The 72,089-nt window shown below is 41.0% G+C and overlaps 2 protein-coding genes across 2 annotated transcripts; one reads left to right on the top strand and one right to left on the bottom strand.

The window, feature by feature from the left end:
* Positions 1 to 26,910: 26,910 nt before the first annotated feature.
* On the top strand, positions 26,911 to 40,526 carry LOC149288192 (sodium/potassium-transporting ATPase subunit beta-3-like). Its single transcript, XM_089492069.1, has 7 exons — positions 26,911 to 27,019; positions 35,455 to 35,583; positions 37,073 to 37,177; positions 38,238 to 38,425; positions 38,586 to 38,636; positions 39,236 to 39,319; positions 40,356 to 40,526. The coding sequence occupies exons 1-7, from the start codon at positions 26,911 to 26,913 to the stop codon at positions 40,524 to 40,526; spliced, it is 837 nt and encodes a 278-aa protein (XP_089348195.1).
* Positions 40,527 to 54,259: 13,733 nt separating this feature from the next.
* LOC149288191 (transcription factor Dp-2-like) lies at positions 54,260 to 64,472 on the bottom strand. The gene is made up of 9 exons (XM_089492041.1): positions 64,354 to 64,472; positions 63,872 to 63,919; positions 62,527 to 62,689; positions 61,024 to 61,167; positions 60,246 to 60,314; positions 58,967 to 59,118; positions 58,198 to 58,364; positions 54,534 to 54,642; positions 54,260 to 54,419 (listed from the first exon to the last, which is right to left on the bottom strand). Exons 1-9 carry the CDS (start codon positions 64,398 to 64,400, stop codon positions 54,260 to 54,262), a joined length of 1,059 nt encoding a protein of 352 aa, XP_089348167.1. The 5' UTR covers positions 64,401 to 64,472.
* Between the last annotated feature and the right edge of the window lie 7,617 nt (positions 64,473 to 72,089).

Genomic DNA, 72,089 nt, shown 5'->3' with positions numbered 1-72,089 from the left:
AAGAAAAGAAAAGGAATTTTTTCTTACATGACAATAAACACAAATCTGATAGGAAGTTTGATTTTGCTTTTTTAACCAAATATAATGACAAGGCATATGACATCAAAAAGGCTATAGCTAAATGCTGGCCCACTTTAAAACAAGATAGTATTTTAAAGGACTATCTCCCAGTAAAACCTAATGTCATTTACAAAAAATCAGAAAATTTGAAATCAATATTGGCTCCTAGTGTTTTACGTGAAATAAAAGAGGTTAAAGAAAATGATAATACTCTATTTAAGAAAAGTCCTGTTTTTGTCCGATGTGGAAAATGTAAACTGTTTACAACGTGTCATCGACAAAATAAAAGAATCAGTAAATTCACATGCACAAACACTAAAAAAGAATATATAATCAAGCACTTTATTCACTGTAAGTCCAAAAACGTTATATATTTTCAGCGAATCAGCTAAAGGGCTGGCTGAGGAGGATGGGAGATGCAGTCCTGCAGCAGGTGGAGGGCCGCAGGTTAGACGCCCCTGTTATAGGTATTGATGTTATCTCCCCCCACTGGAGAGGTGGAGACCTAAAACAGGAGCTAGCGAGAAAAGAGACAGAGCGGATTTTTAAGTTTCAAACTCATAAGAGAGGTGGATTAAATACAGATCTGGACATCCTTGCGTTCCTGACATAAATATGAGAAAAAAATAAATAAAATAAAAAATTCTTACCTGCACGTGGCACCTTCTCCTCTATTGAGATGTACTTTTTCTCTTCTATTCACACTTTATTATATTTGCACTTTAATACATTGATGCAATGAAGTTTGTTCTATTATATTTGCACTTTAAATGTATTGATGTAATTATGTCTATTTCTCTTTAAGGAATATGTTTAAAAAATTAATTGCACTATTCTCTTTATTAATATGGCACTTTATTATATCTGCACTTTAATATATTGGTATAACTAAGTCTATTCTCTTTTATGCAGTTTGATAAAAGATTAAATTAAGCACTTCTTAATGTCTATAAAAGATTAAATTTAGTACATTTTAATATCTATTGAATCTTCTTCTTTATAAAAAATCAAGTATATATTTAAAAAAATAATAATCAAGTATATATATATATATATATATTTATATTTTTAAGATATGATATTTAATATTTATTATTAATAATTAAATATATGAATCTTGATCTGATCCTAATTTAAATATAAGGACAGTATGTCTATTTATATATTTTTCTCATTCTTCACAAAAAAGGAAGTAGGCATGTTAAATAACCACATAGAGACCTATATGTTTTTTACTCGTTGATTTTTTATTGAGGAATATTCATATTAACTGTATTTATGTGTATTCATGTAGTGAGATCGATAAGACAACCGATCTCCTTTTTATCATTGTATCCAACTACACGATCTAAGGATCTAAGGACGTCCCGATGAAATCACGAAGTACCGAGGGGACGGCTGCCTTGTTGACTTTTGCGACTACATAATCGCGTACACGACGCCAACAGAGATTGGACGGACCGGCAGTCGGACGATACACATGACGATGTACGCGACTATGTAATCGCGCACACGACGCCAACAGGGATTGGATGGACCGGCAGTAGGATGATATACGTGATGACGCGAGGCAGACGAAACCCGGGAGTCGACGTGTATTTAATCGAGGCACGGACACGAACAAAAATCAATTATTTCTATTGAATACACATATTATTTGATTCTTTTCTCCTGAAGAAGCCAACGGACTATTGGCGAAACGCGTAGAGAGAGCTTCATCATCATCACAACAGCTGACTTGGGACTGTCTTTGTTTACATTGCGTTTTTGCACACTATTTATATATAGCTGTGCCTCTTCCAACTGTAAGTGTATCCAGACCTCCTGACTCCGGTTTTGTGATGATACTGCACCATTTTTGGTCTCCTTGTTTTTATAGATTTTAGAAGCCATTAAATTCTGCTGATATTCTCCTGAACCCTGGATGAGCCTTCTTTATCAAACTTGTTTGTGAGTGGATCTGATACCCTATTTATTTCTTTAATTGTGTGTACATATTCCACTACTATTGTTGTTTTCTTTTCTCCCCATCTATATGCGCTCCATGGTTGTTGTATTGAGATAATACACAGAGACGGAAAACTTGGAACATTCATAAATTGTCATTACAAAATACTGTTATTCCAATAAAAAAAAGGTATTACAAGATTCTGCAACATTTTGTTACTTTGTATATACACACTGGTGTATATATGAAATGTTATTATTATACTGCAGAGGTACTGCAGACCATCCTGAGTGATAAACGACAAGACAGAGGAGAGTCAGCAAATGCTGCATAGCGCAGGCACAGAGATTTTTGCATTCAGCGCTTAGCACAGAAAATGCAGGACTGCGTAATGTGTTTTAACATTAAAGGGAAGTCCTCACTGGATGCTGACAGAAGATTTCCCTTTCTTACTGTGCTATCACCTCTCAGACTGATTCTTTAACCCCCTGAGTGCTAGAAACCAATATAATGATCCATATGCCACACTTTATGTACCTAGGGCCATGTTGGCTGCATAAATACCTGATTTTATTCGAGGTTCAATTAAGCCAGAATGTGTAATGAAAAAAAAATGTTCCAAAGAGATCAGTTTACTGGTCACAGATATCAAGAAGTTGGCCACATTTTACCAGTATGGGTACCGGGCACCTTAAGAAACAGTAACATATTCTTGTTAGTTTTAATAAGAAGTGGAACTGTAGTTGAGGGGAGGATGAAATGAAACGAGCCGGAACGCCCACCTCCATTAACGTGTTTGTGCAAAGCATACTCAGGTATACAATATCTATGGCTGGAAATCATTGTGGATTTATAGGATGCTCTATGTGTGTCCTACTTCTGATCCTTTCAATGTTACCAAGCAAAGAACGGGTAAGCTTTTAAACTGTGTTCTGAGAGTAAAACAAAGAGCTGCTTCGGCTGCTTCATGCTGAGCGAATATAAAACAGAGGTTACGCTTACAGAAATCTGCCTAGTGTGCTGGGAATAATATACTTAACTGTTCAACTTCTGCATGAGCATTAATATATATACGCCTAGATAATGTAAGCAATGTATATGTATAGATAGTTGCGGCAACTTAAGTATGTTAACAAGTTAGGTAATCATTGCTTTGGACGAAAGCATGGTCACTAATACCATGATCAAGCATAGAGATCCCTGGGCGGATCCAGAACTTAATCTCAGGAGGGGCACTTTTAGAAAAGGCTAAACATTTGTAGCCCCCTCTGGATTATAGAAGTGTTCTTCTGATTTAAGACAAAAAATGCATAAATAGCATATAGATTTGGTCATCCATTTTACTTCTTTTTGTAGACTTTAATATCATTTTAAGTATATTTTTTACATACATTGCCGTAGCCAATGCATGTACCAAGCACAGTTATGCCTATCCACTCTAATTTTTTTTTTTAATTTCCGAAAGGGTTGAGAATACCTAGAACCTAGAACCTTACTCTGATTATTCTAAAAATGCAGTACTGATGCAAGTACTCCTTGCAGTAATGATGTTGATGGGACCTCGCTTCTCACACCAGCCGCCTTTCTTAAGGGGGGAACGGAACGTGAATGCCTGGCACGTAAGTAACGCTCGGGGCAGATCCTAACAGGCACTGGGATGATTGTCTTAACACCCCCCAGGCCAATCTGGCTAGCCTGCCCTAATGCTGATCCCTTTCTCAGGGAGAAGTTGCCCCGTTGACACCCCCACCTGATCCGCCCGTGCAGAGATCTCTGTCTAGTGCATATTAAACACCATTGCCGGGAACTCTTAGAATGGCGGATCGTGAGGTTAGATGGCTAGAAGTATAAGAAGCAAATACCCCATACTACTCATTGTGGATGCAATGTCATGATCCATGTCCTCTTACCTGCTAAATCCCCCAAATTACTATCAGTGTTCAGATACATGTGACTGGCCATGATTCTCGCACTGCTTTGACTGCTGATCATGTGCATGGAACGTACAAGATAATGTTTCCCAGTGTCAGGACAGACATGGAAGCCTTATTTTCTAACTCCAATAACTAAAGAATGCATGCTTCAATGTGCATGTAGTATAATACATTGTAGTTCATGCTAAATTGACTCCAATATTAAAAATTAAAAATACATTTGTAAGGACTAGACTGTTCCTTTAAGACCTTGCAGTAAATATTCCTGTGTTTATGACACGGATGTACATAATATGTCCTAGAACTCTTATCAGCACCATGGACAGAGAACAGCATGGGCTGTTAAAGCTGATCGCCAATAGTGATTTATATATATATATATATATTTCAAATCACATTAATAAAGAGGGGTTTATTCACTAAAGTGGGTGTGTGTAAGAGACTTGCAATTTGAAGTCAACGGCTTTAATAAGCATTATGAAGGACCAACTGCACTCCAATCAGCTTCTCCTGCCAGAAGAGTTGGCCCTGCATAATGTATGATTCAGTCAGTAAGATTTATTGCAAGTCTTTGAAGGACCAGCTCCAGTTTTGGAAAAAGTGGGGTCATTTTAAATTCAACGCTCACATTTACTCTCACACCCTCTCTTAGACTCTCACACTCCTATTTTCCTTCACTCTCTCTCTATCTCATGCTCCCTAAATGTCTCCCTACTTTGCCAACAACTTCCGCTTTCGTATCTTGCAGCTCCGCTTCCATGTCTACACATTTCTATATTCTTCCCTTGTATCTCCACGGACATAACCTACCGGCGAACTTAACTTCAGACCCATATTTGGCCATAACAACTTCCAGATAGTGGACACGGTTCCACTGCTTCGGAGTCCCTTGGCGATGTGCTTTACACTCCTCCAGCTGATGTTGGAATTGTGCATAGTGACCTTTGACTTATGTGCTTGGCCTTGGGAAACCTATTCCATGAAGCTCCCCAGCCTGTGCTGACGTTGCTTCCAGAGGCAGTTTGGAACTCAGTAGTAAGCGGAGGACTGGTTATTTATACACGCTACGTGCTTCAGCCATTGGCAGCCCCATTCTGTGTTTGTGCATGGCTTACTGCTTCGTGGCTGAGCAGTGATTACTCCTAGATGCTTACGCTTCACAATAATAGCACTTACAGTGGTCCAGGGTAAATCTAGTAGGGCACACATTTTACAAACTGAATTGTGGCAAAGGTGGCATCTTATGACAGTGCCATAATTAAAATCGCTGAGCTCTTCATTACTGCCAATGGTTGTCTATTGGCATGCCTATGTGCTTGGTTTCATGCAAAGGATTTGGTTGGAAGGCCTAAACTGGATAAACAAGGAGGGTGTCCACATACCTTGGGTCATAAAGTGTATTTCTGCACATGTCTAATTTTAATTAACACTGGAAATCAACTAGATAGTTCTGGCTATCAATCATCCCTTCCTATAGGTGGAAGTCTCATATTATACAATGCAACTATGTTTGTTCACACAGTGGATAAGAAGCCAATTGCCCTTCTAGTAATTATGCCCTAGAATGATAATTTCAAGTTTATGGATACACCCACATTGTAGACATTTTAACTTTTCTCTGTGGCTCCCCGAATTCCCACGGAATGTTCACTTATCCATGCAATCGTATCAAGCAACTCATTACCCCTTGAATTAACAAACATTCTACTGTCTTCTGCCCCATTAACTCACAGCTGCTCCTAGTTGCTATGCAACCTTGTTCCCCTGCTGCTATGTGATGGTATTTTACACTTATATATTGTACTTCTTGTTGATGCAGACTTTGATAATGGGGGGTGGGGTGTTAATTCTATATATATATATATATATATATATATATATATATATATATTTATATACCTTTTAAGAGTGTTCTAGTTTTGGCAGACAGTCCTATCTTGGAATCCAACATTCTGCTGTCTTGGGTTGCTGGCTACATGTTACTTTGTACATGCAACGTTAAATCAGTTTATCTCAACGTGTCCAGGATTGTGTTATCATTATTATTAAAAACAAATTACAGATTTAACATATGGGCTAATGCAGGAGGGAGAAACAATGGAAAATATCAAGTATTGTCCATATTATTTCTTCCACTCTCTTCACATGCCTGCCTAAAGCATTCATCCCCTTTAAACCACCAAAAAATCACCAATGCTTTATTCAACAAGAAACTCAGTGAACAACTAGATGTAACTCAACAGAACGTTGTGGTATTAGCTCATGTCACAACTCAACACTTTATTGAAATGAACCAAGGTGTTATTGAGTTACCATTAAGTTGGCAAATGAGTTGAACAGAGAAAGGTTAAAAAAAAGTACCCAAATTGTTACATATGCTGGTCTCCATCCTAATTCGACCAATCACTGTTCCTAGTGGATTGTTACCTTTTCAGTATTTTTGTCTAAGTAAGCCAGGATGAAAGACAACAGCTTAGAGAAGTTGAGCAAAAGTGTAGAAAGTAAGACTATGTTCCACATTTTTTGATGACCTTTTGAAAGAAAATTCATATCGCTTGTTACCCCTAAGTACAATAATAGATTCATATATCCATAGAGAAAAAAAAAGAAGTTTTATCACTCAGATCCTCAGGTCAGGGTAGGCAGCAGCCTCTCTCCCTTGTAACTGGCCCATTCATGCTTTATAGATCTGTGCCTAGCTAGCACAGCCTCCACCCCATGCTCTATCCTCGTTGCACGTTCCTTAAGAGTTCTATTCACTTTTAATTTAATATTATGGGCTACCACATATGATACTGGTCGATTATAATGATATATAACTGTGGGAATCGACAACACAAGTTCTGGATATACCTTACCACCCATGAGACCAGAGCCAAGGAGATTATGTTTCTGTACAGCAGTGTTCTACGTAGCAGTTGCAATCAGTCAGGTTTTGTATATGTCATGTTGATATATAAGAGATGTAATCATACTAATGATGCGGTTTTGTTTCTCTACACAAAGTAAGATAAAGCTACTACCAACCTTCCATTACAGGACAATCCCAGATTGTAGCTGTTTTTGGTACCTGTAAACAAAAAGAGTTTAATAGACTTCCAAGCTGATATCGCCTTAAAGGGAACCAGATTTGCTTAACTGTACCCTACATCCCTTATATATATATAGTGGTATATACAGTATTGCTAATGAAGGACCAAACTTATTTTTAACAAATTGTACTACTAGTAGGACCTAACTTTCCAGTGTTAATTATGCCTTTCAAGCATTATAGCAACACAGTGACTATCCCATTACTACTAACAGGCCAAATGTTTCAAGACAGTATCAAAGAGAGGTAATAATGATGAAGTGTCACAACCAAAAAGGCTTCATAGTCCAGATGACTCAGTACCATCATCTAATTTCTGTGTGTATATTTAAGTTTGGTCTTGTGGTTAAATGTCATGTAAGCATCAAACGTCTTAAACACCGGCACTCCTTGCATGTTTTCTCCTTGATGTGTTGCATGGCGTGACTGGTGGTGACATTGTCCAGACAAGGAACACTAACTTATGATGCAATGGTTAGCGTTGGAGGTGACCTAAGCATTAAGGCAACAGAAGAGGTGTTGATTCTAATATGACTTCATTCTTTTGTTCCTTGTACCCTCTACCTGAGCACAACTCTTTAAATAAGTTAACTCATTCTCAGCCATGTTAAAGAGCATATGGTCTTTGTGCCTAGCCACTGCAGCACTTTGTAATTTAGCAATTTAAAAGCCGCTAAGAAAAGAAGGCTTCACTAAACCTAGACACATTTGCAGTTTCTATGATAATGCACAATTGGCAGTAACTTTGCCAGCCAAGCAATCTGATGGCCCCATTGAGAAAAAGGTTTCCAATCATATCTTATTAACTCTGCCCCAGAGTTGATCTGTGAAGATCCATGCATTATTTACTGTGATACTTAGATCTATGTTCCATGGACTGTCATTCTCTTTGCCTTGTGGTTCAATTGCCTTAAGCAATAGGACTGCTGGAAGGGGGGTCTCTATACCGTGGTTCTTTTTAATGAGGCAATTTCAGAATATATCAGAATAAATGCTGACTTGGCTAAAAAGAATGTCCTTGAGATTTAAGGAGCTGAGCTGCTCAGCTGCATCTCAAGTGATGTTTATGGCTGAATTCAGGTCTTACAGAAAATCAGTGGTGTTATTTAAAATGCATGTTTAATTCTTTGTTATAATAAAGACAAAAAATAAAATCATTTAAACGTTTATTTTAGCTTTCTACAGTTAAAGTTATTTTGAAAACATAAATTGTCCCCCCCTAGGGTTTAAGTGGTTGTTTACGGCATTTCACAGTTAAATGAACTATGTTATTTCAATTAATATGGCTTGCAATTTTTATTGACTCAGCATGGAAAGAGGCCAATGGTGGAAAATAACTGTGACGTATCCTGACTTGTGGGATTAAAAATATAAAAGACATGTCGTGTTTAAATCCACATGGAAAATTGGTGGATTTTGTGAATATCTGGCTTCCCGAAGCAGATCCTGTTCTATCTCCGCCTGTCAAAATATCAGCATTCAATATAAACCAACGTACGACAAATGACACTGAAATATACTGTGTTACAAGCAGGCAGTATTTCCTGCGCATGATGTATGAGTCTAAATTATGGGAGAATGAACAAGCAGGGAATTTGTTAAATCCATAATCTGCTTTTTTCAGAAATATTCACCAAATAAACAGTTAGTAGTTGTTCTGTTAGAGACCTTTGTATAAATAGCTGTCATATTGGCTTTTGAGATTTGATAAAACAAAGTTCAAATGGAAATGTCTATCGCTGCTGGTAGAGAATACCATCAACCCCTTTTCTTGTTGTCTGTGTAATGTAAAGGGGAACTCACAAAGTTTGTAAAATAAAGCTTAAAGTATGTAAGTAGTAACTTTGGTTTCATTAACCTGGTATTATTAAGAATAATCATCTACCATCTTCATTCACCAGCATTGCCCAGGTACTGAGGTCATGTATCACGCAAGGGCAGTCTGACATCATAGGCATTAAATGACATCTGTGTACTGCCTCATACAGAAGGGGTGTCTGACATCGTCAGAAGATGTCACTGCCCTGTTTGGTCCGTGATCTGGCTGGGAATGAAGACTGTAGCAAAGTTGGAGAAATGGCAGCCTGTAAACACATAGCGGACAAGGAACCAAGAACCATGGAAAACCACTAGATAGCACTAGGTATAGATTATCAAAATCAGAGAATGAGTAAAATCCAAAAAAGTGAACAGGTTTGACTGGGGCAAGTCAGGAAAATTAAGATCCTGTTATGGGTTTCCTGGGAATGTTCATGGTATTTCTGTCTATGCTGGACATTTATCTGCAAACAAGCACCATTAGCAATGCAGTTTTTAAGGACATTTTGTGATTTTTGTATATTCTTGTTCAGTGCAGGGGCAGTAATGGGCAGTAATGGACAGATATTAATGATGATGGGGTATTACAATCCAGAAGCCTTTACATTTCTGCACGTTAGTATGAAAAGCTGCCAATAAATGACCTACTTAATATTGGCAAATTGGTAAGTAAAGTTGAGCTGAGTTGGCTCTTGGTAATAATTACTTAAATTATCTGGAGTTCAGTGTGCTGTTCTGCTTCGTCTTCTGTATGAATGCAGCAGTAATAGCTTCTTAGGTTAATAATAATAATATTGTCTTTCTTTGTTTTTTTGTTTGTTTTTTTAACTTATATCTTATTCTATTTGGCTTCTGCCGGCTACAGCCATCCTAACATTTACATAATGTATAATGACACACCAGGCACTAGGACAAAAAGCACCAAACGCATCCTTTCCCACTGCCAGCAGTCCGGCAGTCCGCCTGAGTCTTATCTGTTCTTTTTACTCCGGGTTATAAAGCATAATTTGAGATCACTGCCTCAACTGTGGCTTGTCTCTATTAAGCATCTAACCTTAAGGCATTATTCTTCTCTTGTAAACAAAATGTTATTACGGATGTTGTGAAGAAAAGCTGGGGTTTTTTTGTAATATTTGATGGTTATTAGGATTAACCCGTGTTCTTTTGGACCAATGAGAAAATTGGGTTTGGTCAAGATTAGCTGAGCTGGCCCTGTATAATGCATAGATCAGTGAGATGGGTGTCCAGAAATCTCACAATTTAAATCTACATTATACTGGGGCATTAAAGCTATTCTAGTAGTAGAAGGTCACCAATGTTGGTCAAAGGGATTCTCCTGCCAACTCCTGCTGGTACTTGAGTCAACCTGAGGTACTGGAGAACTGGACTTTGCCAACCCTGCTGTGAGCGCTGGATGAAATATTGAAAATGATTGTTCTGCTCCTCAGATATCCCTCTCCACATGGAATCTAGGATGTTACAGAACCAAATCACAAAAGGTGTGGTCAGCCATTCTGGATAATTGAGGAGACATGCAGCTCTCCCAACCCATAGCTTTAAAGGTAGTAGTGTGAAGGATTGCACCAGTGTAGGACCGTGGGGCCCCAATGTCCCTCCAGAGGATTGATACATCTACACTGGCTGCACCCCCCCCCAAAAAAAGGCCTGGGAACAGTTCTTTCTTACCTCCTACCTCTACAGTAAATGATGGCAAAGTGAACTAATTAAAGTGATTTCAAACAGAAAAAAAAGACAATGTAGTGCCCTGGGGCTAATGGTTTGAAGTTTTTTTTAATTGACTCGGTCCACAGGAAGATACGTCTTTGTTTTTCCAAGTGTTTGGCTAAGAATGTCATTTTGTGCTATTGTAGTGAAAGTGTCCATTATTTATACAGACAAATATCCACCCAAGTATGTCTCAGATGAAGTATGTCTGTAAATTTCTTAACTATTGCTCACTTTTTTCACTAGGTATACTCGTTTGATTAAACAAGAACACTGATAAATCTGGTCATATATTAAATTATTATGACTGTGCTGCTATAAGAACAATAATGATTATGATGTCATGAATGTTTAGAAACAGAAATGTTAAAGGCAGCAGCATTATTTAACATACTGAAATGGACATACTAAGACATTTTGGACAATGCTTTTTATTCCAGCATGACTAAAGCAAGGTCCATAAAGACATGGTTGGATGAGTTTGGAGTGGAAGAACTTGACCGGCTGCACAAAGCCCTGACCTCAACCCCATCAAACACCTTTGGGATGAACTGGAACGGAGATTGTGAGCCAGACCTTCTCATCCAACATCAGTGCCTGACCTCACAAATGCTCTACTGCATGAATGGGCAAAGATTCCTACAAAATCTTGTGGAAAGCCTTCCCAGAAGAGTGGAAGCTGTTATAGCTGCAAAGGGGGGACCAACTTCATATTAATCTCTATGTATTTAAAATGCAATGTCATAAATGTCCCTGTTGGTGTCCCAATACTTTTGTCCATTTACTGTGTATGTATATATATATGTGTGTATATATATATATATAAATATATATATATATATATATATAAATCCAGCATGTATAAAATCCATTCAAAGACTAATAGGAAATATGTGAAAATGTTTCCAAACTGTGCAGTACCGTAAAGGGTTAAAACTTCCTTTGCATGCGTGTCCCTTGTACCCAAGGAACTAAGTGCTATAAATTAAAGTTTTATTTGACAGTGATTCACCGGCTAGTACTTGGTAATGTTATATATAGCCGTAAATAGAGGAGGGTAGCGCAAAGAGAAATGAATATTGATCCTTCTGCCTGCCACCTCCTACAGAATGTATACTGTTCACGAGAGCTTTGATTAGAGTATCTGCATGTTGCCCAACCAAAGTCACTTCTGTTTATCAGTTTGTTTCCGGGAATATTAATTTACATCCTGTAAACCAACAATAACGCAGCCCTACAGTATACAGGTGATCACATGAAATTCTAATGAACGTTACTTAAAAGGGACACTTCAGTCATCATATGCACTTTAATGCATACGATGGCGGCTTGCCCCCTTTAAATTAACATCCACGGTGAGAGTCCGTATCCAGTTGCACTTCTTTACCATCCCCTGCATCTGATTAAATGCATCTCACCGGTGCTCATCCGGTATATAATCACCACCAGAATGCACATTAAGCACTTTAAAGTACCTTATTAATCATTCTTCAATGGTGGTGCTGCATGGCACGTTGCAATATGCATAGAAGGCTTCTGTTTCTGGCTTTTGTATTTTTTTTCCCCCCTTTCACTAACAGCTAAAATCCAAGCTTAGTAAGTGTCATGTTCTTCTCACTCAGGTAGTACCCAGAGGGCCAAATACTGTTTCTATAATTTAAACCACTGATAATGACAAAAAGTGACCTAATGAAATCTAATATGTGGGATTCTCAAATACGATCTGTACTGTAGTAAGGTCTGAAATAAAGGTTTATTTAATCATGAGACTATTCTATGCATTCTTGTATTGGACTTGTCAATCCTGATTGCATAATTAACAGCCTGATTTCATTACAAAGAGATTCAGTCATTTAGGTATCAGATAAAAAGTTGCATGAACTAATATTTCCTTAGCTGGGCCAGGTTCTGAAGACAATGGATAGCGTTGGTGTTAGATTAGAGAGCAAATTGTACTTTTTGTGCTTTTTCTCTAACTCTTATAGATGTGTCAAGATAAACAATTCCCGTATACTCTGCAAGGACGCCCAGTTCTTTGTGTGATCAGATAGATAAAGGAAGGAAATAAAGACTCGCAACACCTACTGTATGCTGATTTTGTTTTTACCGGTAGACATATATGTTACATGTTACATGTGTATTTCCTGGAACCTGCCTCACTCAACCCAGAGTCTCCAGCGTCTTTGTGGCCAGTTTCTCCAGGTCTTCATTGACAAGCATAGAAAAGAGATGTGTGGGGGCACCAGCTAAGTAGTCTGAGTGATAATCTTTATTCTTAATGAAAAGGAAAAATTGCTCACTTTTGGAGATGAAGATTACCACTTTATAAGCCTACTTACCTGCGAGCTACCAACCTCTTTCAAAGATCAGCAGGTGTGACCACCCTGCATGCACCACCGCAGGGCCGTAGAGCTCTTAGTACCTGGTGTCTTTTGAAGTGGAAAAGAGGACAGGTGCATAGCAGCCATGTTGTTTAAGCATGTCACTCACCTTGCCGCACCTGGGGCAGTTGCCCCTCTTGCCCCATGGAAGTTATGGTCCTGTGCCACGGCTGCAGATAAGTACATTTTTCCGCTTAAGGCTGACGTGAAAGCACATGTTCAGCTTTACTTTCACCCTTACGTGGGATGAGAGGTGCAACCTCCTCTCAGGCCACTCTGAATGGCGCTCGCCGATTCACCCAGTGAGCCATTTCTGAAAGTTCCAAGGAAAGTACATGTGAGAATATAAAAGAACCACCAGTGCTCAATCAACGTATGCATTTAACGGAAACCGATCTCTCGCTGGAGCACAAGGGATGATTTATCACGATGAACATGCCTTTAGCAAAATAATATCTTCTATAACAAGCTTTTTGAGCACTCTAAAATCCTTATACAGTATAATGATCATGTATATTAAACTAATAGTAATGTGCCATCCCTGCTTTTAGCATAACTAGATTCATTAATTAAAACTACCTATAGCTTGTGCTTCTTGCTTGGCAGTGTAATTGTTTTTTTTTTTTAGGTTAAACATCATTTGAGGTCCGTGTCTCAGAGTAGTGGAGCCAGTCTAATTAATTTCCTGTTCTGTACTTCTCTCCGTTCTGCTCACCCACCCTTACAAAAGAATACTTGAATCAAGAACAATCACCAACTTAACAATAGGTGATGGATAATGGTGTGGAGTAATCATACACATCCTAGAAACAGAAAATCAAGATACCATTCTACGAGTTATGGACATAGGGAATGTTTTTATTACATATTTATGTAATTACTTTTTTATCTGTCAACAAGAAGTGACAGACCCACGCAGGCTGCAATGTTCATCCGAAACATGGTATATGACCCTAAATCAGAAAATATAAAACATGGCAAGTAGCAACTATAAATGCATTAGAATCTCTTCATAGAAGATGTTTTGCTAAGAGATCTATTCACTAAACTGAGAACTGCCTCCTCCATTTACACTAAGATCTATCCTAGCTAGACTGCATCAGGTTTCCCTTCGGAGCAGCTCCTCAGCCAGTAGGACCCAACCCTTACCCAACATATGTAGCTGCTCAGGGACTACTGGATTCACACGGTTGGAGTCCTGTCCGAATCATAACTCAGTAGCTAAGACTTACCGTTTGCCTTTGTCTGGGCTGAATTTCCCATAGCACAGACATCGGACCTGCGCAGAGCTCCACAGCTACAAAAAAACGAAACGGCTTTTGTTAAATAAAAAAAAAGCCCCCTTAACGACAAATCTACTTTGAAGTACTTAGTAAGTTAAATACATTTTTAGCTTGAAATAATATATTGTTTAAAGGTTGCAGCTCTGGAGCTCTGGTACCAGCAACTCTAAAGAAAGCTGTCTTAAAATTAATGGGGTTGCCAAATATGCATCCATGCAGGGAGTGTCAGAAGATGTGTCTGATGTGTCAGACACATCTGCTCAACAATGGATACACAGGGATACTCTACCAGAAAATGTCACATTTGCTGCTCCTGGAACCTGTATAAACCTTGCCATTCATCTTCTGCCTTGCAGGGAATGTGTTCATGCTCACACACACACACGAACATACACACTTATGCTAACAGACACACTTATACAATAATACACTCTCACTCTAACAAATACATGCTCCTTTACCCTCTCACTCACCTCACTTGCAACTTGCTTTAAAGGTAGGAATGTACCTTTATGAACAATTTTGGACACCCCCTGACAGTTTGCCCCTGGTCCTCGTGAGATAAGTCAGGGCCTCCACACTACACCTGACAATGTTACAAGTAGTACTCACAGACCCTATTCTAGTTATAGCGGCCCTCAGTGATGGTGGTGCAGTGTCACCTAACAGCCGTACATTATCTTCAAGACTGCTCTTCGATGGAGTATAGTAGAGAAAGTGGTGTAGAGGTAAGCCACTTAATGTTGTTTGTGGACCTACAGGAAAGAGAGAGTGAATGGATAAGACATCATCTATACTGTCAGGAGATGGCAGCCCCCAACCCTCATTGAATTCTCAGAGGAGAGGGATGGCACTCAAGCAGTGTCTCATGGGCGATGAAGCGTGGCCCTTGTGTGGATAGCGACTTGGCTGGCGCAGCCGATTACCTATCTGTGTGATTCTTTGAGGCCTTGTGTACCAAGTGAGTCACGCAGAACCAAAGGTAAGTCTTGTGGGGCAGTGCAGCCCTGGGACCCAAATGGCCATGAATCCAGAAGGTAAAGACCATGTGGGCAGCGTTCTGCTGCACCCTGTATGAGCAGACCTTCTTTGTGGCTGCAAAAACAATAGAATTATCGCTGATAACCCAACTACATGCATGACACACGACTTTACGAATATAAAGTAAAGGCAAAAGACCTAAATGGTTTTAGGTAGTAGCCCATAAAACACACGTGGACAGGATGGCTGGGACAGCTAGTTCCTATCTGCCATACGATGCTTGTTTCTAATAATGAGAGGTAGATGATAATTATTCATTGGCCGGAAATGTTTCACGAAACGTATAAATTAAAAGGAATTTAGCACATGAAAAATATTACATGTGAGAATGTGCATCTGCATTGCATGGAGCTGGAATCATCACAGCTGTTTTGTGTCATCAAGTTATTTATTTCTACAGTCGTAAGCGCCAAGAACTGTAAGGTGAAAGAGTTTATTTCTTCGAGAAACTGTTTTTCACCTTACGGAACTAACTAACGGTGTATTCAATCAGTCAAGACTTTATAAGGAATCCTGCCATGAGTCACGTCTCACACATTTCATACGGTTTACGTGTCTGCTGTACAAAAATCATTAATCACAAGGAAAGGGCGTATAATAACAATATGATATATTATCTTGCAGTGCCCCGGGCTATAGGGTGCCTAAACTGATAAATAGTTGTAATCAGTATGTAGCATATTTTTTATGACCCCCTTTCTACCAGCTACCTGTGCCTAGCAGAGGGTTTCTATGTGAGATACTCTGCAGGATTGCTCGGGACCTCCCCCTCTCAGTCACTATCCAGCAGACCAATGCTACCATTTAAAATGTAAAGGACCCATCTGCAAGGGAGGACGGGCACTGGGAGTGTGATCGCATTGATAAGGAAATCAGAAAATCGAATAGAGTTTGTTTTATTAATCCACGGAATAATGAAAAAAGCCATGACTGCCCCTTTAAGTTTCCAAAACTGTAATGCAACTGTACCCTAGCACTGCAGCAGAGCAAAGAAATGGGGAGTGTTTCATGACAAGTCATTTCTATGATATGTACAAAGCCGCTGACTGGTAACTAATTAAATTACTAAATGTTTGTTTTTATTTATAGCTAATACACGTTTTTCAGTTGATTGTACAGTGCCTAATATGGTGCGGAAAGAGAACAAAGCTAAATATTATGGTAATTAAAAAAAATGTATAATTACTTAGGTTTTATTTTTAACACATACCCCTCTTTCTTTTTAGCACCATTTTATCGTTAAAGAATACGTAGTTGCTTAAAGACATTATATATTAGCCATTTTTATATGTTCTATCTTCATTATCCTAGCCCAATCTACAATAGAATGTCTCAGTCTTAAAACACTCCGACTAATGAAAGTCTATGAGGGAATAAAGCCATGAAGAATGACGTCTGAGAAAGGAAATTCCCCCAAACATCACATGACTGACAGTAATTATAGCCACCAGGTTTACAGAAAGGAAGTTTACGTACGTATTAATGTGTATTAATGTACACCGGACTGTATTTTTCCTTAAGGAGAACATATTTCTTCCGACGGGACTTCCCCTTTAATAATATTGGGGGGGGAAACATTAGCAGTGTTCTCAATACAAAAAATTAAGAGCAGGAACAGCAACAAAAACTCCAGAAAGATAATTTCCTCCAGCCGCAGCTGTGCAGAAAACAATTGGATGGACATCCTGAACGGGGCACCACAAGAAGATCATTGCGGAATGAGAAGGCTTAGTCATCACATTCATGATATATGAGTGAAATCGGCCTCACCGGTCTCCTTAGGAATATAGTTAATACTTTTAATGACCTGCACGGTCTTTTCAATCAAAATAATCATGTCGACCCTTGACCTATGTGCAATAAATATTGCCCAACAGCCGACAATGGAGATTAACGAGCCATACTGATTACCATTAGAATATTTTAGATCATATCTGCACTAAGAACGGCAGGTACAAACCAAAGATTCATACGTCCTAGTTCCTTATCCTCGCCGTACTTTTAGTTCCCTTCAGATTTAAAACCAGGAATGGCGAGGAAAGCTCATCAACTGTATTGCCTTTTTTGTACAGCGCAGAAGCTACATAAGACATCATTAACTGGGAGGTCCAGGGAGCTAAAATAGAATGGCCTTGGTTCCAAGCATGCTAACCTCAAGGAGATCAATAATGGGGAGAAAATGCCAGAGACAATTTTCCACGTTGTGGCATAATCAGGTTTTTCAAAAACCATAGGAAACATGTGAATGGGCTGAAACAGGCGCATCGGGCCAATGCTTTATAGGTCGGTGGCCAATAGGGCTGCGAGTTTACTCTTACTGCTGATCCAGCGACACACCGGGTCCTGCAGTGTCGACCGCCAGAAGGATAAGCGTGGCTGCATGCCGCCAGAGCAGGGGTAGGCACAGGGCCGGCCCAAGGCAAAATGCCGCCCCCCCCCTTATCTACCCTTCCTCTCCCTCCGTCCCTGCCCCCCCCCATTATCTACCCTTCCTCTCCCTCCGCCCCCCCCCTTGTACTTACCTTTCAGCAGTCCTGCGGCGAGTCTCCCTGTTTGGTCTCGGTGCCGGCTTGTAATGCTGAGCGCCGGAAATCTTCCGGCACTCAGCATTACAAGCCGGCACCGAGACCGAACAGGGAGACTCGCCGCAGAGGAGAGAGGGGCACCGAGCGGGTACTGACAGCTTGGTAAGCGAAAACCACTCGGCGCCCCTTTCTCTCTCTTTCGCTGTAAAAAAAAAAAAAAAAAAAAGGGCTTGGTGCCGCCCCTTCAAAAGTGCCGCCTGGAGCGGTTGCCCCACTTGGCTCCATTGTCGGGCCGGCCCTGGGTAGGCGCCAACATTGCTCACTGCAGTTATTTACTGGAATCTGGACAATTTAATGAGGTTCTACGGATCTCACAAACTTTGCCATATACACTGGTGTCCTCGTACAGACACTTTGCCTATCCTTGTGGCCGGTTGTCGCCACATGGTGGATTCCAGGTATAGGCAACGTACAAGGACACCAGTTTCTATGGCAAGGTTTGTGAGGTCCATATAACATCATTAACTTATCCACCACCGACCCCAGTAACTGTCCATCAATGTCCAATGTCATTTAGCGCTCACTGGCCTTAAAGCCTCCCTTAGTCATCCTTAGTCTGGATCTAAACAGAAACAGTGATCCAAACATTGTGCCAATTAAATTGCTGAAAAAAACAGATCAAAATATATTTCCATCAGAACATTTCAACTTACATATCAATGGCTCTATTAGATGGTTACGTATGCATCTGTAATGAACTGTTTTTGATCATTAATGAACATTCAATGTGACTATGTGCCGCGTATTGTAGGACAACAAATGGCTTTTTGTTGGTGTCTGTTAGAGAGAAATACTTTAGATCTAAGAAACCTTTGATCCATTTGTTTGTTAATGATATCATTTATTTAGAATTGGATTAGAGACAGAAGCTCCTACTCCGAGGCCAGTTTTAATCCCATGAAAGAAGCTCTTTCACCTACAGTACATTTTCAAAGAACATATGCACAAAAGTGAGATATTATACATAATTAAGGACAAGTGGAGAGTCTTCTCACAGATGTAAAGGCAGTCTTCGTTTTCCATCAGCCTACCTACAACAATTTTTATGTTAAACGTATAAATCTTAACAGATCTCTCATTTTATTCTTTCATCACCTGTGAAATGAAAATCCTTCAACGTACAGTAACTATCGTTGGCAGGAAAATGCTCTGATGTGAGTCAATGGGAGCACCAAATGCACATGGGGTCTTATAACATCTTTATCTCTCGTGTGCAGAGGTGTCGAGATCAAACGTACAGAGAGGAATGAATTTATTTGCATTAAGATGAAAAAATCCTTATATAAATATAATATAAAAATAAGGTGCCGCTCATTCATTAAAGTGCATATGATGGCTGGAGTGCAGCTTTTAGAGGCTTTTTCAGTTTTTATGCCAACAATCAGTTTCTGCTTTTGTAGCAAATGTCTAAACTATAAGGGGTGAACATTTCTACACAAAAAAAGGATTATTTCTAGGAAGGTTTTTGGCACAAAGATAATTGGATGGAACGGCACACTTGAGACAATTGAGTTTTTGACTTAAAATCAGGAAAACAATTTATATAATTTATTTTTGTGTTCTTGGGGTAACATGTGTTCGTAACTGCAAATGCCCCAGCGTGTTTGCTTTGTGTGAGCGCTGTGTATACAGAGGTGTGCTGTCATCTGTTAATAAGATGTGACTCATCTTTCACAATACTGGACATCTGCTTACTTACGCCTCACTCCATTCCGCTGTTCTCACGGCAAATTGGAACTGGGTAACTAACTACTAGTATTCTTCTCAATGACATCTACAACCACGAATATCAATGGAACTATATCCATACACAAATACATGAATAGTTACATTTTATAGTATCGGAACAGCGCAAACTGCTCATCACTAACAGTAATTCATTGTAGTGAGATCACAGAGCAGCCTCTGCTTATCTTTTCTTCTCTCTGACCCGCTTATCTCTCGCAGGATCCTCTATTCCTCAACACAGCACCTCGTCGGCCTTCATCATACATGATCAGCTTACGTGTTCAGCTACATATACCCCTTGAATATCCGTATTGTAAGAAGCACTGCGTAAATTGTTGGCGTTATATATATAAATAAAAACAAATAATAAATATAATAATAATCCTAATAATAATGATAATAAAGTCTACTGCTCTGCAGTGGCTGCCCCTGGTGGTCTAGTGGGAAGCTGGGGGATCTGGATTATCTAGAATAGTATTTTACAGGCTGTATTCAAAACCATTAGTACCAATAGCAAGAGATTTAAACAAGGTATCCCCGATACCACTCTTTCATTCAATAAGTACATAGAATAACATCAACATTCCAAATTAAGCAAGCTATCCCTAAGTAAGTTTTCCATTTAGGTTCAGATATTTAAGGTAATAGATATATACAATAAAATTTTTATATATATATATATATATATATATATTAATATATAGAGGCCTATCGGCTGCATTTAGCATACATGTTTAATTCGTGGCTCGGTACACCGTGTATAATGCTGCCTCCCTGCTCAGCGGGGCTCTGGGAGCTAGACCGGCATTATAAATGAAATAAAAGCTTTCTGGGAAGTAAATCACATGTAGACGGGGATTTATCTTGTGGGGGTTCAGTGGAATCTGTTTGCAGTGAGGCAGATGGCTCACAATTGCTACAGACTGCAGCTCTAGGATATTACATTTGGCAGATAGGATTGCTTGTGATTGCGCTGGTGATATGTCTTCAGCGGTTACGTGACGACAAATCCACCTTGTCCTCAGTAAGGAGTCATTCACTGCTGGGATTTTACCCTGCGGAGCAGGAGACAAGAAATAAAACACCTCCTTACTCCGTACTATTTTTAGGGATTGAATGCCCTTTATGGATAGCACTGATTATTCTACAATGGGCAGCAATTTCAAAGTATCAAGGTAACAGAGAAGATGATCGAGGGTGATGGGAATTGTAGTCCAGTAAAGCAGGAAAAGCTAGTCAATCAGCCTTTGAATATTGCCGTGTAGGCAATGCTCTGCCGGCGTGTGCCTGAGCGGTCCAGTGCAGTACTGCAGAATAAAATCGGGATTTTAATGGCATAATAATAATAATCCCATTATCAGCCGATATCGTAGAGGGTCAGCGCAGGTAATGCAGCATTAGAAGTGCCTATACTCAAGTTCACTTTCCTGAATATCTGATTTCATTAGTATAAAGTAAACAAGAGGTTTAAGTGAAATTCCAAGGCATAATAACATACGTGTAATCTACACACCACTAGCAACCCGTAAGCGTCATCAAATTAATCTATGGTCAGAGGCAGGGTATATGCTGGATAGAAGTCTATCGATGGGCAAACAGCAATGATACGTGGATTTTAAAGGCGTCATTCCTGACATTGAGCTCATTGAACATGAATTCATTTGCTGTCCTTTTTCAGCAGCACACAATCTCTTAAGGAATAATGACGCGTTCTAGTATTTGTGTTGGGCAAATGGCAGAAAGAGAGACAAATGATTATGGCGCAGGGACAGACGTCCACCATGCCACCTGCCACGAGATACTGCAGCAAATAACTTTGCATAGGAATTATATTCCACGGCTTCTTGGTGATATTGAGACCTGCGCTCCATCCAGCAAGGATGTCAATAACAGATATGCAGAATACCGTGATGTCTCCAAAGACAAGCAACAAAAAGGGACCACCAAATGCTTTATAAAGTTAAGATGAACAAGAAGATCCGGGACCGGAATGTTTGTTTAACATGAAAAGGGTATCCTGGACAGGAAGGGCGCCATCAGCATTTCATTGTGTTGGATTAAGAGTAACAATAGGGACCCAAACACACAGAATCATTGTATGCTCAATAGGTGAGATGAAAGCGGGTGATCGGAGGGTGTTAGTACATTACTATAGGGTTTCTCGGGAGATAATGATCACATAAAGAGTTTGTGTTTATTGTCTCACTGTGTAGTGTTTGTCCTGTTTATTGTTTTATTGTAAAAAGAGAATTTACTAAACAGTGCAATAAATTCTATTAACTTTCCTAGTGAAATGTGTGCCTTATTTGTTAAGATGTTTATCAAATGTCTAGTGACTGCTAACACAGTATTCCAGATTTATCTAGGAAGAAGTATAGACACAAAGAATCTGAACAATCGTCCCATCTAGTCTGCCCTTATTTAATTCATCATACTTGTTTTATATTTAGGATAGCCTTCTATCTGCAACATACATGCTTAACTCCTAAATGACTGCAAATTTTCTCACCTTAGTGACCAAAACTTCCCTTTTTTTGCTATTTTTATGTTTGTCCAATAACAGTTACCCTTTTTTATGTTACGCATACCCACACAATTTTTACATTATTTTACCATTTTGATATGTATATTCTGTCTCTTAATATGAATAATATGTCAAAAAATATGTATTTATTATTTTATTGTTATTTTTTTGCAATTTTACTTCGGATTTCTTTCACAAGTTAGGTGCCACTGAGAATAATACTCTGCCTACATTACTACTACTACACACTGCTACTACTACCACACACTACTATTACATACCACTACTACTACATGCTACTACTACTACCACACACTACTATTACACACTACTACTACTACCACACACTACTACTACACACTGCTACTAACACACTACTTTTACACACCACTACTACCACACGCTACTACTACACACCACTACTACTGCCACACACTACTACTACTACTACTACACACTGCTACTACTACACACTGCTACTACTACACACCACTACTACTACCACACACTACTGCACCACTAGTACTGGTATTTTTAAGATTTTCTACCAGGAGGGGTACAAATGTTTTGACTTCTAGGTTTCCTTTTTTTATTAACTTTTTTGGCTGGAGATCTTTTTAGGGTGTTTATAGAACTCAGGGATCTCTCTTTGAACTTGGCAGCACCTCGTATGATATGATGGTGACAATACTCAGGTCTGTTTAATTATTTATTCATTTTAAATTTTACGTAATTTTTTGCTAGTTTACAAAATTATTTTTATGGCAAAGCTCTATAGACCTGCATGGGAACTCTTTCCTATTTAAACAAGTTTCCTGTGTCAACACTGTCGGCAGACTTAACAGAGTGATTCTGGCTCCTGCTGACAGGGAAGACACCAGACTGATCTCCAGTACAACGTGTGCATTATTGCGTGCTCATGATCACCTAGCATATGATCAGGAGGACATAATAATATTCTTTAAGGTTGTTCAAGGACTAAATCCGCTTATTGTTAACCTCTACCACTTTTGTTGAGAGGCTGTTCCACTTATCTATCATCCTCTCGGTAAAGGAAAACTTCCTTATATAACATCTAAGCCCCTGACCCCCAAATTATGACCTTCTGGGTTGTCGTTGGCTTCCCATATTTATCCGGGAAAACAATCCCCTAGGAGGGTGTTTGGGGAGGGTAGGTAATGATGTATTTATAATACTCTGGTACAGTGCCCATTCTAGATGAACTAAGTATCAATTATGCTGGTTCGCTATTGGAGCCATTGGTGTAGGTCAAAATAGCTTTGGGTCTTTGGGTTGTATAGCAATTCCCAGCATATACAAATCAGCTAAAATGCAATGCATACAAAGATTTATTTATTTAGGGAACTGCCCTAGGCCTGACCCACGTCAGGTCTCCCTAGAACCTACATCAGCGGCCCCTGTGCTCTCTGCTGAGCATTGGGATATGATGTCATATGCCGCCACTCCGCCTCAGGTCACATGTAGTGGGTACAATATACTTATGGAGGCTGAGCCCACTAGGGGTGATCGATCGTCCCAACTCACCCACTGACACAAATTAGAGAAAACATGCCTTTTCTTCAGGCGCAGGCCCCAATTTAATTCCCCTTCTAGTATAGTTAATGTGCACTGGGGCGTTTGACACGCAGGTGTTCCTCTACTGGGAGACATCCATCACTATGTAAAAAGCCATACAAGTCAGGTGCCTACACAGAAAAATATATACATAGACATGTGGAGAAAATGGAGTTTTAGAATGTAATACCTTGAAGCTGTTATATTGGGCCAGTGTAGAAAATGCTTTCATAGCCTCGGAGGTCTATTCTTCATTTGAAGATCCGGGAGAGGCAAAAGGCCCATAATAACACCAGTGAATCATATAAAGTGCTTTACAAAGGACATATTTATCTTATTTTGTTTAAATTGCTGACACGCATTTTGTAACATAAGTATATGTTACAGTTCTAATTACACCAATTCACCGAAGATACCCAATCCATTATCTAGGTCATAATGATTGATACCATTTTATTAATTCCCCGTAATAATAGGTATAGGACTAACAGCAAGAGCTATATTTCTAAGAATATGTACAGAATCAGGCTGCAGGCTCCTTATCAGAGTTTAGCAAACACCACATGAGTGCATTGTGATCAAGTAAACTTATAAGTAAACGCATTTGAATTACATTTGTGATAGAGAATGCTAATATTTGACCACATGGCCAAAACTATGTGAGTTTTAAGTAGAGCTGCAGTTCCATTTGACTTCACAATCTCTTATAAACCGAGAGAGCTTCTCGTGTAACGGGTCCTGTATGATGCTAAATTAAAGTTCGTAAAAATCACTTTTTTCATCATTTTTATGTATTATTCACTTCCTCCACCTGCAAACAATGGATGCTCTACACCAGGGGTACGGGAACCAAATGATAGGGGTATGGGGCTGGATCTCTGAATAATGCAAACAAAAATGTTTCTGGATTAGTTTATTAACTTTATATCTGTCGTACAATTAAGATCGGATAAGAACTACCCGGAGAAGCAAAGTGCTTTTCGGATATATCAGGCACGGAAGTTGAAGCGGGGTTGCCTGTTTGCTCCTGTGGTTGGTATGTACTGTGATATCTGTTATTATAGCTATATCACAGATATATGACCAAGCGTAATCACGGAGGCCAATGTGATATTCTCTCGGGCATACCTGTACTCTGTCTAATCTGTTTGGATGTTTACTGTGCTCACTATGTACACGCCAACCGTCTTTGCCCTTTGTTGTTAAGATATTTAGGGATATGTATCTTTGTACTCCGTCTTTGTATCTAGCCTGTTTATTTGTGGTTCGGTGTTTTATATATAAAGAAATCCTTATAACTTTATATCTATTAGCTATCCTTAAGTAAAGGAAAACCAAACTATTGGTATATTTCAAAGTAATACTGGTACCCACTAGGACTGATGAAGATGATGATTGAATGAGTGAAGGGGGTATGGGGATATATTGGGCAATCCACTGGGGGTCTCTTCTTCTCTCCTCACCTCAGATTCCTAGTAAAGTTGTGGAAGGTTAACAACCCAGTTCCTTCCAACAACATTTCCTTTCTCTTAAGAGAAATTGACTTGACATGGTTACATATGGAGTCTAGCAATATCTTACCCTGCCCTCCATTACTGACACTATTTATTCAATTAAAGAGAACCGGGGAACATTTCCAAAGACAAATTCTATAGGGGCGCCAGCTAATAACAGTGAACCTTAGTATAGTATACAATAGTAGGGTACAGTATTGTATAGTACAGTATAATTTAGTACAGTATAGTATGGTACGGTATAGTATAGTATGGTACAGTATAGTATGGTACGGTATTGTACATTATACTACAGTATAGAATAGTATAATATGGTACAGCATAGTACAGTATAGAATAGTATAGTATGGTATGAATCTATTTCTGTGTGTGGGTCTCAAATTCTGCCTCGGTCCTCAGCCAGGGCCCATGACAGATATACGGCCACCATTTATTATTATAAACATATTTGCTCTCATCCTTCTTTGCTCTCTTATGATCATACATTTTAATGAAACAAAAATAAAAGGTCAGATGCTATACCAAAAATTAACAGTATAGAGTGCAGGAAATGTGCAACATGGGGGGTCAGCCCCGGGCAATGCCATTTCATCCCAAACTGGATCTTCCTCACGGTTCGAAAACTGGGCCTGGTTTGGGCGCAGGGCCCAGGTCTGCAAGGTAGGTGGGCATATTGCCTGTTATACTGTGATACCTATAGATAATGTATACTGTTGTGTTAAAGCACGCGTTGCCATGTCTGTGTCCATTAATCCCAGGTTCATCCTACCTTGTTAACGGAGACCATCTCTAGTGCTAACAAGTGACGCAAAATAAACAGCATTCAAGCGCATATAGATGATCAGCATCTAGAGGATCAGCATCTAGAGGAGCAGCACATAAACAGCATATAGAGAAACAGCATATAGAGGATCAGCAAATAGAGGATCAGCATATAGAGAAACAGCATATAGAGGATCAGCATACGGAGAAACAGCATATAGAGTATAGAGAAACATCATATACAGAAACATCATATACAGAAGCAGCATATAGAGGATCAGCATATAAATTAAATTAAATACCCCTATAGCACAGATTTTCTATACCCCTAAACCTGGTTATTGATTGGTTGGGGGATATCTTTATCCATGCACACATTTCTAATTACATTATAAGCACGGCATTCCATTTGGTTAGTGTAGGGTACGGTAAGTGTACAGTTGCACAAGCATGTGACCGGGTTACGGATACTAAGCACACGTAACGGTTTCCTTGCAGTGACAGTCACGCGGAGGCGCGCACAAGGCGGCTTCTTATGACAATGCGCGCTCACCTCATCCGCAGAAGCACTGGCGCTTACCCGCCGAATGGCTGTGCGCGTTCCCGTTTCTGCACCAATGGCCTCGATTGGCTGGCCGATGAGCGGTCCCGCCCTCATGCGCAGGCCAGCTTTCCACTAGCTTTGACTGCACTTTTAGATCACGCCCGAACACTCACAGAATTGGCCTCCGCTGTCGCCAAGACCCGCCTCTTTTTACAGAATTAGGCGCGCTATTGGTTACGGGCTGGCACGCCCCCACTTCGCTGTACCGGGGAATTGAGTGCTTGTGCCGCAGCGGCCTCAGACTGGAGAGCGGCCGGCGGGGACGTACTGGTCCAAGTTCCGTACGTGCGGCATCGCCAGGGATTCATTGCCTTTCCCCGCTATCTCCAGTATCACTATGGCCAAGGAGGACAATAAGAGCCCGGACCAGCCCGTGTCTGAGTGGAAGCAGTTCATCTACAACCCGCGGAGTGGCGAATTCCTGGGCCGCACTGCCAGCAGCTGGGGTAAGGAGGCCACTCATTCATTTCGGGTGTGGAAGCATGTAGCGGCAATAGCGACTTCTATAGAGGAATGGAGGGCAGCTTTACTCGCATGATTCAAATAGCAAAGTGTATGCAGTTATATATGTAATATATTTATATAATATATATGAGATCTAGGTAGTGCGTTCATAGCATTTCTTTCTTATTGCTATTTCTGTATATAGTACAATTCGCTTTTAGTTGGTAATTTAAGCTGTCCTGGCGCACAGATAGTTAAGAGTAGGTGGGTTATGTTAATGTATGGCTATATGTAGCCCCCCATTGCAGCCCTGTGTCGGCACTGCACCCCAGATGTGGCTCTGCAGATGTGACTGTCAGTGTTCTCCGGAGCGGGATCTGTCACCCCGGGGGCTGGAGGCCTCTTCTGGCTGCTGCAAGCAACATCTCTAATTGGAGAGAAAACAGGACGTTTAACCCACTGTATACCAGAGGAGAGCACAAATGTTTTTGGCCAATCTTGGCACTTCAAGGGTTCCCATTCCATACAAAGCGTGCCTTATTTGAGTTAAAAGCCCTGATGCACACTTTGCGGGTATTGCCCTTTAGTGGCTGCTATATTCGGTGTTGTGTTGTCGTTGTACGGCTATCCTGCTAAATTCTTGCGGTTGGCTGATGAGATCGCAGGTATCTCTGAAATAACCTCAACATTGTGTTACCTGCCGTGACGTTCTGTGAGAATGCTGTCTATCCAAGCAAAGGGGTATAGATGTGATGAGATGTTGGAGGGTTTGTATGGTGTTGGGCTGATCTGAAAAGCAGCGACCTCTGGTGGAGAAGAAGGGGAAGCACAGGTGTGACAGGCAGAGCTGGGCACATTTTATGTAAAATTTAGGAGACACGATTATGTTTGTGTAAAATAGTAGAGAAAGCTGAGCACTACCAGTAAAACCCGCGGAGCTAAACTTACCTTACTCTTATGAGAATATACTAGGTCCAGAATACCCTTTGGTAAGTGTACATGTGTAAGGATACATACGGGCTTGGGTGACGTGTTATCAAGTATATTAATTGCTTGCGGCAGGCAGGTCATGGTCTCTGTGATATTGGTATACAAGGATGGCTGCAAAATGACATTCATTATGTTTGGGTAATACTGGGCACGTCAAGGTGTGGTCCACAGAGTGATTGGAGTATGACTGCCTTTCTGTTTAGCTGCAGTCCATCGTGTGTGTGTTATATAATTTCTATATTGTACACATGAACAGGATTAAGTTGCCTTAACCTATTTAGTTAAGTGATGCAAAATAATATTTGGTGGACTGGTGAAGGAGATGCTGAAAATGACCATTGCCTATTATGCAGTATGAGTTAAACGCATGCGTATGTATGTATGTGTGTGTGTGTATGTATGTATATAAATATATATGTATGTGTTATATATTGGCTTGTTCGTCTACAGGGGCAAACCTGCTGTTCATGTTAAAGATGGCAGCATTGGGGAAGACTGTCAGTGGTGTGACACATTTCATGGTGGATGGGAGGAGGTGGGGGGCGCTTCTGAAGTCAGCCGCATTGGATGCTAAAAATAGCTGCGTGTGACTGTAGATGGGAGACAGCGAGAGGGGGCTGCCATCTTCTTGTATAGAAAATGCAGATCCTTCCTTCCGTCAGGAGTCCCCTATTTTTTAAGATGGGTGGTGTGAAGGATCAGGTCCGTGTAGGCTGATGAGCTCTGAGGCTTTGCTGAGATATTCCTGGCTCCTGATGTGTGCTTGTCTAATCATTCTGCATCTCCTCGTTTGAATGAACCTCGCTGCCATTCAAAGGAGGTGGGGGCTGAGAGAGGAGTGGGGGATGGTCTATCATATCCACTACTGCGGGTCTCTTGTGAGGAACACAGTTGGGTTTTGCCCCTTTGATCCAGGTGGACTAGCTGCTTAATAAGTATTACTCCACTAGCCGTCCCTTAAATCATGTTTTTGTGTGTCCTCTGGGCATCTTTCTCTTCATTCCGTCTTCTTCTGGAGGCTTTTGCCCTTTATTGCTAGGTGATCCACTTGGTTCGCTCCATGGTGGCCGGGAAGAGAGCATTGCGCCATATTATAAGTTTTTTTTAATTTAAACACTTTCGTGTTGAAGGCACCATTAAACATGATGCGTTACACTTTTACGCTCACTAACCGGCAAAACCTCTAACAAAGACTGGTGTCCGTATGCAGTGTTGGCAGCGTTCCCCCAGGCTTTTGGTCACAACTTGAGGTAGTTCTCTCCAACACCTCTCCAGAACCTGTGTCCTAAATAATTCTGCTCAACTAACGTGTTCTATGTGGCCCTTTTTGAGCTCGAATTATTTTTACCGCTACAAAACTACGTGGAACTTGGTACCTGTGAATAGCTTGTCATGGTGATATGGGTTCTTATATGACCAGGCTTCACAAATTTGTGTAGACATTGGGAGCCAGACCAGCAAATCCGGGAGCCAGTTTGATATATTTTAACAAGCCATACCCCCCCATAGGAATCAATGTAAAATGGCACAGGAGTTTACAAGACAGCTCTAGAAATCTAGGAGCCATGGCTACCTGGCTCCTATGATATAATAGCTGTAAGTGACGTTTCATATAAATGCTCAGAAGCTTCTCAGCTTTAGTTCTCCTGGAACGTTTAAATGGAATCTTTCAGTGGAAGGTTTGGTGCAGTAGATGTTCGGTGCTTAAATGCCCACTTACCCTGACAAGTTGGTGGCAATGTTAATGTTCATTGCTTCTATTAACTGTATTACCACTCAGTGGCTAGTTTTGGTGTTTAGTAGCCACTATTGAGGAATGTGGGTACAGTTAGTAGGAGGCATTGGGTAATCGCTTGCCCAAATCAGGTGGCAATAACCCCTTATCCAGATTCATGTCTGAGTATAAGGGTTATTTTATATACACAGTACCTGTTTTGGGTTTTTTACTCGCAGGCGTATATGAAGATTCCATGCAGTGTGGGGTTTAGCTGCGATGATCAGAGCGCGCTGTACCTTTAAGGGATTCTAGGGGTGGCAGTGTCTGCTGTTTCTGTGACTGTCCCATGGCTCTTGTGTTGTGCCACCTCCTTTCAATTGAAATGGAAATAAGACCCTGTTAATGCTGCTTACTGTGAGAGGAAGGGAAATTTCCACTCCCGCTGCTGTCTTGTGATTTCAAAACCCAATCAGCATTTTTTCTTCCTCCCCTCCCTCGGTTTTTTTTTTTCTTCTTTATTCATTCTCTGCGTAGGTTGAATGAATAGGTGTCACGGTAACTGCTACAGAGCCAGATGAATCTGTGGTCTTTTATTTGCTGTGTAACAGTAATGTGTCACCTCTGGGTTAACCTGTTCCCTGCCAATTAACCATCACTTTCTAATGCTGTGAGCAAGTTCGGCCGTAATGTATAATGTGCCTGAAGAAGACCTCGATAACCTTCTTAGGGCTTGCGGTTTATTATGGTACAGTTGGCCGATGAGGGTATGGCTAAGATGGTATAAATTCTATACGGTCGTAAAGCCCTGTCAAGCAGGCAGGGAACCATGGGGGTTGTGGCGAGAGACCTGACAATAAAAGTGTCACAGCTTGTCCCTGACTGATGTATATTGTATTGATTTCCCCTGTAGATGCTCCCTTTTATCTGTATAAGCTTGCAGTCTATGCCCAGGCTCAGTGGGCTTCACATTTAGGCATTCTTGATACTCGATGTTCAGGTATTAATGACCTGGAGGTCCGTGTCTGGATTTAGATGGTACATAAGGAATGGCTGGTGTGCCGCTGGCGGTTTTGTATAATCCGTCGGGGAGGTTCTTGCGGCTGTGTAGGTGCCGCTGGGTGACGCAGTGCGAGGGGTTCTCCTGGTCCTCAGTAAAGCACTGCAGTCACTGCTGAAGTTCAGCTGTAGGCTCTTCTGCTGCACTGCGCTGTGCTGAGGATTCTTGGCTCTGCTAGCTCTCCTGCGTTGCCCTACCCCCACTGCAGAAAGCCTCGGAAAACTGCCTCCATTCATGCAATATTAATTAGGCCGAGTGAGATTGGAGGAGGCCACTAGCCCCAACATTGAGGCTACAGTTCTCTGCAGGGCATTCAGTGCTCTCCAACAACTTAATTGCAAAGTTGGCACTTATAGGTGTATTTTTACAGGCTGTTCCGCGGCTGTAGGTAACCGTCCCACCTTAATGCTGTTCAGTCAAGTGGGCTATAAGTGGAAGACCACTTCCGGAATGATCTGGGAGCTCTAGAACACACGTTCTGGTGGTAAAGGGGTGGTTTAGTTTGTAGTAGATGATCAGAGGGCCCGTCATCTCTTCTCCATCCGTTGGGGTCCTTTACCCTCCCTACATGCTCTGCTGTCCCTTCACATACCATTTGGCCAATAATGCAGACAAGGCAAACTGAGAACAGCAGTGGTATGGGCGCCAAAATTAGTCTGATACGGGGCCTGACTTGCTCCTCGGGTTTCCCCGAGTATGTTTGGCGCGCACGCGCTTACAGCTGGGTTTCATTGAGCATTTTACGTGTTTTTATAATATGGGATGATTGTTCCTTGCCCCAGCCTGCCGGCATACATTGCTGGCGTGAGTTACCGAAACTGTGAAAGGACATTATTAGTGATTTATATTCTGCAGAGCTGTGTGTTGGGTTAACGGGACATAACGAGCGCGTCATGTAGAATTTGAACTGAAAGTAACGAGGTGTGGAAGGCCCTGCAGGATTGGGGTATGTTGAGTCATTGAGCTGGATCACTGTGGCCCTAATCCCACAGTAGAGAATTTTAATTTTTTTATTTTTGTTAAAAGGAAGATTCCATGCGGATGAAGACATCACTGAAATTGAATCACTGAAGTTGTCATTGGCCTTTTACAGATTTATCTGCGCTTTGTGCTGGGCCGTGTCTACCGCTATCAGTGAATTGCACTTTTCAGTTCCACGACAAGCTCCCAAGTAGTCAGACTGCCCGAAGCATACGGCTTACGTTCCTGGGCATTTTAAATTCACTATAAATGATAGGAACTGGGGACAAAAAAATGAAATCTAGTTTTATGCCAGAAAGTATCGTCCTCCGTATAAAACGGCACTGAATTGAGTCTCTATGTTTTTCGCATTCCTGGATTTTTTTCACTCGCTGTCTAAAATATTTAATATATCTTGTGGTCGTAGGAAACGTATTGCATATATAGATGTGTGGTCCCTTTAAATTAGCCCCCCTTGAAAATACATTTGTAGGAGGGGGGATTCTGCAGAATCCCCATATATACGTGTCCCCTTCCCCCACCCCAGCTGTCTTCCATGCCGGAGATGTGTTCAGGCTTCTTTCCGGTAATTGGTTGCTTGAAGCAACCAATCAGTTGCAACAATCATCGGACCGCGGAGGAGGAGGGCAGCTGCAAGGCTGCAGCTTCTACCTCAGGTAAGTGCCCGTTTTTGGAGACGTGCGGGCTGTCTGTGCCAGTAAACTGTAGTTCCAGAATGAAGGCACTGCGGAGCTGCTGATGGGAAGCCGTGTTCATAGTTTGGCATGTTGCCTTGTGGGGTATTTCCGGGTTGGTCGTGAACTCATCTCCCAAGGAGAGAATTTGCTGCCCCGGGTTACTTGCTGCCACTGTCTGCCATCAGGGGGCAGTTACAGGTTAAACGAATGGTTAATGCACAAACCCTTTAAAAAATAAGCATCGAAGCCCCTTAAATTTGGCCTTTGTCAACTTCTTTTTGGCTATATTGTTGGAACTGTAGATAGTTGGAGTGTTGTGGGGGAAAGGAATTGCCCTTTCTTTATAGAATGGAGGAAAACTTTGTTTTTCTTCATCGGTCATCCTAGTCTACCGGAGATGTGTTGAGTTTCTTTTTTGTCAGGTGTGAGTATGTGTGAATACTCACGGATTATATCTCAAGTGCTGACACCGGAGTGCATTTTACATACAAATAAGGCTGGCGTGTTCCGTATTAATGCACGTACATGTTTTTTTTTTTTATCTTGTAGACCAGGTTTGTTTCAAGTCAGTGATGTTCTAGGTTGTCCTGTTGACCATTTGATATATGCCGGCCAAATCAAACACGAGTGGCAGTCTCTCCTGCGCACATTGAAGGAAGGGGTTTGTGATCACATCCCTGCGCTTACTCAGTCCTACACGGTATTCATTAAATGTCTGTTTTGGGTCCATCAAGAATGGTTGATACTGTTTGACCTGATTGTGGCGTGGAACTTGAGTCTGTTGGTTTACTTCTCCCCAACCTTACCATTTGCTGAACAGTAAATGAATCTGCTCCTCAGCTCATATACCCTGAGCTGTAGGACACATTTTTGCAGCCAAATCCCTTCTGTCCAGTAGGCTTGGTATGTATGTTTTCCTGTGGGTTTGGGCTCCCTAAATGAACTCCTTAAATTAGTGTGTCCCCGTCATGGTCTTGCATCTTAATCCACTTGTACTCCATGTTGGATTTCATTACTGTGAATGGAGTTGCCAGTTGCTGGCTTCTTGTTCGCCGTGACAGCACTCTTAATAGTTGTGGAGGAATGCTTCATTGGCCATCTGCAACAGTCCTGTCCTTGGAGTTCCCTTGGGTCAAACCCACCTTTCTATTTTTTTTTTCTTATTTTTTTTTTTTGTTCTCACATTTAACTGAATCTAGGCTGGCTTGTTTCTATCTATTGGCACGATTTTAACTCCTTAAATGAAATTTTTGACAGGCTGCTTGTCACTGTCATTTGGGCAAAACATGGCCTAATATGTATTTTGTAGACCCTGCATGGTTTTGTGATCTATAGAGTGCAGAAGACATCAATGAAAAATAAATTGGACATTTTTGTAATGTTTCTTTTTAAGATGCCGAATTTGATAATTCATCTATACATTCAAATGCCTCGCTACCCCCACCCAAACCACGCAGAGTCTAAAATAACGTGTAAATGTTGGCTTTTTACGGTTCGTGTATTGTTGAATATTATACGTCAATCAAATGTTTAGGATGGCATGGCTAGAGTACTTGAACTGCTGATCGTTGGTTAAGAGCAGCCTCACTTGGTATCTGGTGGCTATTTTGCCCCCCAACGATCCTAAAACTTCAGAATGCTTTTGTAATTGACCCCTCGGGTTAGGAGGAGTTCTTTAAGCCTGTGCTTTTGCCGAGGTGCGCCCACCATCTCTCCTGACATCTGCTGTGATCCACTGACCCGGCACAGTTGGTCTGAAAACAATGTTTTTTTCTAAAGAAAGGATAGTCCGTGGGGGTTCTTGTTTCAATTATAGTTTAATATTGTCCTAACTGAATTGAACGCCCGGTGATAAAAGTACAATACGTACAAAAATTTAAGGAGGTAGAAGCTTCTTCACTTTCATACACTTGATATATGGCCCAAAAAAACCAGGAATAATTTTTCGGTGCTCTTGGAGGTTTTCATCCTGCTTTTAGATAATGAATGTTACGCTGAGTAGTAATCACCGGTGATGTGTGTGAATGTTATGCTGGCTCTGGCTCCTTTTAACATGCCCCTGTACATAATTGGGTTTCTTAATATAGTGTTTTTAATCAGCCTATACAGGAACCACTTTACAGCACCCGGCAGCCCTCTCCAGTGAACGAGTGATTGATATGCTCTAAGAGCCCGTGTCATTTGGCCAAAAGGTTTCCTCTTGGGATTATTTGACCCCGTTCACCCTGTACGCGCTGAGCTGCCTCACTGTACACAGGGCTAATTTTAGATTCATTCATCTTTTTAGATGATATCGGTATAGCTTTTATTTAAACCAAAGGATGACGTCTAACATGTCTGCAGCCGTTGCCTGAATTCACTTTAAGATGCCTGCATACTCCGGTGCAGACATATATTGAGAAAGAACGTTGATCCATAAGATGGAGAACAGTGAAAGCTTCTAAAATGTTGTCCTGTGCGTTGGGTGGGAGAAGAATTTAGATTCTTCTGCCATGCCTAGGTTTTTATGGAAATTGGTGGATACTTTTGTTTCCCTACGCAACTAGTGTAATAACTTATGCGTGTTAAGTTTGTAGACATCATACGATCATACAGGTACAGGGGCAGATTTAAAAAATCAGACGGCCGTGTTGGATAAAATTTCCTCCTTGGTGCATTAGGGTGTTTCCATTACCCGTTAAACGATCTGTATTGTATCCGCGTTCCTTTGGCTGTATGTTGGCACGCTGTCGCGGGACTCCTGGAAGTTAAGGTAAATCCACCGTGCGAGGCATCGGGACGCTGGGGTTTATTCTCTGTGGACCGTTACAGTGAGTTTCAGCTGCTGTCCAAATGATTCTGTGTTCTAGCTGATATAGATTATAATAGGAATGGAACGGCTCTGCATCTGGTGGGTGGAATCCTTCTGCTGAGACCATTGGGGGGGGCAGATGTCTCTTGCAGGTACTAAAATCTTCTCTCTCCCGTTGTAAGATGGATAATTGACGTTTGTGAACGCTCTTCTTCTGCCCCCAGCTCTGATCCTGCTGTTTTACCTGGTGTTCTATGGATTCCTCGCTGGGCTCTTCACCCTTACCATGTGGGTCATGCTTCAAACACTGGACGACACGGTTCCCAAGTACCGGGACAGAGTCTCTTCCCCAGGTAACACATACGTGTCTTCAGTATTGTTTGTGATGAATTGCTGTTTTCCACCATGCCGGGGGGAGAGCTTTATCCTGCACTTAAGCTTGATTAATACTGATTTAATACTCCTGCTGGATCATTTCCAATTCGACCGTTTGTGTTTTTCCGAAACCAAGCAGGCTTCTTTTAAATGAGTTTGTATTTCTGTTTTTGTTTTTTTTGTGTGTTAATCTGTAAAATTGTATACTAAAATGTTTCCCCGACTATTCCAGCACAAAGCCGAACTGTGTTCTTGGTTAACCGTGATTAATGTATTTACATCCAGGTCCTCGTGGCGCCGAATTCCTGGCCTTTGTAACGCATGAAATTCATATCCATGCAGTGGATGTACGCAGGTTTTAGTATCTGTATGAATGTTCTGTGTAATCAGCAGGAATTGCCTTCATTCTAATCCATATAATCCAGAATCAAAATTATATATTTTTTGATAATCAGTGATTTACTACGTGTAACTTCTGCTTCAAGTACTGTTTGATGTGTTTCTTAATATAATGTAAATATCTTTACATCCGACGTCTGAAATTTGTTTGTTTTGGGGTGTTTTTTTTTTGTTCTCTGGGCATAAATGGCACACTGTTTAAATGCCACTTTATTTGAGCAGGGCATATGTTTTTTCTTGTTCTAAGCAAAATAATATTCCAAATTGATAACTATATAGCTGTGCCTATATTTTTTTTTATTTTAATTTGCCAGCCCTTTTTCATAAAATCTCACACGTGCCCACGGTTTGGACATAAAGCTGTATCTAGACCCGATAAAGCGTCTTAAAGAATATATTTCACAGCTTTTTCAGTGTCTTTTTCTGATTGGTTGGCAGGAACCCAAGGATTTTTAGTGCCCCTATAGACCTAATTCTGTTCACTCGGTTACTCGCTTGACTCCAACAGGCATCACAACAAGCTCAGTGTGAGCCATTGAACGGCCCTCCATAAGCCCTCTCCCATACCTCCTCCCCTCCCCCACCCTGCTCCCCGGCACAAAAGCGTTCCACAGATCCAAACACCACACCACGGCCCCTGACACACAGCGCTTTGTCGCATTACCCAGGAGAGAGGAGGGCCACGAGGCTTACAACCTCCCGTTTATACATACATTTTCTTCCACCCTCAGGGCTGTAAATACACACATAATTCACCTTGTGAGTTCATTTATTTATTTTTATGTCCGTCCTCTTCATAATAAACACGCATCCCAATCGCGTGCGCGTCGGCCAAAACACACGGTGTCTAGGTCTGCGATGTGGCGTTGAGCCTATTAAATAACGCTATTTCAGCAAGGATTGGAATTATGTTCCCTGTTAATTTCGGTGGGGCCTAATCAAATTTGGGGTGATTATCGCTGCTGGGAACAGGTATTTAAAATATACTGTACCGTTTATATATTCTAGAGCTGGTTTCTGTAGATTTTGTTTAATAGCTGTTTTTGTGTCTTTTTTTTTTTTTTTTAGGTCTTATGATTTCTCCTAAATCAGCCGGCCTTGAGATCGCGTTCAAGAAGAGTGACTCTCAGTCGTATGACAGTTACGTGAAAGCTCTTCATGGTTTTCTGCTGCGTAAGTAAATGTCTCCACCATCTGAGAGCTCTTATGGCTTAAATTAACAAGTGGACAATATTTACAAAGGGATTCTCTATTCTGTAAAATGTAGGAGCTTGCCCTCTACCCGCCTAACCCATGAGAGATCGTTGGGGGGCAGAGAGCTCGCTGATCGTAATTCCTGCCATAGTAGATTGATGTTTCTTACCATGTCCAATCAGTCCTACTTTTTAGTTTCAACATTAATCTCGTGGAAGAGGAGATCTTTCTGGCAGAGCCAGCGTTATCTGATCGGTTCCCGGTCCTCAAGGGTCCGCTCCCTTATAGGCTGCCAGAAACGGTCAACATCAATCAGCAACTTAACAATAGGGCAGAGATAAGTTAAATGTTCATGCAGAAAACGTTAAAACTCCATTCCTCATTATAAATACATCACTAATTTCAGCCTGTACATCAATATGGGGGTTTTAGCATATAGAAATGTTTGGGAAAATTACTGATTTGTTTTAAATGTATCATGAAGAGCTTTAACATTTCTGTTAATTGACATTATGAATACATTTTTGGTCTGGATAAACCCTGCTGACGTGGGGTGGTCGATGTTCTAGGCTTCTGAGCTTTTTAGTCGTTCAGAAGTAAGCCCCCCCCCCCCAATACAAAGTTCAGAATAAACTAACTTGTTGTAAGACGGAAACATATTAAATGCCAAATGTTTCTTGTTTGCCAGTTGTGAAGCATTAACCTTTTAAACCCATGCTGTGATCAGGCGGTCACTTGTTCACATCCCGGTGGGGGTCCAGCTGACCTGTTCTCCTCCCAAACAGAGACAGGAAAATATTTCAGAGGATTGCTGATTCTGCCTTTGTGACTCATAAGATCGGGACATGTGTACGGATATTGAACACGGACGATCCATATGTGTTACAAGTTGTACAAATAAGAATTAGAACAGTTTTTGGGTGAATGTTTTTTTCTCCTCGGTGGGAGACAAATTTCTTTTGGGGTTTTTTTTTTTGTTTTGTTTTTTTTTATTGAGGGAAATGCAACTTGGACATTTGTTGGTCTTGTGTCTTTTCAGCATACAATGACACTAAACAAGCCAAGAACGAGATTTGCACACCAGATGTGTACTTCACTCAAGATGAGCCAGGTGAAAAGAAGTCATGTCGCTTTAACAGGACCTCACTCGGACCCTGCTCAGGGATTGAAGACCCCAACTTTGGGTACAGCGATGGCAACCCTTGTGTGATCGTCAAAATGAACAGAGTATGTCGTTCTCCTTGTTCCAGCGCAGAATTCAGATGTTAGTTAAGCCTTTCTGGACCTTGGGTTATGTAAAAGATAATAGTCTGTATGCGGCCAACACCCTTCACTCCCTAAAGCATCTTCGTGTAAATGTATCCATAATATTTTCATTTCTTTACAGATTATCGGCTTACTGCCTGCTGGAAATCCAAGAATAAACTGCACTTCCAAGGTGAGTGATTGTATTGAAGGTGACTGTGGCCCCTGTGCGGCTCCCGTCAGAAAGAAATAGAACGGAATTAAAAGTGCAGAACATAAAGGGAAGTTTTTTAGAATGTCTCTTGACAGTCAAATAGAACCTTTTTAGGCGAGGTTTTACATTTTTTAGCTTTTGTTCCTTTTTAACAATTTTTTGTGCTATCCGAATAAAGTCCCGTTGTTTTGAAAGCAGGGGGGTATATATAAGTGTCGTATTGTCACAAAATGCTGCCGGGGGCTAGAACAAAAAGCAGACCATCCGCAGCGTAACAGGAATGTACGGACCAGCTGCGGCCCGGTGCCCCCCACCCCCCCGTTCCGCACACCCTCTCTAATGGTCCAGACAGCTGCAATCATATCACAAAGACCTCGGCCGGCCGCAAGCAGCTGAATCCACAAATCCACGGCGTCTTTTTGATGATGCGCTCTGCCTTGTAGATTTACACATTCTGTAGATGAGCGTAGAGGTAGAACTGTGGACCGAGGGAAACATTTCCCTTCTGCTCTGGAATCTTTGACTTCACCTTAGCATTTTATGTGTGTAAAAAATATATGTAAATCCTATCTCCACAGAGGGATGATGTAAGCATGCAGTATTATCCAGAGGACGGAAAGATAAACTTGATGTATTATCCGTACTACGGGAAGAAAGTCCATGTAAGTTTCTATGAACACCGTGTTTCATTGCTCGTTCAGAGATTGCTTCCCTTTCTGCAATCTGTTCCTTTCCAGGCTTCCAGCTCGGGGAAATCACGCGAATGTTGTTTAATAGAAGTGACCAATAGTTTAACGAATAACCTTCCCTGGCGGAACTGTACATTTATAAACGTATCATTTTCACAAATTTGTAGTGAAAATGCGGAATGCTGTCGCCGACCATCATTGGTGAAAGACTACTTTTCTGTAGATAGGGTAGATATCTGAGCACATTCAAAGATTTGCTACATCTTGATGGCACCAAATGAGCAAGACTACTGTAATATATCAAATAGTTTTCTTAATCCCAGTGTGTTTAACGCACGCTCTAGAGCGCATGATTCTGCAAGCGTCGGGTCTGCACCCAGTACTGGGTCCCGAGATGCTCTCTCTGTCCTATGTATCGAGCACTGCATTGTACAATAACATATTGCTTTGACAAAGAAGGCCTAAGGTAATAAAATAAAAATAAGGAACGTATTTCTCTATTGTGGTAGAAACTCACTTTATAATTGGGGTCAGAGGATCCTATTAACAGCCGTGCATTTGTAACAATTTATACTTTTTATTTTTATGGGGTCATGGCAAAGCGGTGAGTATTGTGCTTAAAGGTAAACCATCGCGTTTTAGATGTTCTATTATATGAAAGAGGTTCCCCACGCTTCCAATTAGTCTATGGCCTGCGTTTTAACCTCCACGGTCCAGATGTTAGTGGTTTATATAGTAAAGCTTTTGAGCTTTTATTTTTTTGTTAATCTGTTTAAGTCGCTTACAGGGATGCATTCAGTAAACTGGCTCCAAATAGCAAATGCTTAGCTTTATTAAACGGTTACTTGAGTGACCGCCTTCCAAATAGAACTTTGGACTGGAGGGGTGCTAGTAAATCTAGCAGTATGCGTTTGTCTGTTACGTTCAATACCGGTATCTTGAACGTAATGCACCATTTTTTCCTTTGTCGGTGTTTTTGTTTCTGAACACAATGTTTCCTTCCCTGCAGGTGAATTATGTCCAGCCTCTGGTTGCGGTGAAGATTATACCTACTAACACCACCAGCTCAGAGCCGATAGTCTTCGAGTGCAAGATCTATGGATCCCCCAACCTGAAGAATGAAGATGACAGAGACAAGTTCCTTGGCCGAGTAGCTTTCAGAGTCCAAATCGAAGAATAGAGCGATCGGCCGATCTGCAACAAGTTCGATATATTGTGGGAGGGGAGGGGGGGTCTTTTTTTTTTTTTTTTTCCTTTTATTTTAAATCGGCCAGACTTGCTATTCTAGGACCTGAAACCATCTGGGTGGATTATGTAAGTGGCACATGATTCAGGGTAGCATACCAATGTGCTTCCAAACATGATGCTTTAACTTCTTTTGTGCTGAAGAAGGAAACCATGTATTCCTGGCTGCTCCAGCTCTGAAGAGGTTAAAAAATCCCCTGTACACAGCATCCGTCTGCCTCAGTAGGGGGGGTCAGTTTACAAATCATTTCAAAATAAATTATCATTTCATATTAGGGGACCTGTAAATAGCTCTTTATGAACATAATACTGGTGATGTTCGTCCTATTTTTGATGTGGTTTTATTCCCACCCCTCCTTTCCCTGCCCCTTACGTGAGTGTTACAAGCTTAATGTGTTGTGCTATGTAAATATTTAATTGATTTAACACTGGTTTAACGTCATATCTCAAACACCTTCACAGTTTTAGGGAACAAAACAAACAAACAAGTTAAGGTACCTGACCAACATATACGAACAAGGAAAAATGACAAAAGGAAAGATTTTATAACCTCTGCAAAATTTGTGTCTTGTGCAGATGCCTTAAAGTCATGTATGAAAAAGTAAAATAAAGTGGATTTTAAAAGTGTTTGTTTTTTGCTACTTTCTGGTTTTACCTCCAACACAGGAGGAAGTCATTCAAATGCTAATTGTCTAAAATGTAATGGCTGAACTGGAGTAATGTATGCTCGGTAAACATCGTCTTCATTTCCATGTGCCGGTTTTCTGACGGTTCTTGTACGTAGAAGGCAATCCCACTTGTTAGGGTTCCACTCTCTGCAATCTCAAACACCGCTCGTCAAGCATAATAAAAGTTTGCTGCTTTAAGATACAAACATAAAATTTGATGGCAGATGAGACCTTAGCCCTTGGTCTTGTCTTTGATTCTCTCACATGCATGTTTAAATTCTTTCACGTATTGGTCTCCCTACCGAAGGCTTTTCTGCTTCTTTGAAATAAACATCCCTCCTGCACTTTGTTTAATCCCTTTTAAGTAGTTAAATGTTTCCATCACATCTCTTATTTCCTACAAGCTATATGTATTGAGTTCCCGAGTCCCCCTGCAAACCATTCACCATTCTGGTAGCCCTCTTCCGAACTTTCTTCATGATGTCAAAATTCTTGTGGGGATGAGGTCTCCAGAACTGTACTCAACAGAGGCGGAACTTGTGAGCTAAGGGCCCTGGTGAAAGATAGGGGGTTTTTTTTCTTTATAACTGAATCAAACAACAAAAATGTATATTTAAATATACATTGCAAGGTGTATTCACTAAGCAAATAATTGATACAAATTTCCAGACGTGCAAGGGAATAAAAAAACAGTTGGAATAACAGCTGCATCTGAGATTTTCTAAAGTCCTCCAATTCTCTTGAAATTTGTTCCTGGTCTGTTTCTCTTTTCGCCCATATGTATTTACCATATAATTGTATTAACTCTCTCTCCTTTACTTCCCCCTTGTTGGTTTTTTTTATACCTCTCTCAACTTACGTTCCCTTTTTAATACAAACCAAAAAAAAAATTATTTACCCATTTTATGTCTCCCTTTTTATCTTTTTTTCGTTGTTGTTGTAAGTAATCCCATCTCTTGTCTAGGTTTAACCACCACCATTTTATTTTTTTCACCTCACCATTGCATCTCCTTCATTGTCCTATTCCCACCCTGTCACATCCCACTGGCAAATCTCCTGTTCCCATATGCTTTACCCAAGGCCTCTGTCGGATAGAGTGGCGAATCCCAGATCCCCTACCCCTAGTGTGCACTAGAACCAGTTTAGGGAGATCCTGTGATAGGTCCTGGTGCACAATGCGCTGGGTGAGGAGTAACGAGAGAATCTGTAAAGTGGCAGAACCACCGCTCTTTCTACTACTAACGCCGCTAGCTATACAACCCAGCACCCTGCTTCTCTTGCTTGGCTCACACTGCGCCATTGCCATTTAGTTTGGGTCTATTATTGCTTATTTATCTCATGAAACATATATCACCCCCCCTTCCTGTTCTGCCCTCCACAGACCCTACACTCTTGAAACACTTGAGCCCAGTGTCACATAAACCATAATTATTGCTGTAGCACAATTTAATGTATTAAAAATACCTGGTTTTGTTCTAACAATGTAATAATATAGAATCACTCATTCCAGGGCATATATAGTGCAGCCACTGCAGCGAGGTAGATAAACATGCAGTATTTCCACCAAAACCACCCTCAAGTTAACTGAAGACCAAGTTGTCGTAAAGCCATGTAAGGAACGTTACAGAGATTCGGTGTTTGAGTATAACTATCTATCGAAGATCCGCTCTAAAGCAGGACATGTCTAATTGCTTGCATGTTTTGGAAGACCAGGGAGATTTCCGAGCTTGAGAGGGATGTCTAAGAAAAACACAAGGGCTACACGATGATTGTCGAGGTGTGAAGGGCAAACTTGTTTGATTCCGTTTTATAATGCTAACCAGGGCCGGCCCGACAATGGAGCCGAGTGGGGCAACCGCTCCAGGCGGCACTTTTGAAGGGGCGGCACTTTGCCGCCCCAAGCCCTTTTTTTTTTTTTTTTTTTTTTTTTAAAGCGAAAGAGAGAGAAAGGGGCGCCGAGTGGTTTTCGCTTACCAAGCTGTCAGTACCTGCTCCGCGCCCCTCTCTCTCTCCTTCCTGTTCGGTCTCGGTGCCGGCTTGTAATGCTGAGCGCCAGAATTATTTTTTGGGAATGGTTTGCACCTTTAACGGTACTAGGAATGTTTCTAATGTGTTTACTTATGAAAGTGTTACATTTCACACAGTAGCTGAATTGGCAACTTAAACCTCCAAAACAAAGAATGTTTTGTTTGAAAACCAGCTTTAATGCGTATGTATGTGCATCTTTAAATTCTATGGTTTTACATAGATATAACAATCATCTGTTCCTTAGCAGCTCTTAAAATTAGGTAAATAGAACCTCAGATGAACACCAACGTATTACACCGTGTAACTCTCTATTCATCAAAAATAAATCCAAAATGGAGAAGCCATGTGTGAAAAACTAAGTACACCCTTACTGATTCCATAGGAATTAAGATGCTAAGAAGCAGACAGGTGCTGCTAATGAAATGCCCTAGATTAATTGATCATCAGCAAGTGTGACCGAAGTTTTTGCAGTTTGCTGGTTTTGAGCTTTCAGGTATGTTAACACAATGCCAAGGAGGAAATACATCAGCAATGGTCTTAGAGAAGCAAAAGTCAATTATTTTAAAATGACAAAACTGCAGCACCTCATCCTATAGCGCAGGGGCGCCCAACATGCGGCCCGCGGGCCAAATGCGGCCTGCGACACCTTGAGGTGCGGCCCGCTTGAGATCGGCAGCCAGGGCAACCGGGATCACGAGCCCTGCTGCTTACCTGTGGGAGGGTCTTTTGTACTGCACAGAGGAAGCGGAACTCAGTAGAGTTCACGTGACATCACATGACTCTGCTCCAGTCCTGCTTCCTCTGTGCAGAACAAGAGAATGCAGAGGTAGGCCGCGCCCCCTGCTGAAGTCTGTGAGCAGCATCCAGAGAGCTGCAATGCAGGTAAGGGGGTGGGGGGGAGGGTGTTTGTATGAGTATGCATGATTAAGGGAATTAATCTATGAATGAATGAATGAGTGTGTGTGATAGCATGGATCTGTAAGTGCTGGAACCTAGGCATGATGGGACTGTGATTGCTGTTAGCAATCACACTCCTATCATGCCAAGTCATATTGTTGATTTTTTTGTCCAATTGTGGTGTGTTACTTACTTTTAATAAAAGTGTGGTTAACACACCAAAATTGGACAAAAAATACAATAACAATATTAATTTATATATGATTGTTGACAGCAATCACACTCCTATCATGCCCAGCCAACCAGTACATGCTGGAATCTGGGTATGCCTGAGATTGGTGTTAACAATCATAATATATATATATATATATATATATATATATATATATATATATTTTAACATTGTTGTTATATTTTTTGTACAATTTTGGTGTGTTACTTACTTTTATTAAAAGTGTGGGATTTTTTTATTATTTTTAAAGGTGGGGGGTCGTTTTCGGCTAAGTGAACCCTGAATTTTCATTTTGGTGCATCCCTAGGATAAATAGAACTATTTCATTTTTACTTATCAAGAATCCTGAATTTGTAGTCACAAAACTTTCTAGGCCCAGTGAGAGGAAAAGTAAAGGTTTTGTGTCATTTACTTTATTTTAATCTGCATATCTTATTAAAAGCCATATTTTCTCACAGTGAAAAATGAGTGTGGCCCTCGCACGTATGCAATTCTGATGAAGTGGCCCACTGCAGAAAAAACTTGGACACCCCTGCTATAGTCTGTCAATACTTGGGGCACTCTAACCACACAAAATAAAAAACAGGAACTTCTCTTATAATTCCAAGTGATGTGGGGAGTAGGTGCATTCAGCATATATAAAAGAAAAGAGCAAATAGAAACATAATATTGCATGATATGTATAAAAAAAAACTTCCAAGTGTCAACTCACTACTTACGGAGATGTCCGCTGATAAACAGGTGTCGGAATAGTTTAGGAATTGATCTCTCAGGTTAAGGAAGGAGATAAGGCCGACCAGGCATGCGCAGTAGGACACTGGGCAGATATTCACATCCAGCCACTTGGTACAGGACTGAATTTCTACAATATTTTAAAATTTTTAAAAAGTGCAAACAAAATATCCCCCAGACGAAGGAAGGAGACAGGAGCAGCGGTTGTCAGGCATGTGGCCTGGGCAGGCACCGGCAGATGACAGGCACATGCAGCCCCTTGGTGCTGGACTGAATTTTACCAATATTTAAAAGAAAATTGTTATTCAGCAAGAGGTGTCTGCTCCCAAGTTTGATTTAGAATGCTCACAGCTAAGGAAATCATTCATATTCATTTTATGAGTAGAGGGTGCGAGGAGACAAAGTCCTCTTCCATGGATAGGAAGCCAGAAGAAGTCACGCGTCCCATTCATGTCCCGTACCCAGTGCCAGCTCCCGTGCAGTGCTATGAGTAAAGTGTAAAAGGTGTGTGAAAAGTACGTTGTGTTTACATGAGAAAGTTCTGTTGACGTCTACTAGAGACTGTAGGTCCTGCTGTTGTGTGAATCTTGAAATCCACCAGCTTGATTTGTCTCCTCGATCACACACTATTCTTCCATGATGGTATTTGGAGTAAAATCATGTGTTCCGTGTGCTGGGGAAGAGAAATTATATTGTTTCAACAATACTTTTAAATTACACAGGATACGACGGCTGCCAAGACCAGCACCAACAGAAGAAAGGAAGCCGATGGCAGAGAACTATCTGTCCCCCGTACCTAAAAAGTGGAAAATCTATTCAGACCTTTTTCTCTGGCCATTCACTGAAAACAAGGCCTTGTACTTCAATGGAGCTCCATACAGCGTGTACTCCGTGAAGAGTGGCTTTTGTTCAGAAGTGTCTGGTGCTCTCTTTGTCATTTTGCACATTCACTTGTGTTTATGGAGCAAGTGCCCAAAGATAACTGCTTACTTTACCAACCAAAATAATGCATTATGTCCAGCCTTGTTTTTTCATCCTTAGGTTTATATTTTGACACCCCGGGGATGGATCGGCTTGTTCCCATTACTTTGCTTCTGCCGGTTGGAACATATAGGAGTTTATAGGCTAAAGCGGGAATTGGCAGAAGAGCTTGCAGGAAAGTTGCAGTTTCAGCTCCCTGACTTCCCTTGACATCCTAAAGAGCCACTCCCAGTTAGCTTCTGCTGCAGCTTTCTTAGATGGCCCTTTATAAAGCATATTTAAGATCGCTAACTGGACTATGCATTATACAGGGTTAGATACACCTCCTTTTCTTTCTTATCCTCTAAACCTTCCGCACAATAATTTATATATATATATATATATATATATATATATATATATATATATATACACACACATACAGGCTTGGCTGTAACATCACCTGCCACGACTTTCACCTGACAGCAGCCTGATGGCATTTCAAGTGTATTAAAGCAGAGCCAACGTTCCTGTCTCCTATCCTGTGATTAATGCATTTTTCATTTCACCAACCACTTCAACTCCATTAGTCTAAGAAAGCACCAGTAATGGAAACGCATCAGGCGTTTCGCATTATGTAGGTTGGCTGTATTCCGTAGGTTTATATTAGTAGATTTTTTGGAGTAAGAGGTGTAGATAAATTAAAAAAAACACTATTAATCTGTTTGTTCTTATCATCAGCAAATATAGATTGCAATTTTCAATTTCTAATCATCCCAGATTCAGTTTGCCTACGAAGTAAACGTTACAAAGCCCTCCACGATACAGAGGACAGCCAGCAAAATAAAATACTCTTACAGCGTCAGTAAGTAATCAAAAAACATCACGTACCGTGTCCTTATCTTTGTGTCTCCGCTGTGGCACATAATTCAGAGCAGCATTAGTTTTAGACATACACATATTGGCAAGATTGTGCATTCCAGAAAACATAAAAAAAATCAGAAATAACAAACAGCGGCAATACATTCTGTGCTGGACTAGCTGGAACATTTACACAATCATCGCAAGTGCCGGGTTTCACCCATGTCTCATGACCTTTTTCTTTTGGGGTATCAGAGACCACAGGTTGTAGTCATTTCCAGTTATATTCAAAGCTGATTTGTGCTTTAGGTCTATGTGAGTTCCAAAAGCGAGAACATTTACTCCTAATACCGAAGACCTTTGACTGTTGGAGGATAATGGGAAATGTAGTTCACAGAAGTTGGCGTGACAGAGGTTATCCGTACGGTTGGGTACCCAGCATTGTACAAAGTAGGTTTTTGTTACTAGAGATAGAACATGAATACTTACATAAAGCTTTTGATGGGTGTCTCGTTCTCCAGTGTGATTTATATGCAGTAAACCCGGTGTCTGTTACCGCTGTAAGTCATCTTTCCTAGCCGGACTACGGACTCTATGGGTGCTACGAGCCGTTGTGAACCCTGAAAACGCTGTACGTGAAGCCAGAATGTTGTTGCAAATAAAGACGGCATCCTGCATCACATGACAATCGGTGTTGTGCATTTAGATTCGTACAAATAGCAAATTTTGTTAAATTTGCCAATTTGTACGAAGTCACAAAAACAAGGCAAGACCCCCACGAACTGTAGAAAAACAAAGCAAAAAGCTCAGAATTTTCATCTGAAATATGTGGGCCCACATTCACTCACACACTCTCACTGGTTCACTCTTTCACGCACCTTATATCTTTTTCCCTTTTCATCTCTCTTCTATCTTGTCGGCATCTGCACGGACATAACCTGGTGGGAACTGTCTTCAAAAAGGCATGCTTCCGGTGACATCATCTCCCTGATTCTCTAATAAGGAGAGAGGACGTCACCGAAAGGGTTGTTATTTTGGCCAAGAAAGATCTTGCCAGGTTATGTCCGCAGAGATGCAGATGAAGATAGAAAGGAGAAGAGAAGGGAGAAGATACGAAATAGAAGATGAAGTAGATCCGTAAGTGGTCGGCAGGGAAACATTTAGAGAGAATGAGAAATTGCCGGAATTGGTTTTGGCCCATCTGCACATGTCTACTACATATACATTATACATCCATTATATATATATTTATTTTTTTACAAATATCACCCTTATAACCATAGGAGAATAACAAAGGAATATTAAACTATAGTGGGAGCTCCCCTTTAACTGTTCTCGTGCAATGCCCTTGAAGCCAATGGGAAGTGTCTACTTCAGCAAAGACAATGGCAATCGGGCAGTAAGGAGGATGGAGGAAATTCTCCTTTGTCTGGTCAGCTATACTTTCTTTCCTGTTCTTTCAGCAGTTCTGTTAATAAACCTTCTTTGACAACAGCCAAAGCCATATTATATTAACCGATAACTCACGGCAGAGGCCAAGTAACCCATTTACTGATTTAATGATTTTTTTTTTTATTATTTGTAAACATAATGTTGTAAAAAAAGCACCACAAATAAAGATGATTCACATCCACAGGGAAGGTGGACATGCGTGGTTTAATGGGAGGTTTTCTTAATAAACCATACCAAAATTGTATTTATTTATTCTCGATTTGATATCATCTTTTTGGTGTCAGAAGCAGTGGATTATAGACCCTCGGAAATGAGCAGGGGTGCGAGATTTACACTGTCAAGAAGGTACCCTCCGGAGATTAAGGACAGATCATTTATACGGCAGTTCTGTAAGATTTAATGAATGAAATACCACGCTACGAGACCTCACATTCATTTGGTTGGAGCATTAGTTGGTAACATGAGGGTATGGCCTATGGGGGGTCTTGAATATGGAGATGAGGGTGAAAGTTGCATTTAAACCTGTGGTAGATGATGTATGTACGTATGTATGTATTACTCCTGCAGCGGGCACAGCCGTTCGGAATGTTAATAACGATACATTGATGCCGAAACCAAAAGCGTCTTCCAAAACAGTAAAGTCTTTTTTACATTTCATACTCTGCTTTATTTCAAACCTTTGAACTAACTGGTTTCTGGTGGGCAGTTTGCATATTCTCATCTGCGTTCTACATTTTGGTCCCTTCGCAAGCCATTGAGTTGTGTGAAATCAGCAGAAAGAACTTGTGGCCCCAGACTCATCAGAAGGAGACCGATACCCTATTTGACTACAATCTCAAATGCTGTAAAAGCTCGACAGATTTCTCAAGAGAAACTCCCACTACTTTTTCCTTTTGTTTAGTTGGTGGTATAACTGTGTATTGCCGGTAAATGGGGTACGTGGTTTCCCTAGCAGGTAGGTGAAGCAGCGACATGCAGTTTTCCTGGTTCGCTCCATGGGCACAGGCTGATGTATCTTCTTTCTTCATAGCTCTGTCGCCTCTCCCAACCAGATTTTGGACCATAACATGTCAGACGCCCAATGCGGAAGTCGTATGTTGCCAAAAATAAGGCTATGCTTTGTGGACTTTTAGCAATACGTGGCTTCTGTGCAGAACATCAGAGTCCATTTGCAACATCCATATTCATAAGATTAGGTTGCGCGCATGTTTTGATCTCTGGAAGGACTCCAGGTCATGAGGGCAAGCTTGGAGAGTGCCAGAGGATCAAGGGTAGGAGAGTATTTGTGTTGAACATAAAAGTGAAATTAAATATTTAAAGCGTTTGAATTATGTATTAATTATACAGGAAGCAATTCATAAATAAAGACTCCTAGACATATGAAAACAAAAAAAAAGTGTTTACTGGGATAAACATTTAGTATGTTACATTATCTTTGTTTATGAAAAAATAACAAGCATTTACAGCATTTAACCCATCTACTGCCGTAACGCCTATATTCCACAATCATCACTCAAGCATGGAAAGGAGTTAACAGCACGTATTACACTGGCCAGACGAAACGAATGAGTGCAACAGAGATAAATATTTCAATCAAGCAGCTTTTTTTTTTTTTTTTTTTTTTTTTTTTTAAGTTATTTGAAAAATAAAATACATCTTTATTACAATGACTTCTCCCATCACACTCCAGAAGTGATTTAGACTTGGATTTTGGAACATTAGCAGACACAGCAATGCGACATGATACAACCTAAAAAAATCACCTTGCGTTGACCCAGATTCAGCCATGTTCCAATGCTGTAGGTGTTTGACGGATGGTGCTCAACAGCCTTGGACTCTCCAGCAGGTTATAAACCACAACTTATGACCCTATATGTTGGCGTAGGGCCATGAGACTTATTCCAGTGGGAGTCTAGATGAGTGGCAACAGACTGTATGCTAGGGTTGGACATGCATGATGGATAAGTCAGTGGAGTTCGCAGGGGAGCAATTTTTGAGTTTCTTGACTCCATTATACATTATGAGCATCCATCTTCTGCAAGCTTCTGCTGCAGGAAGAACGTGTCTGCTCCTGTATAATGAGAGGGGAGGAGAGGAGAGAGAGAGATTTCTTCAAAGTCACCTCACACATTGGATTATGTATCAAGCAGGGCCAGCTCTGAAGACATTTTCTAGGTATGGCCCTTAGTAAGGATTAGTGATGTGAGGGAGTGTGCACTCTCCTTTTAGTGACTATACCCCATTGAGTTGTAACTAACTCTCCTGCAAACTCCCACTTCATTGATTAAACTTGATTGATTAAAGCTGGACAGCTGCATAAGACGGCCTGTGCACACTATAGGCTTCCTCCATCAATGACCTGGCTGTGTATACGGCATACCGTCCCCAGCAGATGTGCATCACAAGCCAGGGTGTGCAGTATTGTGCTTTGGTGTTATTTGAGGAAACCTTTTATAAATATTGTAGATGGCCTCAGTAAGGCCTTCATATCACTAACTGAACCACTTCAAATGTAATAGCTTATCGATCCATTAATAAATCACAGTGTCAACATTCAATATGCATCTTCTCTTTCTCATATACCCTAACAGAGATACACGGATTTACATGTTTAGGAATCTATTTCTGCCATGATCCAATGCCAGGCAAATGGGACATTTTTGGCCAGATTTCTACCCACACTTGGTCAACTGACCAGGCTTCTGTTTATCTTCATAGGTCTGGATATTGCAAAATGAGTTTGTTAGCTTATACCAGAGTTCTGGGACCAGAGTGAAATAGGAAGCACTCAATTTAATTGGGTAAAAGCACTCTGTAAATGTACTCTTTGGCAAAAAGCTCCCCGTGGACTAGAACGCCGCTCAGGTTTTCACTTCAAGGAAAACCGACAGGTAGAATCAGACCAAGCTTTCACACCAACTTCAGATAATCAGCTGAATTAAGCTTTTTTTTTGTTTTGGAACCCGAATACAATGTTTCAACGCAAGAGGGGCGATATAACGGCAGAAGAGGGGCTGAATTTTGAATTCAAGCAAATAAATCCTGGAGTGCACCTCTGCCCTGCGATGTCCACCAACTGCGAAAGTACAATGTGGCCGATACAAATGCTGTTATTTGGAAGTAACAGTGTTTGCATTCTACAACACAAGGAAATCAATACTTAAAGAGGTAATGGTTATTACTTGTTGGAATGGGGAATGAAAAAATGATAACACTACAATGTATTGTTTTAATAGCTGTGCCAAGTACTAGAATGTTTAGCTTCTTCTCATCAATGTACTTTATCAACCGCTGAGCGTCTGTTTGGTTACGTAGTAACATCAGGACAGAAGGGAGAAGGAATTTAGATATTAAATGTACAACATCTACAAATCTGGCAGCTCTCATCGGTGGGGTAAAACGAAAAAGGCTGATCCTTCTATGATACAGTGATCCAGATGAAAGGGAAAATGTACATTATCACTAGGTTAAAGAAATAGGTTCTGTCCTTCACCCATTGAGTCCAAATGTCTCAAGATATCTCCACCCCTGTTTCTCCTATAAACCAGGCATACAAAGGAAAAATGCCTGATATATATAGCTCTACCAATGCAATGCTTCACCCAGAAACACGCACATTGCTTGTTCACTTTCCCAACATCCATGCTCCTTCAGCATTCTCCCCTTGCAGAATCCAGCTAATCCCCGTGCAAACATCACACCAGGCTGCACAACAGACTAAAACGAGGAGACCGTAAAGGAGAAAAGTAGCTCCGCAGAGGGTTTCACATAGAACCATTCCTCTGGGCACAAGGAAAATTAAACTACCCAACTTTACCTACACTATGCTTTGTACTAACCCAACAAATCAGGGCTGGGCAATGCAATTACATACAAAATACTTTATTACTATGAAGGCGTATAAATACTAAGACAATTACAGGAAAAATTCTCTGAGAAATAATAATAAAAAAAAAATCTATATGGCCCATTTCACTTATCACCGAGCACGTGTTGCTTCGAAATCCTGACCAATCACTGGTCCTCGGAGCTAAACATTTGATAAGCATTGGGGAAATAAATCTAGAGGCTTCGTTATAATACAATCCAAACAAAAGAAAACAAAATAGTACTGCTACAGATATACAAAATTCCGATCTGATAAAAAAAAAATCCCAAAAACCAATTGGATTACACGAGCCTGTAATACAATGCAGAAGTAAAACCTATTAACTTTTTACAGATCACTTATTACATTCACTGTACAGAATCAAAATGTCGACCAGTAAAACAGATCGACTCGATTTAGGGGGCCTTGTGCATTAATGGAAGGGCTTTATGAGAGGAACATCTCACAGCATTAGAATTATCGCCATACAGAATTCTAATGCAGGGTTTGCCATACAATATTCTATACAGTACAGGTTATGAGGACAGAACCCCCCCCTCATTAATATGGGGCCTGTTTACCAAAGGGAAGCTGAACTTGATAGGGCAGGATCAAGAAGAATTAATTTCTCATGAATGTATACTCGAAGGACGTCTGTGATACCATTTAGAAGACCAGTGCACATCCGGAAGCACAAAGTGTCACATAAGCTTTATGAAGACCTCAAATGTCTTACGTACACTTTATGGATGTTGGTCCACATGGTACCACATGCATCTTGAGACTTCACATATCTGGGCCAAATACAGCCATATCCATTATTTGTCATCAGTATACAGTTCAGGTTAGTTGGATGCAACGTCGATACCCAGCTAGCTAGGTAGCCCAAACATGGGATACCATCATGTGTGCCAAGGTTGGAGAACACATCAATTTACAAATAAAAATTGGACTTTTAGCCAGGCAGGAACAGCTATTACGAATTACACCTGTTTTCTGAAGATGTAAGCCTCCATTATTTCTTTTTTATGTTTTTCAGTCTATTGCCTACTCAGGAGCCCATAATTCTAGCTACTCCGACAATCGCACTGTTCATATTGGTACTAACATTTAGTGGACTGACCATAACATTCCATAATGTAATATTAATGTATCACATCAACAGTAAGAAAAAATTAAACGGTTTGTGCAGGTTAGTTGTGTAATCGACTTCACTATACATTGACAGCCAAGCTGAGCTGGCCCTGTATCATGCATAGGGCAACACTTAAGGGAACTCACAAAACCCCACTGATTCAACTAGGCAATGTCCAAGGCAAACCTGACACTTATTGCAAGAGCTCAGTGAAGCTGACAGCATTCTCCAAGGCAATGTGAAACTTGTGAGTTCAAACAGCAATTCTCCTCCTAACTCTTATATTAGTGAACAGACCTGTCATTGTCCAATATACACAATTTTCCTCACACCATGTTGGCACTGAAAGAGTTAATCCATTTGATCCCTTTAAAGCAGCCATTTAAAGCCCTATTATGGAAATTCAAACTTACTATGATTTTAACGTTTCTGCGGGAGAAGTGGGCAACCCCTTTATCTAAGCCGTGCTGCTTAAAGTTGCAGTAAGACGAGCAATCTGCCAAAGCAGGCGAGAGCAATTCCCCAGCAGTGATGGAGTTAAAGCAGCAGTTTGTCTGTGAGATAAAAAATACCTTGCAGAGCTAATGTTTGACTCTCTAGGATCCGACTGCTATACTCTGACATATATATATATTTATATATATAAACATAATTACTGCAACAAGATGCCAGCATGTAGATCACAGTCTGTTTCTTCCACAGCCTTCTTCATACAAAAAATAAAATAAAAAATAATAATAATAATATTGTCAGAGGATACAGATGTGCGCTCCCTCCTATGACAGTCTCCAGGTTGGAAGACCGAGCTTTGTATGTGTACCCCTGTGTTCTCTCTCTACTCCAGGGACGATGAATCGTCTTCGTCATCCTCTTCATCGTCAAAAGAACAAGGGGTCTCTCCTCTGGACTCTGTGTAGTGAGATGTTCCTGAACTGGAGTGGTGACTGCTGGTGGTGAGAGATACTTCTGTGTCAAAAAATAACCCTGGAGTCACACTGTGGAGAGCAGATAAAGAGGACGGTAATAAAGGGGTGAGAAAGAAGACAACACTGTGGACATAAAACAGACACACATTATCCATGCATTATCAATCCAGCTGCAAACTGTACCTAGGCTGGGAGAAAGTGGTGGTGCCGGCTGTGTTCACTGCAGAGACCGTCTGTGATGTACTGAAATTCAGCCCTTGATCTGTCCATGATGAGGATCCTGTTGCCATGTCTAATACAAAATAGAAGAAAATATATATATAAATCAAATTATATATAATACAATACCTGTACACACTGTATAAACATATAGACCCAAACTAACATTCTATTATAGAGTTTATGGACAACTAGATAGCAGATCTATGGAAGCACACCCTATTTGATGCATGTGTCATCCACCCACTCCATGGAAGCCTTGAGATCCCTGCTTAGTCGTGCAAGACTTGTGTGTTGGCCCGGTGATGCCTCCAGCAAGTAGATCTGGCTGTTGAAGCAGCGGCACACAACAGAGTGCTTCCAGGGCTTCATTACAGATACATTTTCCTAAATAACAGTAAGCTGTAATTCTTTTGCAGTAAAAGTTGGAATGAGAGGGGACGTATCAATGATAAAAAATAGGACACATCCATTGTGTTAGCAATTCCATCTCCTGACCGGACCATCCTGGCCAAACTCATGCTGTGTCATCGCCTTCATTGACCTTTATGCCGTATCTCACAAGTTCTTATCTTGTACCACCGTATCCAGCCTCTTGACGTGTTCTCACAAACGTTCATGACTCCTGCTGATGTTTCTCACACCCTGTTACACCCCTGTGTACTCTTATCACTGGCCCGTTGCTGGATGAGCATGCTAGACATATGTCACAGTTGAGTTGGGTCTGTCCTTACAATTCACAAGCCTGTCTTGGACGATTTCAAAGAAAAAGCTAATACTACAGTTGGAATAAGGTGCAGAACTACCAATGAATAAATCTGGCAGAAAGAGTGATCCTCCTCCAGATGTGTGGGATTCAGGGGTGTTTTGAGGCTGTGTTTATTTGTAGCTTCACAATCTTTATATATGTCCTGGGAGTTTCCTGCTAATCTCATGTTCTTATAGTAACTTGCTGTGAGAAGATTGCAGTGGCCTTCATATCTCTCAAAAGTCTCAATAAGGAACATAGCTGCAGAAAAAAAACCCTTTTGCTACCTGCTATAGTAATGACGCATGTCATCTTCTTTCTGTACTGTTCCTAAGAGCATCTAAGGTGAGAAACGCCCGAGATAATTTTTTGTACACCTGATGTGGCAGGAGGGACTGCCTCATTTTCGATATACCAAAACCTTCCCTCTCAGCAGTTACCTGGTCACCTTGCTTTATGGCCCGTGCTATGGTATGGTTTGAAAAAGCAAAGCATGTAACTAACTGATTCCTGAAGTCTCCATAAATCTTTAGAAAAGATTTTTGTTTTTAGTGGAACAAAATGAAAAATAATATGCTATTCTCTAAGGATTCCTTGATGGCTGCTTGCTCTTGCTGTCGACTGAGCCATTAAACACTCTTTACTATTCTGAACAGAACTCGGGGAGGTTTTACATACAGAAAGGAGAGATACAATAAACGAGTTCCCTTTATTTCTCCAACAGAGCTCATAACCAGGTAAGGATTAAAAACACATAGAGTGCATTCAATATTCAACCAATGATTTCTAGGATAAAATACGATGCAATGCTAAAATGTAGACCGTATCATCTGTAAAGCACTTTTCTTAATATTGTAAAGAATCTAAGGAACCAATTTGCGCAGGAATAACCTCGACCGTAGCCTCTAAGCGCACCATCCGGTAAAAACATGAATAGGATTCCCCTCTAAGTGATTTACAAGAAAGTGCTTTGAGTGAGCAGAAATGTCACGCCGGGGGAATGAATAGCCAGCTCTGTGTTTAATATGCACAATGAGTTTGCAGCCGGCTCTCTCCCATTCCAGAGACAATATACCGGGCCGCAGAATTCCCCCACCTCACGGGGGCTACATGATCTGCATCGCTATTCCCAAATCCTGTCCCCATTTCCATGTTAACTCTTTCAGAATCCGACACCCACAGCGTGATCAAACTGCCTATTTCTAAAATTACAAATACACGTAACACAAGGTAGGCATGTATGTAAACTGCATGAAGCTTAGACAAAGTATATAAGGACTGTGAACATAATGTTGCAGGATAAATCTCTGGGTTTGACCTGGAGTCTCCGGATCAAGCACTGCTTCTGGGTCTCTCTCTCTGGAGGCAGGGGAGTGGAGTTTTAATCCATGCCCACTGCCTGCCCAATTCCCCTCTAACCAGGGCCGCCATAAGGGGGATAGAGTCAGTACATTCAGGGGCACCTAACTAGCTAAAAAACATTTTTATATGTTCCTGCCATTGGTGAATGAGATTTCCCTACAGCACATAGATTGTAAGCTCATTTGAGCAGGACCCTCCTCACCTGTTTCTGTATGCCATCTTGTTATGTTATATACTAATTGTTATGTCCTGTCTACCCTTTGTACAGCGCTGCGGAATCTGATGGCACTATATAAAACAATAACAATACAGAACCATGAAAACAGAACAGTGCTTTCTTTAGATGCCATTAATTTTTATCATATAATCTTATATATATATATAAGCTAATAGAAAAAAAACATTAAATAGATTCTAATATTTGTCCTGAGTTTATAAACACCCAATGATTTTATTTTTTTGCAAGTTATAGGGCAATAAGTGCAAGTAGCGTATTGCTGTTTCAATATAGATATTTTTCATATTTTATTTTCCGAAGTTAGCGATTGTGACATTGTAACACTGATATCTGTCATAAATCTATGAATCACTCCCGACATGTACACACTTTAAAAAAAAGTAGACAACCCAGGGTATTCAACTTGGGGTATTTTACCATCAATCTTTGCCTTACTTTGCCAAAGAGGTCAAATTTTGGGTGATTTTTCCCACACACAGATTGCAATTCATGTAAACATTTACTGAGAATTTAAAAGGTTAATAATAAACAACACCAATAATGTAGCTTTGTGTTCTCCCGAGTACAGTGATACCCCCCATGCATTGTTTTGTTGGATTGTTTGGGGGCTAAAAGGCCACATTTGGCAGCTGTACATATTTCAATTTGGAATTTTCACAAGTCCTATTTGGGACATCTTTGAAGCAGGTCAATTAAACTTACTGCCATCACGCCACATATTTTTGAAAACTAGACACCCAAACATATTTCGAATAATGGTATTTTAACACGTTCTATGTACTAATTCTAAAACCAGCCTTTCTTATGAGTTTGTGGCGGTAATTGAATTACACACAAAAAAAATCACTGCCTTGACATTTCCGCAACAAGGACTGTGTGAAGAAAGTGATTATTGCTCCCTTCCTAAACGCTCTTTCCATCGCCATGTTTGAAAGACATTCGGTGAATTACTGCTCCAGGGCCCAGATCTCCTGAACCTGGACTTGCTTGTTCGCTATGGTGGGAGGGGGCGCCAAAGGAAATACTACACCCAGCGCCATTAACCCTAAGCTTGCTCTTGCCCTCATAAGGTGCGCCGAAGGGAGGATCAACCAGTAGTACTTAATAGCAACATTTCATAGAAACAGTAGGCCTATTCATCTAGTCCTACCAAATGAACCCTAGGCTTAAAGAGCGGCGTACAAGGTAAATACTGAAGCGAGATATATTATATTGCTGCACAGATCACTGGCTCCCGTACTTATGTTAGCAGCACACATAATAGGCAATGTTTTATTTACCCGTCACATATCCTTCCAAGGCTCTCGGTACAAACGATTTGGCAAGTTTCAGGTTCTCCGGTGAACACATTCCTGATTCAAGTCCAAATGACATCCCCATTCTCTTGAGGACCTCAATGTCATCATGTATTTCAAACGTGTTGTCAAAATTAAATAAGTATTCAAATCTGAAAAAAAAGACCACACCATGTCAGAATACAGTTTGCACGTTTGTATAGAGATGGCGACGTAAGAGTTACTATCCAAACCGAAGTGCATTTTTTATATTAAAAAGTTAATGCCGATATGTGCAGTATAGAGCTGAATGACTGAACACCTAGGTTGTGGCTACTTTAACGTGGAAAAGTACATATGTGCGACTTCTCTGTCTACCTGCCACTGGCTGTATGGTCTTGTATCCAGATACAGACAGTGAAGTTTGCATTTTGAAGGGCCAGCAAAACGCTTCTTGCACAAGACACTCGCTGTATTGACCCTTCATATCAAGTGAAACCGCAAACCAAAACGGCAACTTTCTTATACAGTTCAACTTAAGTTAGTCTCTAAACCGTGCTTTGAAGTTCAGTTAAGGTGAAAGATCCTGGCGAATGAACTATATGTTGTGAACTACAAACCCATCAGAGATTCTACAAGCAGAAAAGCGAGCTGGTCCTGCATGATGCGTAGTCAACATGGTGCACGGTCTTTCTCACCTGTTCCTCTGGGTTCTTTGAATGAACCTCAAGTTATAATATTTACACACAAACCCTGCGGTTTTCAAAGCACTCACTTGTCACTAGAAATGCTGCAGTCTATGACGGTCTTCTTGCTGGTGTTCACGATAATGAAGGGAAGTTTGATGGTGGAGTTTGCAGCGGGCGGACTGCGGCTCTGCTGCTCATTCTGTCGGTTCCTTTGAACAAGGTGCTTAAAGGCAATTTGCTTTAAAAGAAAGAGAACATAACATTCCATTAACGCCTCGCGTACACGCTTCAAGTCAGCCAATGACCTTAGTAGACTAAATGCTGGGATACGACACTTATGTTTACCATATTTACAACCGAAACAACAACAAAAAAAACCCCAAAAACAAATCTGCCTTAAATTTCAATAAATTTACAGCGTAAAAATTAAATGATGTGCATTACGTTCATAATTGTCATCCCCATGGGAAATCATTTTAACAGATTTATGCAATGACGTTATTGTAATGTCGGGTGTTTTATTGTTCATTGTAAATATAACTCCGACCCACTTAGTGTATTTGAGGCAATTTTTATTCAATGGCGGCCACGTGAAAGCGAGAAAGATTTATATCCGACAGAAAACAACAAAGTCGCCATTGTCCAACACCCCATTCTTGCTCCCTTTAGGACTCTAGAAGTTATTGTTTAGAGTGGGGCTCTGTGACTGCGGGTTCACATGACCCACGTTTCAGCGAACATAATATGCGGACACGTCAAAGGGGGCATTTTGAATGAGGGTTGTTACAGGACAGAGACATACACGAGGCATATTTACAAAGAAAACTGTGTATGTGTCAAAATATAAAGAGGTGGCAGCACCAGGAGTAAGTACACCGTGTAGAGAAAAAGCATTTTTCCAATTGTTTTTGTCTCTACAGTTTTGTGTATATGTGTGTGTGTGTATATATATATATATACACACACACACACACACACACTTGAAAGCAGATCTATAAGCAAAAGACCACTATCAGAAATATATATTTATGTGGTCTAGGTATAGGCTGTTCAAATGCAGACCAGGGGCCAGATGAGGCCAAAAAGCAGCACACATCAAAGCAGCCAGAAACTAACAAAGTGGTTAAATTATACAGTTTAATATAATCTAAGCCACCACACCACAAATCAAGACGGTTTATGGCACATTCTTAAAAGTGTTTCATGGCAGCGGTTTAGTACCGAGTAGCCAAAAGGTAGATAGTTAGCTCTTGGTGAAATACAATTCAAGTTAGACCGGTCAGCTAGGAGCGGAGAGCTCTTTGATTGCTTCCCATGATTTAAATGAACCTTTGGTTCTCATTCGAACATAAATGAAAACATTACCTGTAGGAGCAATTCCTGTAACTGTGCCCTCTTCTGTTTAATGCGTTCTATTCTCCTCTGTTTCTCTGTCTGAAGTAAGACAAAGACAACATACGTGCATTATGCCAATTGTCCCCTTTTATAGAAACATATAATTTGACAGCACGTACTCACGATCTCAGCCATCGAGGGATATACTTTGCAACAACATTTCTGCTTGTCCCCCCGGCCTGGAGGGTTATTCCTGCATTCATTATGCTTGAAAACACACAGTGCACCCTGAACTCAGTCTGCTGTATCTTTTATGTTGATGTGACCCATGTACTTACAGATTGTATTTTATGTATGCTCCTAAAATGTCTTTTTTTTTTGCCGTTACCCTCATCATTCTTCAATAAACTCCAATTTGCAGAAAAAAAAAAATTTGACAGCACATACAAATCCATCTAGTCCGATGATTTTTCCTGCTGTAAAGACTCAAACCACAGTCCTTGGCCTTGTCCCATGGCATGTTTAAACTCCCTCACTGTATCAACCTCTTCCACTCAACAAAAAAAGTTAAAGAAAATTATGCCGTTAAATTTCCACCACCCCAGTTATATAAAGTGACAGATGTACCTACTCACGCCCTACTCTGAGCTCTACACTCACGCCACAGAGCTTCCAGAATGCATCCACGGAAGGCACGCTGCACATCAGCCCACAGCACGTGTACAGCTGGAAAATACACCTGAAACCAAAGCCATTCTCGGCCCAGGTTTCCAATAATCAAGGTGGGGAGTAGTAAACACTACCGTACCTCTAAATTTTCACATTCCTGAACGGAGTTGGATGGTAAACCAATCCACTTAATTTCTTTCTTTTCCTTGGAGATAATATTCATGGCCATAAGTACATTCAGAGCATCATAAACTCTTCGTCTGATGTTCTTTTGGTCGTAGGCCTGAGAAGTAAAAATAAACCAAATACATAAATACATAGTAAATACAATGTTACCCACTCTAGTTTCATCCTTGACCTCGTCTTAGACACAGTTATGCATTCACATTAAAGCATGTATGTCTACAGTGGACAAGTGAGCCAGATGCTCTTGGTGGATGGTAAGGCATCATCTCAATTGGTTTCAGGTGTGGGTGGTATCTACCTAGATCTCCTTCCCTGCCCAGTGTTCCAAACATTTTAGTTACACTACTATTTTATTATTCTAAAATCTATTCCTATATATTTAACGAGGAAGTATCAAAGTAAATATCAACAAAGTATCTTTCCAGTGGGATAAGGCAATAATACTCAAATCTAGCTTCATAAGTTATCCTTCCAACCTTTACCATTTTGTGCTGGCCTTGCTTTCTGTCATTTCCCAGGTAAAGGGTTCTTTAAAATGTATACAAAAAACAAAATACTGTCTGCGCTTCTCACCCTAATAAAGTTGGCAACAAATATATAAACATAATATAAATGAGAGGTTTTGGTTATATGAATTGGCCAAAGCATAATTAAGCTCACCCGCCACATCAAGGCACACTCTCAATAGGGTGAGAACCTACTCTCACCTCCTACATAGTGGGCACACAAAGCAGTTTATACTGCTACCAAAACCAAATTAATGTGTTGGGGGAGGTGCAATTAAACCGTTTGGTAGGCCTCATATTATACATTTGTATTATTTGAGCCTGAGACTAGCTTAGCGCACCGACATTTTTTCTTTTCCCGGTTCTTTAAAATGAACTATTTAAACCAAGGCTCCCTGTGTCTTACAAAGAAATCCAAAGGCTAGAGCTTCCACTTATAACATGAGGGAACCTCGCGTTCCCAGCAACACTCAGAATACTACGCATATGGATTGATAGAATGCTGCGGGATATGATAGCACTTTATAAATCAATAAGTAATCTCTTCTCAATCTTTGGTACTTGTCTATTTATAATATGTTGTGGTCACTTTGAAATGAAAGTGACCATCATACATGGGGTGGGGGTGGTTGGGGTTTGAGAAATCAGCAGGCATTCATCAGTTGAGGCCACTAGAGAGGTTGATGTGACCAAAGAAAACAGACCAGGACAATGTCCCTGTTCATAACTGGTGAGAGGGGCAGACATGGGTAGAAAGAAAGAGGGTTACTTGAAATAAATAACTGTCCATAAGAATTACTTCTGAACAACAACAGGTAGACATCACCAGCTTTGCTCAATTACATCTTTCATGATCCTCAACCACCTAGAGTACCACTTAGTGTTTTAGTAAACACGCCATTAACACAATAAAGCAAAACAGAGAGCGCAGACTTGAGATTTGCACTTACAGAGTCTGTGGCTAGGTGCCCAGCAGAGGCGGTAAACTCTGCCACCAGCTCATCCGCCACTTCATTATATGACGTGGTTCCTTTCGTCTGAACCTTCTCACAGACCTTCATGGAGAAATGCCTTAGGCCCTTTCCACTTTTTTCCCCTCTTTTGCTTCTTTTGCTGTGGGTTGATAAAAATGCACGTTGGTAAGATGATAATACAGGCTCACGCATGATTGAAAAAGAGATTCAAAACTAAAAAACCCATCTCCCCCAAGCTTTTCTACATTCTTAAACTTTTTACTGAGTGCCAGTGTGCTCAGCAAAGCATTTCTTTGTATATCCCCGCCAACTCCACTGGCACCTTCAAGATTTCCACCATATATGCTGCCAACTAATATACAATTTTTACCCTTTGTTTTTAAAATAGTAACCTGTTTTATGCAGAAATGACTAGGATATGTTGAAAATGATTGTATAACAATTCGATATATCAACTATAATTGGGGAATTATATAAAAGGGGAATGGAAATCTTCAGATACAAACATAATTTCATATGCACTGCTGTTATCCATAAGACTGACTCAATGTAAAACGTAACCACTACCTTAAGAAAACATTTTATTTATCATTTTGTACATAAAGGCAGGTAGTAAGGAGTTAACTACAAGAGAGTTGCTGGAAAAGTACTGCCTGTAGAATTCTGGGAGCCACAATGTGTCTGCATATATTCATTCTCACTATGCATGTCTGCGGATTCAGTATCCAAAGGCCACAGATGTGCCCCGGATGACATAAACTTTCCTTGACAAGTGGTTGCCAGAGTGGCCAGTGGGTCATAGTAAGCATCCAGAGAAATTAGTTCCAGATTCCTTGTTAGGAATAGCAGAAGGAAGTACTGCCAGGATTTTACATATCCTAACCATCCAAAATGTACCGCTCTCAGAAAAGAATTTGCAATCCTGCCAAGTCTATTTAATAATCTAATTTGGATACATCATCTAATCGCACGGTGCATAAAGCAACACTTAATAAGAATATTTAGATTTTTGGGAACTGAATCTTTTCCACTGGAAAGTATGGCTCTGTCCTAAGTGTCTCAGTAGTCATCGCCTCCATATTTCTCTGATCTTTCCGGCATACCCAGTTTCTGACTTTTCTTTCTCTCAAACTCAAATCTACTTCTTGCTGTGTTTATTTCTGTATTTCCATTGTTCATTTCCCAGCTTTTTTTCTGCATTCCAAAACCTAGTTCCAGTGGTTTGTAGGGGTCAATGGCCATTGATTTATATCCCAACAGATATGATTTTTATTATGCAGAAAAAAGGAAAGTAAACAAATTCCAAATATGATCTACTTACCTCTCCGAGAAGTCAGATTCTATGAATTCCCGGGCACGCTTCCGGTCCCTTTGTAAAAATTAATAATGAAAAAAATGACCTTCATTTCAGCTGATATATAGACGTGAGCGAGAAATACAACAGATAAAAAATACAGGGAGGTTGTGAGAGACAAAACACGGACAGGAGATGGAACAAAACAACTCAGAGGTGCTGAAGATAGATAATATAGCCTTTTTATTGAAACGCAAGACTGATATGCTGATATGAAAAAAAAAAACATCTCAAAAACCATTTTTGATGCATCACGAGGCACCAACTCTGGCAATTTTCTCCCAAAATAAGAATGCAGTTAGTCTGCTTAATGTATAGGATATGTATTGTTAATGTGGTAAGGATATTTTTCAACTATTTAGTCTATGAACTTCTGTGGAAGAGGCACCAGATACAGGGAAGAAAATATAGGCAGAACCTTATGCAGAGAACAAAAGGTTTCTAATTACCCAGGAATCCAGTTGGTAGCTTCTGTGATGTGGCTCTGAGTGACCATGGTTGTGCTGGCCGCGGCGAACGGACTCCCTATGAGAAGATCTCCTCCCGCGCTCAACCTCTGAGGAGTGCTTATAATCTTTCAAAAAAAATATATACATCATCAAGAAACACTCCAACAATACGACAACACAAAACAGAATCATGTATCGGTTTAGATATACTACCAAACTTAAGGTTAAGTCGAAAAGGCCAGTATTTAAGATTTACATGAGAGATACCAAATACAGGACACATTAAAGAGCTCCAACACAGAGCTATGACTGTAGCTCTCAAAATACTTCAGAAAATAGTAGTAAGAATGTTACCACAATTGTTAAGGAAAAGGAAAGGTTGGCAACTCATGGTATGGTCCCAAGAAATCTATAAGACATCACACGTTGCAATACATTAAGGACTGTACAAAAAAGCCCAGAGAGGCACATAAAGGACCAAGATTGGTGGTAACTGTCCATTTAGGTGCAACTTAATGCCATAGGTGGAAGTAAATGTTTTGGTGCAAACAAACATATTGTCACGTCTGCAATACGGCAGTGGATCCTCGCTGCAGAAATTGGAAAGGCGCCTCCTAGCGGAGATGGAGAGCCCAGCAACAGAACACCGAGGTGTATAGCAGACACAGGAGCGTAGCGTGGTACAAAATAATCAGGAACAAAATAATAAATTCAGGGGTCAGGCAGAAGAGTAGTCGGGGTCACAAGCAGAGGTCAGGGCAGGCAGCAAACATCAAAGGTCAAAAACTAGCCGGAGTCAGAACCAAAAATAACAAGCAAGTAAAGGAACGCTAGTGAAGGCTGTAAGGCACTATCACAGGCAAAGGTGAAGTGCTTACTGAGGGTTTAAATATCCCTCTCAATATCAGGATCCTCCTACCCACCTAATTAGGGGGAGGAGGAAAAAAGATAAATGTCGCTTTAAGAAGCGACATGAATATTTGCACGCCCCGTCAGGATCCATTGATCTCTGCAGGGACGCGCATCTATCCGCGGAACGGACCTGGCGGCGGTTCCCGCCAACAGAACGAGCAGGGGGCTGGACGCGCGGGCTGCGTCTCAATTCGGAGGAGGTAACACATATACACAAATAACCACTCAGCAATTACTTATTCATGATATGGGTGTGTAGTGACCTCCACTATTATTGGCACACTTGGTAAATATGGGCAAACGCGGCTGTAAAAATTGTCGTAACTGTTTAACCCTTTGATTTTATTCTTCAGAAAATGCCCAAAAATACTCTGCTCGCATAAATATCAAACGATTGCAAAGACAGCACAAGTTTATAAATTTTTTTTTACATATCTGCGTCCCACAAATATTGGCACACCTATGAATTCATATGAGAAAAACTATAGTTGAAGTATATTTCCAGTGATATTTTACATTTTTAGCACATCTGGATGACTAGGAACAGGAAACTGACTTCCTGTTTCCCGGGGTATTAATATTAGGCAACACATAAGCCACTTAGTCATTCATCACAATAGGTAAGACCAAGGACTAGAGCTGTGATGTGTGGCAAAAGGTTGTTGAGCTTCACCAAATCGGAAGTCCCTTACAAAAAATTACTGCAGTTTTTCTGAACTAATACTGCAGTTTTTTGGACATGAAAAAAATGCAATACTGCACTTTTACTGCATTTGTACTTCACTGTACTGCAGTATTACTGCACATTTACTGCACTTTTTTTTTATATTGCAAACCTACAGTTGTACTTCAATATACTACAGCTTTATTGCATTTGTACTTCCGTACAAAAATAACTGCAGTAAAACTGAAGTACAGTGGAGTACAAATGCAGTAAAACTGCAGTAAAAGTGCAGTATTGCAGTTTTTTCATGTCCAAAAAACTGCAGTATTACTTCAGAAAAACTGCAGTAATTTTTTCTTAAGGGGTGGCTTATAAGAAAATAGCAAAAGCATTATACATGCTCATTTCCACCATCCGTCAAGTAGAAATGTTATGAATTAACCCGGAAAAGGATGTGTGTCTATATTGTCTCAATGTACTGTGAGCGGCAAAAAAATCTCCAAGGATCACAGCTGGAGAATTGCAGAAGTTAGTTGTGTATCGTGGTCAGAAATTTTCAAAACTACAATCTGATGTCATCTACATCACCACAAGTTGTTTGGGAGGTATTCAAGAAAAAAGCCTCTACTCTGAAAACAAACTCAAAAGTCTTCAGTTTGCCAGACACTACGTTGGATCTTTAAATGGCATTGGGTTCTATGGTCAGAAGAAACCAAAATAGTGCGCCGAACCCACCTCTGGTGTTTATGGCCAAAAAAGCTCTCAGAGTGGTAGCCATATGGAAAAGTACCTCATGCCCACGGTTAACTATGGACTGTTTTTATGCCAGAGAATCTGGACATTTTGTTAGAGTCCATAATGCCATGTATCCTATCAAATATCAACAGACATTAAATGAACAACTGACTGCCTCTGCCAGAAAGCTTAAAATGGTCTGTGGTTGGATGTTCCAGTAGGACGATGACTTGAACCCCATAGAAAACCTGTGGGGTGAACATAAGTGTAGAGTCAACCAGCCACCAGCATCAACCTCAAATTTAAAGGATCTAGAGCGATTCTGTATGCAGGAAGGGCCTCAGATTCCCTTTCCAACCTCTTCATTACAAGAGAAGACTCAGAGCCAATATCTTGGCAAAAGAAGGTAGTATTGACTAAAGAAGGTAGTATTGGGTGCCAATATGTAAAGTTTTTTTTAGGGGGGGGTAAACCTGTATTGTGTTTGATATCTATCAGCACAGATTATTTTTGTGTATTGGTCAATCAATAAAGTTAATTTTTCTCAACATTCTTTGCTCATATTTACCAAGAGTGCCATTATTAGTGGGGGGCACTGTATATATGAGCTTCTTGTATGTGATGATGAATCTCTCACACATGTTTTGACAGCTTGCTCCGTCCTTAAGGAAACACCAAAAAAAACCCAACAAATATTTTAGCTTTGTTCAAATGTACCGAGTCTTATTTTTTTCTTTTCTGCCACTCTCACTAAATAAATCCACTTATTTTAAAGCCATGCATTTAACTTGTGTTCCATGGTACACAAACAAGATGTTAATGCTTCCTACTTCCTTCCAGACGGGAGACTCTCTGATCTCAGCTGGGTGTGTGCAGATTTTTGCTTTGCTGGATGTACTTATTGTAATCATTTCAGCAGCACCCCAAAATCTGTCTTTATAGTGATGGAAAAAAATATTAGATCCCCTGCAGATTTTGTACTTTGCCCACTGACAGGTTGGTAAGTGAGAGACAGCATAACAAAAAAATCCAGAATAACGCATTTCAAATAAGTTATAAATTGATTTGCGTTTTACTCAGTGAAATAAGTATTTGACCCCTTTGCAAAACATGATTTAGTACTTGGTGGCAAAACCCTTGTTGGTAGTCAGAGGGGTCAGACGTTTCTTGTGGTTGCCCACCAGGTTTGCACACATCTCACGAGGGATTTTGTCTCGCTCCTCTCTGCAGATCCTCTCTATTAAGGTTTGGAGGCTGAGGATTGGCAACTCGAACCTTCAGCTCCCTCCACAGATTTTCTATGGGATTAAGGTCTGGAGACTGGCTAGGCCACTCCAGGACATTAATGTGCTTCTTCTTGAGCCATTCCTTTGTTGCCTTGGGCGTGTGTTTTGGATCATTGTTATGCTGGAATACCCATCCACTACCCATTTTCAATGCCCTGCCCTGGGAAGGAGGTTCTCACCAAAGATTTGATGGTACATGGCCCCATCCATCGTCCCACTGATACAGTGAAATTGTCCTGTCCTCTAGCAGAAAAACACCCCCCAAAGCATGATGTTTCCACCTCCATGTTTGACGGTGAAGATGGTGTTCTTGGGGTCATAGGCAGCATTCCTCCTTCAGAGACGGCGACTTGAGTTGATGCAAAATAGCTCAATTTTGGTCTCATCTGACGACAACACTTTCACATTGCAGGGGGGGGGCAGAGGGGGCCATGCACCCCCCTACATCATGCTGTGCCCCCCCCGTGTGCCCTCCCAATTGAAATGCTGTCTTTTTTTTTGTAATAGATGCGGAGGAGAGAGAGAGGTGCCAAACGGTCGCTGAGGAATACGTTTTCAGAAACCGTTCGGCGCCTCTCACTCTTCTCCGCGAGGCCTCTGCCTTGGTCGCAGTGCTGGCATTTTAAGTTGAGCGCCGGTATATGATGTCATATCCGGCGCTCAGCAATGAAGCCGCGCACACTGAAGCCGCGCAGAACCAGGGAGACAGAGACCTCGCGATCCCACTGCTGGACTTCTACAAGCCCAAGGTAAGTCAACTTCAAAGGGAGGGAGAGGGGTTAGATAGGGTAGGGACAGAGAGGGGTTAGATAGGATAGATTGGGAGGGAGAGGGGATAGATTGGGAGGGAGAGGGGATAGATTGGGAGGGAGAGGGGGTAGATAGTGAGGGAGAAGGGGTAGAGGGGGTAGATAGTGAGGGAGAAGGGGTAGATAGGGTAGATGGGGAGGGAGAGGTGGTAGGGAGGGAGGGAGGGAGGGAGGGAGGGAGAGGGGTTAGATAGGGAGAAAGGAGGGTGGCAAGAATATTGAAATAAAGAGTCAGAATGAGAGAGAGAATGAAAGGATTAATGTGTGGATGCATTAATGAATATGTGTAAATAATTTGTGTGAAAGAATAAATGATTGTGTGAATTAGTGAGTGACTGTAAAAGTGTTTGTGAATCATAGGTGTATTATTGATTTGTCAAAAAAGCAAAGATGGTATAAGCAAGGTGTTTAGGCAATGGGGACAAAGATGGCACAGATAGTGTGTTTATGGGACAAACATGGCGTTGTTACCTTTCGCCGGCGGGTCTGTCCAGGGAGCTCCTCTGCTGCCGTCCTCGGTGCTATGGAAGTGCACACACGTGCACGCTGTCATGGCGGCCAGGAATCCTTACCCAGCAACTGCGTACGTCACGCTAGGGGGCGGGTCCTCCCGCTTTTTATCTGATTGGCTGATTATTGCCTGCAGCTGTTTGGCACCAAATTTAAGCCCACTGCTCACTCTAATCTGAGCCCTTGTGTGGTACATTCGTTATCACTGTCTCAGTGTGCTATATATCTGATATTCTGGTTTTCTGACTCCTGCTTTGTTCCTGACTACTCTTTGATCGCCGCCTGGATTGACTTCGGATTGCTTTTTGAACTTTGCCTGTTTGCTGCCTGCCTTGACCTTGGACTGTGACCTGTTTTTGCTATTTGTACTGTTCCGCTGCTGTCCCACTATTCCTCCTACAACTACTTGTCCGGATAGCTCACCACTCTGCATACGGGACCCGTCCCTTGTCGGATTGTTACAGGCGTACGTTCAGTTGTTTGGGGACAAAGTTGACTCATGCTGGGCATGACAAGCCTTGAGAAAGACCTGTGCGTCGAAACGTTGCCTTTGTGAAATAAACTCACCTTATCATTTGAGTGCCGAGCCTCTGCTTCTTTATTTTGGAAATATTAATATATAAATCGGAAGCAGGGTGTAATATTTCTATATAAATCGGCAGCAGGGTCTAATATTAAAGAATGAAAAATAACTGCCAGTTTAGCTGTTATTTTGAAATCATATTTCAATCACGGCCTTTACTTCAAAGAGATAAGTGGATATTATGTAGTTAAAAATGCACGTCTAACGTGTGTGTGTATGTATATATATTAGGGCTGCAACTAACGATTATTTTAATAATCGATTAGTTGGCCGATTATTTTTTCGATTAATCAATTAATCGGATAAAAAAAATGCAATTTTTTCAATTTAAAATAATGTAATAAAAAACGTACAATTTACACTTTCATCTCTTTATTGCAATGGCCTCTCTCTCTCTCTCTCTATTCACCTTCTTATTTTACTGACATAATAATAAAAGCTACAAGAACCCAAACACGGTGCTTCTCAAACTAGGTTTTAATGCAAAGTTATTAGTAAATATTAATTCATATGTTAACTATTTTTCAGATTTAATAAAGACTATGAGAAGAAAGCCTAATTAAAATTTTTTTTTATTTACCAAACTGCCCCCGGTTATGCACATCTGACCCCCAGCTTGCCACTCTGCCCCCATATATGCCTTATACCTCTTATATGCCAGATTCCACTGTGCCCCCTGATATGCCACTGTGCCCGATATGCCACTGTGCCCCTGATATGCCTTATACTCCTTATATGCCAGTGATATGCCACTGAGCCCCCTGATATACCTTTTACCCCCAGATATGCTTTATGCCCCCCTGATATGCCTAATATCGATATGCCTTATACCCCCTATATGCCCTGAAATTCATAAAACCCCCCATACACCACTCTGGCTCCTCCCACTCCCACACACCACTCTGGCTCCTCCACCTCCCATACACCACTCTGGCTCCTCCCCCTCCCATACACCACTTTGCCTCCTCCCATACGCCACTCTGCCTCCTCCCCCCTCCCATACTCCACTCTGCCTCCTCCCCCCTCCCATACACCACTCTGGCTCCTCCCATACACCACTTTGGCTCCCCCCCATACTCCACTCTGCCTCCACTCCCTCCCATACTCCACTCTGCCTCCTCCCCCCTCCTATACTCCACTCTGCCTCCTGTCAGCATCGGAGGTTCACAAGACACCAGGGAGCCGGGTAGAGAGGCAGAGTGGCGTATGGGAGGGGGAGGAGTCAGAGTGGGAGGGTGGCTCCCATACACCCCTCTGACTCCTCCCCCCTCCCATACACCGCTCTGCCTCTCTACCCGGCTCCGTTACTGACAGGCACTTTCACTGCAGCTTCATAGAAGCCTCAGCGTAAGTGAAGGTGAGTAACCGAGGCCGTCTGTGCAGTGAAAGTGCCTGTCAGTAACGAGTCGGGAGAGAGGCAGAGTGATGTAAGGGAGGGGGAGGAGTCAGAGGGGTGTATGGGAGGGGCACGAGAGACGGAAGTGAGAGACCGGCCGACAGGTCCCCTGCAGCGTTGCGGGGGATCTGGATTCTAGTATTATAATCCGATCTCTCTGAGGAGTTTTTCAGAGCATTTGCTCTGAAAAAAACTTTTTATAAATCGATAAAAATCGATTCGATTAATCGATAATGAAAATAGTTGACAACGATTTTCATTATCGATTAGTTGTTTCAGCCCTAATATATATATATATATATATATATATAGTGAATATGTACCATTTTATAATTGGCCCCCCTGCTTTGGTCCCTGGCCCCCCATGTGCCCCCCCCTAAATATGAAAGATGGAGACGCCACTGCACTTTCACCCAGTTCTCCTCTGAATCATTCAGATGTTCATTGGCGATGTTCAGACGGGCCTGTATATGTGCTTTCTTGAGCAGGGGGACCTTGAGGGCGCTGCAGGATTTCAGTCCTTCACGACCTAGTGTGTTACCAAATGTTTTCTTGGTGACTATGGTCCCAGCTGCCTTGAGATCATTGACAAGATCCTCCCGTGTAGTTCTGGGCTGATTCCTCACCGTTCTCATGATTATTGCATGGAGCCCCAGACCGAGGAAGATTGAGTTATTTTGTGTTTCTTCCATTTGTGAATAATCGCAGCAACTGTTGTCACCTTCTCACCAAGCTGCTTGGCGATGGTCTTGTAGCCCATTCCAGCCTTGTGTAGTTTTACAATGTTGTCCCTGACATTGGACAGCTCTTTGCTCTTGACCATGGTGAAGAGTTTGGAATC

This window comes from Sceloporus occidentalis, unplaced genomic scaffold (assembly GCF_023333645.1).
Source record: "Sceloporus occidentalis isolate IW3139 unplaced genomic scaffold, rSceOcc1.0.p SCAF_53, whole genome shotgun sequence".
In the NCBI taxonomy this organism is placed as follows: Eukaryota; Metazoa; Chordata; class Lepidosauria; order Squamata; family Phrynosomatidae; genus Sceloporus; species Sceloporus occidentalis.
The sequence above is the reverse complement of the archived record's forward strand: the minus strand, read 5'-3'. Positions and strand labels throughout refer to the sequence as shown.

What these genes read in the sequence shown, in the direction of transcription:
- LOC149288191 (XM_089492041.1), bottom strand. Translation starts at nt 64,400, where the DNA reads ATGGTCACTCAGAGCCACATCACAGAAGCTACCAACTGGATTCCTGG. An exon ending in GGCACCTAGCCACAGACTCT is followed by an intron (nt 61,168 to 62,526) that starts GTAAGTGCAAAT and finishes TTTACTTCTCAG; the next exon opens with GCCTACGACCAAAAGAACAT. An exon ending in AGGAATGTGAAAATTTAGAG is followed by an intron (nt 60,315 to 61,023) that starts GTACGGTAGTGT and finishes GTCTTACTTCAG; the next exon opens with ACAGAGAAACAGAGGAGAAT.
- LOC149288192 (XM_089492069.1), top strand. Translation starts at nt 26,911, where the DNA reads ATGGCCAAGGAGGACAATAAGAGCCCGGACCAGCCCGTGTCTGAGTGG. An exon ending in GGACAGAGTCTCTTCCCCAG is followed by an intron (nt 35,584 to 37,072) that starts GTAACACATACG and finishes TTTTTTTTTTAG; the next exon opens with GTCTTATGATTTCTCCTAAA. An exon ending in TCTTCATGGTTTTCTGCTGC is followed by an intron (nt 37,178 to 38,237) that starts GTAAGTAAATGT and finishes GTGTCTTTTCAG; the next exon opens with CATACAATGACACTAAACAA.